Source organism: Typha latifolia, chromosome 4, assembly GCF_019914945.1.
Source record: "Typha latifolia isolate L0001 chromosome 4, TyphaL0001v2, whole genome shotgun sequence".
Taxonomy (NCBI): Eukaryota; Viridiplantae; Streptophyta; class Magnoliopsida; order Poales; family Typhaceae; genus Typha; species Typha latifolia.
This window is the reverse complement of record NC_133089.1, coordinates 10,344,754-10,400,552: the sequence shown is the minus strand read 5'-3', so window position 1 is coordinate 10,400,552 and position 55,799 is coordinate 10,344,754. Positions and strand designations below refer to the sequence as shown.

At 34.5% G+C, this 55,799-nt stretch overlaps 1 protein-coding gene across 3 annotated transcripts; it reads right to left on the bottom strand.

Annotated features, from left to right (window-relative positions):
- Positions 1–11,123: 11,123 nt before the first annotated feature.
- Positions 11,124–45,416, bottom strand: LOC140786410 (uncharacterized). 3 transcript variants are annotated; one of them, XM_073134821.1, is made up of 27 exons: positions 45,194–45,416; positions 44,963–45,078; positions 44,759–44,885; positions 43,990–44,088; positions 43,805–43,873; positions 43,592–43,726; positions 43,441–43,509; positions 39,883–39,938; positions 39,512–39,671; positions 35,837–36,001; positions 26,631–26,715; positions 26,339–26,542; positions 26,110–26,201; positions 25,982–26,024; positions 23,418–23,575; positions 20,359–20,469; positions 17,676–17,744; positions 17,401–17,544; positions 17,163–17,237; positions 16,909–17,085; positions 16,739–16,824; positions 16,070–16,124; positions 13,704–13,829; positions 13,476–13,589; positions 11,891–12,007; positions 11,580–11,727; positions 11,124–11,485 (listed from the first exon to the last, which is right to left on the bottom strand). In XM_073134821.1, exons 1-26 carry the CDS (start codon positions 45,323–45,325, stop codon positions 11,662–11,664), a joined length of 2,850 nt encoding a protein of 949 aa, XP_072990922.1. In that variant the 5' UTR covers positions 45,326–45,416; the 3' UTR covers positions 11,124–11,485; positions 11,580–11,661. The 3 variants fall into 3 exon arrangements, with proteins under 3 accessions (XP_072990922.1, XP_072990920.1, XP_072990921.1); XM_073134819.1 differs by having other exon boundaries at positions 11,891–12,016; positions 45,194–45,414; XM_073134820.1 differs by having other exon boundaries at positions 11,891–12,016; positions 43,990–44,037; positions 45,194–45,414.
- Between the last annotated feature and the right edge of the window lie 10,383 nt (positions 45,417–55,799).

The following is a 55,799-nucleotide window of genomic DNA, read 5'->3' as shown; positions in this document are numbered from 1 at the left end:
GAGAGTAAAAGTTTCAGAACAAAAAAAAAAAAAAAGGTTTGTGAAACTGGCAACAGTTCAAGAGGTGTGATTATAGCAATTTGTGATCATATAATTAAATACAAATATATGATGCAGGTAACAACTAAAGATGGTTATATTTTAAGCATACAAAGAATTCCCACAGGTCGTCAACCAGATGGGTCCTCGGGAGGAAATAAGATACCAGTACTACTGCAACATGGGCTTATGATGGTAAGTTTGGTTGTAATCAGAAAATTAAAATTAAAATTAAAATTAAAAGATGGATAAATTATTATATTTTACCAATTATGGTTTGGCCTATTTTAATTTACAACTCCTTTATTTTGAACTTAGATTTAACCCTTTTGTTATCCACATCAAATCAAATTGCTACTCGTAGATTTTTCATGAGTTAAATATATTTTGCTCCTCTGTATTTTGTATAAAAATTATTTTATTCTCTAAACTTTGTTTTTGTATCATTATACTTTCTTTCCGGCACATTTATTAAGCTATAATCATTAGGTTTTTCACTAATGAGTTTTTCACTAAAGTGTTCCTATAGTAAAATTTATTTTTCAAAATATAATACTATTCAAACTATTTTTGAAACTAGTACAACAGTGAAAGCGCTCTCTTATATAACAATTCTTAGTAAATTAATCAGTTCTTCAATAGACTAAAATATAAAGAAAAATTTTAGATTATCGTAACCTTATGTTGAGTTATCCATTTTGGTCATAAAATATGTAACTGTGAAGATATGGAAAATATCTATAAGATAGAATGACATAATTTATTCACCTCAACCAACTATGCTTAGAATCCAAAATAAAGATCATAACTTCTCCAAATTTTAATTTTAAATTTGTTATATAATAGTTTATAAATCACTTTCCTTGAAAGTGATTTATATGTAAATTGCTTTCTCTGAAAGAGTTTATATAGAAATAATGGTGAAAAAAGTTCATTATCTAAGACAATAATTTTCCTAACAAATTAATTAATCCAATAAAAATCACTGTGTGAGATAGTGATTTCACTATTGTACTAGTTTAAAAAATAATTTAAATAATGATATAGTTTGGAAAATAATTTATGTTGTAGTAGCAATTTAATCAAAAACTCTACAATTGCCTGACATATACTAATTAATTTTAATATAAAATAATTTACAATGCCTACTTAGAAAATTATTTTCTTTTTGTAAAAATTGTTATTTTATGCTCTCTTTTTTCATTTCAATCTTTCTCACTTTTACACTTTCAACACTATTAAATTTTCAAATAAAAAGAGCAACTTGGTCAAATATTAACGGTTTTAATAAAACAATTACCATCATTGCTAGTTTAGGTGGAAAAACTTAGTCATCGATTAGAAATATCAAGCAATCAATTGACACAAATAAAAGTTACTTTAAAGTTTTGCATAACTACAAGAGCCTAATTTTTTCCCTTTACATTAATATATACTTCAAGATGTACCAAGGTTACATACCACACATATACTTGGCTAATTAAAATTAGAGACAATTCCACTTGGATCACTAACTATCATTATTTTTTTATATACTCTCTGAATTGTCTCATTACTCATATATACCTCTTAAACTGTGAAAAATATCTATATATATTCTTTTAAATATATATATATATATATATCTTATCATGATATTATAATATCATATCTCAATCTTCACATACTATTATTATTTAAAATTGTCCCCAACACATTAATATTAATAAATATATACAACTATATATTGGATAGCAGTACTATAACATACAATATAGTGTTCGAACAGTATGAGCCATCCTTATACGTACAATAATATTTTATTCAATGAGCAGTGATCAAAAGAGGCACCACAATACGGGCAAAAGACTCCACCAGCTTACAACATTTCTGCCATCCCTAACGACTTCCCCTTGTTTCTAAGCTATGGAGGTCGAGATTATCTTTCAGATGTCAAGGATGTTGAACATCTTCTTGATACCCTCAAGTTCCATGATGCTGACAAGCTTACGACTCAGTACGTGGATTACTATGCCCATGCAGACTTCGTCATGGCCGTCAATGCTATGTGAATAGTCTATGACCCTCTCATATCATTCTTCAAGATCGAAGGAGATCACTAGCTAGAGAGTAATAGAATGTATGTGCCTTAGCCCCTTCTCTCTTCTGAGCTCAAAATATTTTGATGGGCTCAAAAGCTAGACTTGACTTTAAAAGGTGGAAATATTATATTTTAAATAACATATTAGTCTAGTAGGATTTAAACTCAAGATTTTTGTTTAAATGCTATGCCAACTCATAAACTACTTTAAAGGCTTAAAGTTGTTAGAAAACGGTGTTTCTTATATTAGATTCTAATGGTATGTGTATATGACTGGAGTTTTTGCAATTTAATTATGTTACGTTTTTCAATTTAGCATATAAAATTAAGTGCATATATTTTTTATAATCAATATACATTTTATCATAATAGAGTACGCATAATTTATATATACGATACACACTAAAATTCATACCACTTAAAACAATCATTTACAGATCGACTAAAAGAAATTTTAGCCATTTACAAACTAAAAGGAAAAGGCATGGCTTTCTTTTTTTTCTCATACATACCACTTATATAATATATATTTTTTTAACAATTAAAAAGTCATTTGGTTTTATATTTTTAAGAAAACTACATCGATATATATATATATATATATATATAGTATGTGTGTGTGTGTGCAATATCAAATTCAGCTTTTAGTTTACTGAATGTCCCCGGACAAATCCTTTCCAAGTGTTAAGTTAGGGTTATGGATCATCCAAGCTAAGTGGAGCTATGCATTATTAGGGGGTCACAGGCCCACCTTTAGATATATAAATTTTGTATTTCTTAAAATTTTGGAGGAGATAAGATTTTTAGCTTAACTAGATTTAGAGATATGGAAAGTAAAAAAAAAAAAACCATATTGGTTTAGAAAGATTGAATCCTACTATGTCTAACTAGCCCGATTAAGAATCAAATTTTGTAAACTAAGTATGAGTAAAAATAATAAATCTAAATACTACTCAAACTATGAAAACCGAACTTAAGTCAATTAGCAACAAATCAAGTAAGAGTAGGAGCCGAAAAGTCAAGAACAAATAAAAAAAAATAAAAGCACGACAAATATCATAACACATTTTTTTAACATAAGAAACATCTCTCGTGTTGAGCAAAAATTATAGATATACTTAAAGTCAATTGATCTATTTTACTAAGCAATAGAAACAAAATTTATTTATACTTCCCACACTTCAATACCTGAATGTTTATGAAACCTCTTGAACATGAACCGCATAGTTAACTATTCTTGAGAAGTAGAATGTCTCTGTTTGATAAGCACCCAAAAGTTGGAACAACTTTGATCACAAGTATCATTGATGATGGTAGTAGACAAACGGTTTAGCCTCTCATGCTTTTGTATCATCCTCAATTTGAAAGTCAAGCACTCGGATGTATAAAAAAGCTATCCTCACACTTTAATAGAAAGTATGCTCGTGAGGGAACTAAAGTTGCTAAGTTGATAATAAAGTTCCTTTAGTTCCCGGTTAACTTCATTGAAGCCTTTGATCACTTAAATAGAAGTGAAGAACATATGTATTCATATTAGGATAAACCACTAAAGGAATCTCTAAGTTTAAATTAAATTTAGAATTTTCCATTGTTGTCTTAAGCATGTCATACAAGCCTCTTTAAGTATTTTCTAAACACTACTTAAGTTACCTTTAAAGATTGTTTAGTTTCTTGTATTTAAACATATATATGTATTAAAAGATACGTGTTTCTTTAGACATTGTATCTAGATAAACAAATGACTTATTTGATTAATTATATTTCATAACACTGCATTTGTTAAACACATATTTTGTTAGTTATATTTCATAATGATATATTTAGTAAACTAAGTGTTTAATTAGAGGAGAATAAAAGAGATGAGAGGAAAGATGAGTTAAGGTTGATGATGGAAATAAGAGGAGAGGAGATATGGGTTGGGGTTGGGTTGGGGTCAAAATGAGAGGAGATGAGAGAGATGGGTTAGGGTTGGGTTGGGATCGAATAGAGATGAGAAAGATGAGTCGGATTGTAATGTCTAGATGCAGTCTTTTGACATCAATTTGATCGAGTGTATCAAAAGATTTCATTTAAGTCTAACTAATTTTTTAAACTATTATTTCTAAATTTGGCACACCAAACTAAACAATAATTTTTATATTAAATACTGCATCTAGAAAAGCTCCCAATCAAACAACCCTTAAGTGTTCCCATTCTAGCATCCAGACACCCTCAATCTCATCCAAATAGGGTTCTAAAACTGACTTACTGGAATTGAATGCTACATGCTTTGATTTGATTTCTTTACCCAATCTTACAATCCATAGGTTGAGTGACCATATATAAATTATACAACTCTAGTACATGTGATTTTGTCCACAAATTTATCATTATAAAATAATTGCATTTATAATCTTTCCCTTAATAATTTGCGGCAAAACAGAAATTCTAAATAATTCCCTAGAGTTTATAAGACTTCCTAAGGTTAAAACACATAATATCATTTTAGAATTTGAAACGATTAATCTTGCAAATATTAAACCACTAGAATCCCCTTTGGAAAGCACATGCACTATGAAATCAATTTGATTCATAATTTTTAAATCAAATCCAAATCAATTTCCATATTTAGAATTTTAGCAAATTATTAAATCTTGCGCATGAAAATAATTATGCTAAGTGAATATTTACAATATGTTCTTAACAAAAGCTTAGAATTAGGGTTTTCAAAGATTATGCAAGTAATTACCAAACTTGACCAAGCAGAAGTCAAAATAAATAAATAAATAAATAAACAAAGCATATCATTACAATGCCATGTAACATAAGCAAGAGTAACCAAATATATCAAGTCGTGACAATATGCAAAGTACTCTTCCTAAGTGCTAGCTAGAGATACTAAATCCTGCTTTTCCTTTGTGTCATAGATTGATAAGAGAGACTAAACATCCAAAACACACTATCGGAGGTGGAAAATGACGATGGAAAGTAGAGAAAAATTACTCAAATCTACTTATTGAACTATCCATCCAGCTGTCTAAATTATCAATATGGTTGTCATCTATATCTTGTTGGCAGTTGTTCATCCGTTCTTCAAGTCGAACAAATCTAGTTGTGTAATTACTCTATAATGGAAACCAAAATGCAGGTTCATGAACTTTTATAGATGATTTCTCGTGCTCTTCCCCCTTTGCTCGACCTCCTTAATACTGGCCCTCACACATCTTGAAACACTCCTAACCTACCATATGCCCCTCACGTGAGATTGCCTCATTTAAGACCACATGTAAGTTGGAAAAGTTAGCAATATATATATCGTCATCGAAAAAGATCAAAATAGTAGTTAAAGCCTGCAAGTCACAATAAGTTCATCAATAGTATAATAACGAGCAACCTGAATGTAGTACATGCCAAAATTAGCTAAAACAAGGGGAAAACATGTCCCAAAATAAAACTACAACAGAAAAGAAATAAGAGAGGCCTATTGCGCTACTAAGTAATAGCTATAGAAGCTTTCGCCACGACCTTAATAAAATGATAATATATAAAGAATTGCATGGCATGACAAAACTTGTGTATTTACACTCAATATAATAAATACATGAATAGCCAAAAAAAAATGTTGTCAAACAATCTCAAAATCATCACGACGTTATATATATACTCATACTAAAAATCAACCCAACAAATAACATATGAATGATATATTCACCTTAAAAATATATATATATTTCCTATATAAAGGCTCTTGCTTCTCAACTCCTCAAGTCTAGAGTTCTTCAAGGATGATGACTCACCCCTTCTCCAGTAGGGATGATGACTCACCTGTGCCAAAATCTCCAACATTTTTGGATGAATAGGCTTGAAACAAGAGGGAGACTGGCAAAATAGCTTCTTGCATCTTTTGGGTAGAAAGGATCTCATATTGTAAACATGGCGGGGCTTAGCATGAGTTTATTTCTCAATGAAAAAGGCCTAGTCCAAAAGGATTTGAGGAAAATAGGCATGCAACCATAGTTCCAAGAAAGATGATAGTAGGGTTGTTAATGTAGCTCGTTGTTCATGAAAACCCCTTATTCAGATCGTAATTTTGTTTGAGATTAATTCGCTCATTTAATAATTGAGACAGACACAAGACAAAGTTTGAGCTTAAAATATAGATGAGTTGAGAATTAGGAAAGATAACTCAAATAATATACATGGGATACTAACACTTAACCGTGTGATATGGACCAAAATGCAGCTATTGCTTTTTCCATCATATTTGATGGTACCAACTCTAGACCAACTTCTTTTGTCATAAGACCTTATGACGGCAGCACCCCTCCTGCAAAAAGGAAAACACTATTCACCTTGACTTATTGCACAAAATCCTCTTATACTCTAGACTTTAATACATAATGTAATAACCAAAATAATAATAATAATAATAATAATAAATAATAATAATAATATTAATTAATATAATAAATAATAATAATGTATAAATTAAAAAAAAAGAGATAAAAAGAAAGAAATAAAAAAATAAATAAAAGAATATATTGGTGTTGCATGGCACGAGCTCGTGCCATGCAACGTGGGCACGTGTTGGGCCGCCACGTGCGCCCACAACCGCCGGCCCGGCCAACCGGGCCGGACCAGCTAGCTGCGGCGGAACTCGCCGCCGCCGCAGCCGCCGCCCTTCCACCTCCTCTACCGTCCTCTCTCTCTCTCTCTTTATATATCTCCCTCTCTTTCTCTCACATATTCTCTCTCTCTCCCTCTCTCTCTCTCTTTTCTCATATATTTTCTTGCCGACGCCGGTCTACCGCTGCCGTCGCCGCCGCAGCACCACCCTCACCGCCCCTCTCTTTCTCCCTCTAAATCTCTCTCTCTCGATCTCTCTCTCTCTCTCGATCTTTCTCTCCTTCCCTTGCCGACGTCGGCCTACCGCCGCCATCGCCGTCGTCGCCGCTCCACCACCGTCTCTTTCTCTAACTCCCTCATTCTCTCTCTTACCCTCCTCTCTTTCTCTCTCCCTAGCACCGCTATCTTTCTCTCCTCGCCGACGGCTTCTCATTGTCGCCGTCGTCGCCGCCGCACCACCTTCTCTCTCTCTCTTACCCTCCTCTCTCTCTCTCTATCACCTCTCTCTCTCTTGAGCTCTCTCCCTTCTCTTATCAACGCCAGCCGCCGCTGTCGCCGTCGCCACCGCCGCAGCCTAGGTGAGCCTCCCTTCCTTCTCCTTCTCTTCTTCTTCTTCTTCTTTCTTCTTTCCTTCCTTCTCTTCTTCTTCCTCTCTTCTTCTTTTCCATTCTTGGCCCTCTTCCTCCTCTTGTTGTGTAGCAGACAGTGTTGGAAGAGGACTATTATTTTTTTTTTTATATAATTACTTCCTAATGATAAGTAACATAGTCTATTTAGGTAATTAATTATTTTGATAATTTATAACTAATATAATTTTACTAAGCATTTTAGTATAATAATTTATTAATTACAATTATAAATATTGCCTATAAATTTATTTAGAGTTTTAGTTATTATTTATTAGTGAATATATATAGTATTATATTTATATTTAACTTATATTATATATGTCTATTTTTAGTATATTAGTATTGTCTAATAGTTTGTATAAAATGGAATACTAGAATTGCAGATTATTTTTGTATAATAGGATAATGATTATTTTATGTATAATCTAGGATTAGTTAAATAAGAGTAAGTATTACAAAATAAGTAGTAATAATATTATTCTATAATTATATTTTTATTAAATCATATATATAGTCGTCTTGGTTATTTATAAAAAGGAGATAAATTACTATATACTTATTTTCTATAATTATCAAATTAGGATTTTATTAAATAAATATAAATAACATATTAATATTGCCACAATTAAATTTATCCTATAAATCTAATCAATATTAAACCTAATAAAATATTATATTTTACTTGAACGAATTATAATCAGATAAACAACTAACTTTATGTTACTTAAATATTTTCAGACTCTGAACCCCCTTATTTGAGACCCCGAGGATCTCACCAGCGTCGAGTGGCGGTTGATTGATGGACCTGAGGGATACGTGTGTTGAGTCTTCTGATAAGATGTGAGTAGTCTTATCCCCTAGACGCCTTTCTTAAATTAGGATATATTATATCTTATGTACACGCATGTTTTGGCCTTCAGCATGATTATATGATTTTATCTAGAGATGATTACAGTCAAGCATATTTTATCATGCATTCGATTATGCTGATTTGGGATATAAGTACATTGGTAATATATATAGAGATGATTAGAGATGATTCTACTGTTATGATTGTTTACCGAGTTGATATGTAGTATGAGTATGCATGTAATAAATTAGCATGAGTATGCATGTGTTGACGATACAGTTGGAGACTACATTGCATCATTTTCTCTTGATTTTTATTCCACCTAAATTCTTGTTATGCATTGACTTGTTATCGTACTGGATATATGCATTTGATTTGTCATTTAGAAGGAAAGCATGAAATGTGATTGATAAGATAGTTGATAAAAAGCGTGAGGATACCCGAGAGGCGCGAGGGTTAGGACGCGCTTGGTGGATGATTGATCGCTCGACATAGTCGCGATCCTGTTGGCCTTACGTCCGAGGTCGTTAGTCTGTGTGCGCAGCAGACATTCGGACACATGCCGTTCGCTAGGGCATATGTGGCGAGTTATCCTCACAAGGTTTCTATCAACTATGAGGGTGCCCGGTCTGGATGGATGTTGATACCTTAGCGGATGGCAGGGTATGATTATATTTGAGATACTCCTTACAGATGACAGAGTATGCTCTGAGCCTTTTGGCATAATGTTGAGACCGGATACCGAGTGTTGACTGTGCACAGTGGTCTAGTATGATGATATTATACCGAGATGTCGGTGATGATTGATGATTATGATGTTGAGAAATGCATATGATTTTATTATCATTTGGTTACTTGATTATTGAGTTATCAATATGCATTATATATGGTTGCATTTGATATCATAGCATGGTCATGGTCGGCATGCATCATATGTTATATTTGAGAGAGAGAGTTATGATTATGGTATGACATGGAGATTTATTTATACATTGTCGAGGAGTATATATTCTATTAGTTATGACATGACATGTTATCTATTTTTCATTTATGTATTATTGAGGAACATTCACATACTCATTTATGACATGATGCTCTTTCTGATTCATATTATCCAGTACATGATTTACTCTCTGTTTGATATCACTGATTTGGGGTAAGGTCTATTCACCGAGCATTTTGCTCATGACTCTCTTTATTTCTTTTCTAACCTCTTTAGATACGTGGTATGTGATAGCGACTTGAGATATCTTGAGAAGATATTTTAGAGCGATGATGAGGTGAGTTATAGATGCGAGACGGTATATATGATAATTTATATAGGAATTGAGTTGTACCAGTATTTGATATTTGTACTCTATTGTATTAGATGATGAATTGTATAATACAGGTTGAATTATAGTGTACTCTTATATTAGTCGTTTTAGTTGTATCTTGATAGTTTGTTGTGGCCTGTGTGGGTCCTGTTAGATTATGTAGTGGTTTAATGTATATTATTGTGGACTGGAATATTCATATGTTAACAAGTTTATTTGATTAATAATATGATTTAATTTGTGATAGGTTATGTGATTATGGATATGTTAGCAGGTAGTATTTGATGATATCATGATTTAATGTGTACAAGAGAGTATCTGTGCGTGACGGATCCCGCCCGTCCTATCGCATGCGCCGCGCGTGCTGTTTGGGCGTGCACGTGACCGTGCTGGGCGGGCGTTACACATAACCCCATAATATGGACCAAAATGCAGTTATTACCTTTTCCATCATATTTGATGGTACCAACTATAGACCAATTTTTTCCATCATAGAACTATATTTATATGACAAACCCCTTCAGCAAAAAGAAAAATACTACTCACCGTGACTTAATATGTCGGTGTAAAAATAATTTACCTTTCCATTAGACGTGTTGACTTTAGTCTGGATCATAGGGATTAATGGTTTAAGTTGAAAGTACTGGAGATTCCGTGCAATTAGGCCAAATAACACAAGATAAAGTATAATTTTCATACATATATATGTATACAGCGCATTGCCACTACATAGCCAAGCACTGCCATTGCATAGCCATCCATTGCCACTGCATAGCTATGATTGCCATTGCATTGCTACTATATTGCCATGCATTGACGACTATATAGCCTGTACTATATTGCCTTGCATTATCACGACTTCGTAGCCACTATACTATCATTGTATAACCACATATTACTATACATTATCACGCACTACATAACCACTATATTGCCACTGCATTGTCACACACTGTATAGGTACATATTATTATGCACCATAATTTTATTGCATTGTCACACATTGCCACGCATTATATAGCCACGCATTATCATGCACTGCAGTGCCACTATAATCACTGCATAAAAAATGCATTGTCACAAACTATCATGCACTACTATGCACTGTCATATACTGTATGCATTATCATTATCATACTCTGTTATGCATTTGTAAGTCTACATTTGTTCTTATTGCGAATATACAAAGCATTTTAAGCCGGTATTTATAATAAATAATAATATCATTTTGGAAAAATATTTTTTATAATTACTACATTAACATATAATCAAGAGCATTTCTATCATTTTGTTCAAATTCCCAATACAATATCATTATTTTTTAATATTTAAATATCGACTTTATATCACATCAAATATAATTATTACTCCTAATATTGAACTAAACATTAAAATAGCTTAAAAAAATTAGAATAGTTATATCTATTCCACTCTTATTCCACAAATGTTCACAGCCTAAGATAATCAACTTGGTTTATGTGCTTATAACAAGAGTGAATCAGCAATATGAATGTGAAAACTGTATTAAGATCATTTCAACCCCTCAAATTTCCAAAAGATCACCAATGCAACAAACCAGTAATTTTGATTCAAAATGAACTTGATTTTGCTATAAACTTCTTTTTTATTTAATTAACGTAATCTCATTGATCTTACAGTTTGCTCTGGCAATCAATAGCCATAAATTCAGTGAGTGCACCTCTTAAATAAGGTTATATGCACTGATTGCATTTTGTAGAAATCATCACTATCATACAAATTTTGCCTATATAAATAAATTTTAAAAAAAAGAAAGAAAGCACTGACTACCAATTTTCTGGCTTGTGGCGTATTGGGCAGTACAGCATGAATCTGTTATGATTGCGACCATGCTGCTATAAATTATTTGGGATTAATTACTTGCCAAAAAGGGGTCAGCTGTTTCTGTGACGTCGCATCCTTTATGATACAGCAAAGTACGGAAACCCTGTATGAAAAGGAGAGAATGCTTACATGAAAAATGTAAGATAAAACTAATTAGAATAAGCTAGCAATCTAATGCTAGAGTATTTCTTTAGCACCTCGTAGATTTCGAGTCCGTCTAATGAGTGAGTTGGAGGACAATGTAACGTTATGCACTGTTAGCTTAGGCAAAAGAACTGGTCAGTGGCGCTTCCTTTGGTATAATGAATAACCAACAAGAGCAGACATCAAGATAGTCCAGAGAACCTGCAAAAACAAAGCAACGCTAAACAATCTAAAAAGAGAAAGGTACAATAAGGAACGATGGTATTGCATGGCATACACTTCTTCCTTTTAGAAAATGCAAGGCTTATACATACTGAATAAATAATGAAGTTCTGTAAGTAAATAATCAAAGAGAAATAGTTACCATATTTACAGTATTCCATCTTTCAAGCTTCCTAATCCTACATTGCAAATCTTCAAGTACACCATCCGTTGGTGAAATTTCTCTACCTAGTGAAGATTCTGGACTCAAACTTCCTCCCTGCGTGTTCTTTAATGGATTATGCAAAACAGAGAGAAAATATTAATGAAGGAAAACAACCAGCAGACAATGAATTTTCAAACAAGGTAAACCACTATTCAAAGGGATTACAGTAACCACTTTCTTTAACCACATATAAAAAGTATCTGTCCCCGTTTGTATCAAAATTCTTGTCATATATGATCATTTTCTCCCTTATGAAGAAATGACTCTCCATGTCCTAATAAGCTCAATAATTTATTCAACTGGTGGATGAACAATCCACCTGTATTTCATCCTTCAGGAATATCAAATGGAGAGAGAAGAAACAAAAAGCAATCTCACGAAAAACTTTCCACTTGTTACCACTTACCAGAATCCCGATTATATTAGCCTCCGTTCACTTTATAAATAACTTTTCCTTTGTTCTGGAATACAACCCTTATTCTAAAATAAGGGCTAAACATGATAATAGTTATATTCTAGAATACAAACATTATTTATTAAAATTATATTTTACATCACAAATTAATTCAATTATTAACTTATCTTTGATATCTAACTTATCAATTTACTTCATATTAAACCATAAATTATTTCTTGTAATTTCATTAAAAAAATTTAATTATTTTTTCATATTTTTCTTCACTTTATGTCACATCAAAGGTAATTATTAGATTTTTGTTCCAGAATACAGGTGAATATAGAAATAATTACTCCTAGAATAAATCCCTCAATTTGGTTATATTAAATAGGAATTGTTATTTCTTTTGGCACTATTCCACGTGTGAAATAATCTCGAGTATAACCAGTTTCAAATCCCAAAAGTAAACCATAGATAAACTTCTCTGAAATGGGAATCCAAATGATTACAGGATTCTCATGACAAGTTCTTTTTTTTTCAGTATTCCCCTCTAATGAAATGATAACTTACAACAAACAGCATGATATTAGTGGATGCACCATAATTGTAGTCAATAATGCTAGTGGGAATGACTGAGCAGGAGATAATTATATCATAATAAATAGTGACACTGATGTGAAACAAATGGATCGTTAGGATTCTAGAAACGATGATGATGAAAGAAAGAGAAAAAAAATGGGATTTCACACTTCCATTCTCAACTAGGGTTTCACACCCAAAACTCACATTGGAGATCTCAAAAAATTTTAATTTTTTTATTAACCCTGATTAAGTAAAAGTTGGCCTATATATAGACCTTACAAATGACAATAAGCAAATAGCACCCTAAACAATTGTGAAAAAGCAAATATAACCCTAAACACCATAAAAAAGCAAACGTATAATAAAAATAATTAACTTAAGACTAATTTCTTGAAGGAGGAACTGCACTGATACATGCGCCTGTGTAATATGTCACTAATGTCCACATCAGACAAATGATACGTTACTATATGACATCTCAAAAGAACTAATTGGCAATTGCCATCATATTATGATGCAGAAATAACTTGTAAGATAACATACTTGAGATTGAATAAAATCTACTAGTTCCTGTAGCCTTGCAGCTTGTTGATTATGAATACCATTTGATCCTTTTTCAACTGCCGACAAGCTCTCAAGAATAATTTGAAGATAACTCTGAAATATAAAGAAAATATATATGTTATCAAAACGTCTTTAAAAGATTGCACAAAGGAAAGAGAAGCAAATATATGATTGATATAGACTGACAATTTTTCCTGAAAAACAAACCTTTGTGGTGTATGAACCATCCAAACAGAGAATTGATGCAGCACTGGAAACTATTTCTTTGTTTGTTCCTTTGATTTGAAGGTAAGGACTGGGAACAGCTTGTAGATGATCAACTTCAATAAGAATCTACAACGGAGTAGAAAGGAATAAGCACAAAAAAAAAATGACCCTTTTACAACCATGGAATGTCTTAAAGAAGAAGCAGGGAAACCTTCCCTTCCCGTATCCTCAAAATCCTTATCATGAGGCCATTTTTTGGAGCTTTATCCTCATTTTTAAAAAAAAAACTCTCCCATTTGTTTTTACCCAGTATGGAGCAAAGACTCTTATAAGAAGCAATAACAATTAAGATGCTCACAACCATTATATTAAGAATGTGCTGTTTAGCAAAGGGCTTCTTAAATAGGTATCTTATTTTTATAGTTTTGGATGCAACATACAGGGAAAAGAAAAAAAATTAGTGTAGAACTGAATATGTGGCTTCAAACAGCCTCTTCATAATGAAGGTAACGGTGTAAGTCTGTCTATGCCTTCCTTCTTAAGATCCCTCATAGGTAGGGCATCATGCACTAGGATGCTCTTTATCATTTTGCTTTGAAAAACTCTTCTTTTAGAATTAGTCAATGTTGTTCCCTCACAACAGTTTAACTCTAAAGCAATTTAAAATTTAATGTTTCCTTAATATTTACAATTCTTAATTTTAAGAAGATATTTGAGGTCACAAGTGGGGTAGGTATATGTAGAAGACTGAGTTACAAAAGTCAACTACTCGCATTCTTTAACAAGACAGTTTTAGACAGTAGCATTGGCCCTGTACATATTGGAGACATTACTAAAGATCTTAAGAAGGCAAACCTCTAAGGAAATAACAGCTAAAGCATATTAAATCATTCTTCAGGAAAAACATTAGATGGAGATAAAATCCAATTAATTATCATAGAAAGTACAACTCACAACTGCTGATCTGCTTAAGCTTTTGGAGAACATGGTGTCAAAGCAAAAGGAACAGATAGGGCTACAGCAATCAAATTTTATTAGACCTACCAATCCTATTATTTAATCCATTACTGTTCTAACTTCTAACTCTAAAAGTCATTTCTGTCTAACAAAATACGAGAGAGAGAGAGTCTTAAAACACAAAACTCATGACTTATAAGATTTTCGAGAGTATGATTGTTGAAACTATAACCATAACTACTAAGAGTATTTTTCTTCCAAACAGTAAATGTGTGAAACTTCTAGGAAAGACAACTAGTTTTCCTAAAATGACACTTCCTGATGGTAATCTCGCATTTTCTCTAACTTAATTTCACAAACCCAACTAGTTTTCTTTCTCTTAATTCGAATCAAATGCAACTAAATCTAGTATAGCATAAATTGGCAGCCAGAACGTAAACAGATAAAGTAATAAAACATATGACACAAAATACATGTAAGTTTGCTGGGCAATATTTTCTCATTTTCTGTACTAAAGTCAATCTATCTTATTAGACTGCAAATGTGCTAGAAACAACACAAATCGTGGAAAGATCAGAGTACTTCACAATATGATTCAGTAGTTTGTGGGTCTCTACCTCTATCTCCCACTCCGTCTTCATGCCCTTTCTTCCAACCTCCGGGCCCCCAAACCGTTCCCTCTAAGGTCTAAACCTCTCGAACTCTAAATTTCTCCCTCTCTCTCTCTCTCTCTCTCTCTCTCTCTCTCTCTCTCTCTCTCTCTCTCTCTCTACATATCTATACAAATATAATATATATATATATGTGTGTGTGTGTGTGTGTTTTACAACCTTATCAATCTTGATGATTCACTTCAGCCTAAACCAATCTAATCAAGGTGAGAAGCTGTCAGAGAAACGACACTTGTAGTATAAGCATAGCAGATTGGGATCATAATCTAATAAATCAAGAAACAATATAGCATGTCTAATTTATTAGGAAGGGAAGTGTTCTATGAATATAATAAATCAGGAAATCTATAAATAATACCCTGTATTTTGTGTGTATTATATTTAGACACCTCTTCATGGTCCAACCACTGCCATTTCTTTTATTGCCTAAAAGCACCCTCTCGCTAGTCTTCCTAATTTATAGTTACTGCAGGAATAGGTTAAAGTAATTGCAATTGAAAAATAAAAGAAACACAACCATCTTTTTCTTTTGTACCATTAAGTTAGCCAATGCTAGCTTAAATTTTACTTAGGATATTTTTCAAGTAATAGAAACAAAAGATAGGGTAATATCATGAAAGTCCAAAAGATAGGATGTAAGTGATACTAAATGAAACATGAAAGGTGTTTATTTATAAATTTCCATAAGAATTAAAAGAAAATGATGATCATTCAAGATAATTACGAATAACCACAAACCTTTCCATCTTGGTAAATCAATGCAGAAGCTTCAATATATGCCACAGCTTGGTAACTTGCAAGACAAAATGTAAATGCAAAGTCAGGAACCTATGATACAATCTTTGATCCTAAGAGTGCATAATTTAAGTACAATCCATGCGACATATTCATTGCAAAGGTGAGACCCAAGTGATGAACAATGGGGCAGTCCCTCAGGTGCTAGATTTGAATCCCCTGTGGTATAAGAAAGGCCTTTGCCCTCAGCATTACAATTATATAGATATATGGTTACTCATATTTAAATACATCTATGTATATCTTTGTGATAATTTTGAAGATACATATCAAAATGAAATATATATACCAACTTTCAGTGGGGTATTGGAGGATCCCTTCCTCATTATAGTAAATCGCCAGAGTAGAACAAAGATAAGCCCCACCACATGGATCGGAAATTCCATTAACAAATTATTTATGTTTCACATCAGCCAGCAATTTCACATCAACAAGAAATCAACCATAGATAAAGAAGAATGTAAGGTTGAGAATTTCTATGATTCATCTACTTGACTGAAAGTTTTCAAAATAGGTGAAGAATGGAGTTTCCAGGCAGGTGAAAAGTATTAAACTGATTTTCATGTAAAGAATAAAAACAAGGAAAATTTCAGAAAATTCTGTACCACCTACCCAAGCTTGAGAAGCCCAGCAACAGTGCTAACACTGATATCAAAATCAACTTTAGGTTGTATAATAAAGTTTCCCTCCCGTATCGGCTAAAATAAAGAATTAAGAGAACAAAAGGTCAGATCCTGCAACCAAAAAGAAAGAACAAAGAATGACTCAATTAATTCACTGACCTCCCGTATCAACAATGCAAATCTTCCTTCACATATTCTCACACGTATGCATTCAATTTCTGCTAGTTTCCCATTTGTAGGTGTTCCAGGAAGTCTTAAATAGATGTCAGTAAAATTCTGGACAGAGCTGCAAACTTTCCCAGGATCTAGCACTTTCAATATGTCTTGATAGGTCACCTAAGAATCAAACAAAAGATAATATTCCATAATAATACAACAATATTTGGCTCAGTAGAAAGGCTGTTATAGGACACCTTCTTGTTGCTTTTCAGTATGAAAAGTGAACTTTCGGGAGATAACACTGGATCAAAATCATTCCTAATCTTGAGCTGCAAGAATAAAAAAAAGAAAATGGCAAAACTCAATTTCTTTTCATGAAGATAAGGTTAGAAGAAAAGACATTGAGAATTTGAACAGCAGTGGTGAAAGGAAATATGGTGATGAGTTATGACAGAAGATAAACAAAAATAGAGTTGTTATGGTTGTACCAACATGTGCATGCACAAGATGTGGTTCAATGTTCTGCTGAAACATGGGAAACACAGTAGTCATTATTTCATTCTGAGATATGGAGCAACCAACACGATTCTTGTCTCTTTGAACTCTTGCAATAAGATGAGAATGGACACCACCAACCTAATGTAAATTAAAAAGAGCAATTAGTATAGGAAAACATTCTCACCTATATACTCACCTATATAATAAGTAAACAATATAGTAGCGAAGAAAGGTCAGGAAGTTATAAAGAAACAGAAATTGAATCTTACAACTGCAATCCATAAGTCGAGTGATTTTCGTATAACAGGATGTAATGCATATACCCCTTCAAAAATTACCTGGTAGATATGATAATGAAAAGTCAGAAAAAAAAATTTTGAATTTAATGCATAGTGTACAACTACTTAACAGAAAATTATCTAGCATCTAGCATAACACTACTATCTGTCATGGTACATTTTCGCAGAGGGAATATTAATCACATCTAGATAAACTCGCAATCAAGGGCAGAGCCAGACTTCCATCAAAGAGGGGGTGCAGCAACTCATTTGTATGACCCAGTTTTGGCTTCCCCCTTGGATGTATGTAGCTACATCACTACTTCATGCAACACACATACTGCCACCTCTATACATTATTTTTCAAGCCAAAACTGTTTTATCTCTAGATTACTATGTCCTGCAGCAATTCATTTGTACGACCAAGATTTGGCTTTTTCATATGTAATGATCCATAGCATAAGAATCCTAATTATGTCCCATAAAATGGCATGATTAGGCCCTAGAAGAAATTCAGTTTTCACAAGTCATTTAGCTCCAAGATCAAAACAGCAAAAACCGACAAAAACCTCATATTAAAAAGTCACAAGTTGGTCTTTGGTGTCAATTAAATCAAGCCTAGCTAGGACTGAGTTTATTTGGGTTATTTTTCCATTGCAGTCACTTATTTGACAATTTTTTTGTATATTTTCGTAACTTCAGTATTTAGGTCAGTTTTAGGCTCGATAAAGGTCTTATGAGTCAATAACTTCATACCTTAAGGTCTCTTTGACCTAATCAAATTAGGAATTTGATGCAGTCCAACTAGCTCCGATATCAAATTGTTGCAATCCAATCAGCTCTGATACCACTAATGATGCAACCCGGTGAAAAGTTGCAACTGAATTGGTCTTAGACAGCAAGAGAGCTTCCTTTGGCTGCTATCAAGGTTTGGAGAACACCGAGCCGGGTGGGTGCACATCAGCTCGGGCTGTCAGTCTCAATCTCCGAAGACAGTACACACTGATGCAGGGCTAAGAGGCTGGATCAGCTGATCTGCCTTACATGTGCATATAGAGCTTTAGGTGGTGCTTCTAGGGATTGGAGGAGACCAATTGGTGGTGATTGGACCCAAAGTAGAGCTGCAGAAGGCTTAGCTATTGTGAAGATCTACGGTTGGATAAGGTAGATGGATGGCTAGGGCTAATGCGAATGATGGTGGTAGATAAACCAGTGGCGCTATTAAAGTTGTGCATAGCTAGAAAGAAGGCAGCACAGTGAAGAGGAAAACCGCAAAGAGGAGAGGAAAAAAAAGCACTCAATTTTCAAAAGCTCAATCGTACCAATTAGAAAAACAACAGCAATTAAATTGCAAAAGCCCCCTTGCAGCAACGGCTATAATTTTGCTTTCAAGAAATTACAAAAAAAAAAAAAAAAAAAAAGACTTTGTTCTTCTTCTTCCTTCAAGTGAAGCCTTCAAGCATTGATTAGTGTTGAGGCGATCCTCCAATGTGTTCGATAGTGATCTCTTTCATCTATACTTTTCTTGACTCTTTTCTCCTCTGTTTTTATTGAATTTCTGCTGCAGCCTCAGTTTTCTGAAATACAGCCCTATAACCTTTCAAACCCTAATTCCAGATAGCCTTCCTTATTCATGCTACCATCATCTCTTAAACCCTAAACATAACTCCAGCCTATCCCCAAAGCTTCCTAAAATCCTACTGGATCAGATCTGGATCCCACAAAGTTTCTGTGAGCCCACTTCTACTGATCTCCAGTCCTGTACTTTTCTCTACTGCAGGAAGTCTGCAATAACTGCAGAAATTGTCAGACTGGCCCCTCTTAATCTCTTCTAAGCAAACTTTACCCACAATACCCTCCTAATCCCTCTTGTGGAGGGTACACAAAAACATAAATTAAATTTAAAATAATCCTTATTTGAATCATATTTTGATCTAGTACTATTTATTGTCCTAACTCTTTCGCTGATCCAATCCGATCCTTACACCTATCCTACATCAGCTTGGTATTATAGCCATATTATCCTGTATCACCTTCACTTGATCTTACTCTGACCCCCTTCCTATATTGTCCTAGTCCTAGTTATCCTGGTACCAGAATCCAAAATGATCCTTCACCATCCTTCCTATATCACCTTTATCATGATAAACTAACAATCTATTTTCTTTTATTTGTTCCAATACAGGTAGTATAGTAAGTCCTCTAAATTTGTTCCCTTTCTTTCTTCTCTTCAAAAGCTATGGCCTACAAACTGGTCCGGCCTAGCAAGTAAAAGCCATGAAACAGACCTCTCTTGAAGCTAGTAATGGCAGAAATAGTAGGTAACCATATCCGAGGTCTTCTTGCTTTTAGCCAAATCAAATAGAAAATGTCATCAAAATTTCATGCAAGGATTTTTAGCAAACTAAATACTTTTTAGCCATGTTGAGTTTGCATTTCACTTGAATAGTCATTTTTTTAATTGATAAGTAAAAATAGTCAAGTGCAAGTGTACAAAATCTGCAGGGCCAGCTCAAGATTCTAAATATGTAAGCTAAAATATCAAAGATAGATGATTATCCAACAGATATATTATTGCAGAGAGGAGATCATGTTACCAAAAATGAAGATCAAGAGGAGAATATCTCCCACTAAATGAATAAATACACATTATCAAGCACAGTTGGAGCTTTACCACGCCACAGTCCTCAGAAACTTGAATCTCCTTGAATTCATTTCGACTAAAATTCTCAAAATCAAAGCAAGGAACTTTTGCTTTATGATTATTCCTTATCTCCTCAATATTCTGCAAAATATTTTAACATTAAAATATTAACATAATCAAACTGTAATATTCTTTAATAATGACCAGGTATGAGATACTTAAACAAATAATAGAATTTACAAAAAAATGTTAAGTACACAATGATCAATTTTTCAATAAGGTCATTAATATGCCTCAAGTTTCATGAACAAAAAAGTATAATATGTTTCTGATTGAGATGAGATTTAAGACTTCAATCTATGAAAAGACAGCATGTAAGTTTTTTCTTTCATATAAAAAAGCAGCTAAAACTTCAGACACACAATAACATGACGTCGTAAGTCGTGAAAGACCAATCGTCTGTAAGAACAAACCAATGAAGAAACTTTTATAACTATCAGGGAGATCTATAATAGTGGAAAGAAGCTGAAGGAAAGAAAAGATCTTGTTCCTCTTAAGTATTGCCCAAGAAGAGTGAAGATGCCAGAGGATGGAGAATGGAATATTGGCAATTATTAGAGACATTTAAATACTACAATAGAGTAGCGGTGATCTGATTTCAAGAGCATATTAAAGTGATATCGTGACAGCTATAAACCTATTCATGACTTTCCCTGATATTGGATTATGTTCTTCAATGAGCTTTGGTTTTTCAATCCACATTCAAATCATTCAAATTGGAACGTGATTGCCTATCTGTGCTAAAAACCCTAGTATGCAGAACACTAAATTTTAAGGTTTCCAGAAGGAAAGGTAGCATCATATCTAAGTTTGAATTAATTCAGGACTGATGCTACTGTTTCATCTATCCTTTCTGGTATGTATATCTCAAATAATAGCTTTCTTCTATTATGAATATAATGTACTTCTATGATATGACAAATAATTTTCTCCATACATAGCTTAGAAATTATACTAAGGCCTTATTTTCTTTGAGATTAAGGGAAAATCTCGAATAGCTATTTTAGATTTTTATTCCTAAAATTGTATCTCTAATCAAGAGTAGGGTATTTTAGGTGGCATTTGGTTTGAGTTCTGGCTAGTCCCTGAACTTACGGACCCCTAGTTATGTTTAGTAACTAAACATGAATTTTTTCTTAGCCAAGTTTAAGGGTGAAAAAGGAGAGAGAAAACATAATAAGTGTGGTAAAAAAAGAGGAGAGAGAATTTAATACATGTATGGTAAATTGAGCAAAAAAATTAAGCAAGAACTTTTGGTTTGTAGAGTTAGATACATGTATGGTAAAAGAGAGGAGAGAGAATTTTTTTAAGTAAACTATAGTCAAATTAAGGATAAATTTGTAATTGGGCTTATGTGTGAAATAACATGGATAATGTTTATAATCTATAGTAAGGATAATTTGATGTTTACTTTCTAATCTATAGTAGTGTTTCCTAATCAAGAATAAGGAAAAAGATAATCCTGAAGCAAATCAAGGCTAAAGTTTTAGCGCACATGATAGGGCTTGAACAACGCAGCATGACTACCTCACGTTAGTGTTTAGTCTTTACCAACTACCAACATGCTACACAAAAGGTACGGAAGAGATTTAAAGCCTTTAAACTACATGAAGGCCATTTACTTAAATATTATTCTTCGTAAGTCATTCCATACAAATAATATTGAAAGCAAAATAGTTTCTTATGTCTACAGTTTATTGCATCGTCATTAAGCTTTTCCCCAAGCAATTTAGCCAGAGCAAATCTAACATGCCCAAGCTAGTGGTCAACACCAATTTATGAACAGGTAAGGACTTTTGCCTCATGCCATCATCTTACTGGCAACATAACAAATTAGCTCCTAGTCAACTATCTTAATGTCAACTTTCTAAGTGGAAATGTGAAGGTTGTCATATTAGAGCAAGCACCCTACACACTTGTGGCTTATGGCATCAGCAAAGAAATGCAAGAGTAGAGCAAGAAACAGGAGAAATAAACGGCAAACTGCCATCTGATTGCGTCAGCTAGGGAAAAGAAACAAGTGCATACAAAAATATATGGTGGAAAGATGTACCAAGGTTTGTCGTGCTGGTGGCTTACCAGCACCTAGCACAGAATAAGAACAGGTGAAACCTGTACAAAAACAGCATCCTATCGTAAACTCTAAAATGTTTGTTGGATGTTCCACTTGCAGCAACTTCATACATGTGGTGCCCCGTGCCAATACAAGTCGTGCATGACCTATAATAGACTGATGCAATAGATGAACTTGAGTATATGAAGTCCCACTAAAGTGGAATTACCAATGTATGAGCTTCTAGGTAATTTGTGGGTTCAATCGCCTTGAGACAGAATAAGTTCTGTCAGATCATCAACTTAGCCATAATCAAGGAAGTAGTAGCCTATAAATAGTACCTACTTAATTGGTTTTCTAACCTAGAAGACCTTTTAGTTTGTATGTAATAAAATATCTTTAACTGAACCAGACATTGAACAATTCAAAGTAATCCATGATAATTTTAGGCAAGTTATTTTAATGTGCACAAGATTCCCAATGTGTACAGGTGCAAATTGGGCGTAACACTAGATTATACTGCATGTTGGTAGCAAATGCAAAGAGATAAGTACCACGACTACTGACATATCTATAGATGACGCATCCAATCCTCGACTTCAGCATAGACATGCATCATGTCCTCCATGTTATTAGACTATGATCTCCTATATTGTGAAAGTAAGATCAAGACCATGAGAATTTTAAGACTTAATTTTAAAAAGATGCAAAAATTTCGGCTTTAGAATCTCGTAAGTGAAGTGGACATATACGCTATTAGTAAATTGCTTGATCAAACATCTTTAATCATGAAATAGGAAAAGAATATAACGTTGGAAGCAAGAGTTTCCCTGACTAGGAAATCTATATCCCCAACTAAGCTACCTCTTGACAATCCAATGTCATTTCAAAGACAACAGGAAGTCTCAACTAATTTAGTCTGTCGTATTTCAAAATTACAAGAAAGAATAGACTCCAATGCCAAATAAAACAGTACCTTAGTCAGCAAAGATATATCCAAGGAGCTATACTCATCATACTTGAAGTCCTTCAATTGTTCAGGCTTGTAGTAACTTTCTAAGGAAATTACTTCACAACCAACTATATTTGCCATCTTCTGAGCCAGGCTTGTTTTGCCAGATCCACTCGGACCTCCTAAAAATTACACCCTTCAAAAGTATATAAATATAGAAAGTATACGTATACATGTCCTTTAAATACGATTAGTCATAGAAAGATGACCAAATTTGCCTATAGGTGTGTTTGCAATATTATAAAAGAACAAAGCAGAGATGTACAAATAACACTCAGATTAGCATTAACTAGAAAGGTTCTCATGCCAATAACTTGAGAAGAGATCTTCTGAAAAAGGAACGGAACAAGATGAACAAATTTTGTCATATGTATCATAGATACATATGTATTCCAGCCCTCTACACAAAATACAGATTTTCTACACAAATTTGATCCCATCATCTACCTATTAAGATGGTATTTAAACTGTCAAGGTAGACTGGTACTTCAGAATCTCCCTTTATATATGTTTACACCATGCACAAATGTGGTCTCTTTGATGTGACATCACCATAGGAAGGAAAGCATAGATTTGCAGTTTCCAGAAGTCCTTTTCTAAACCAACGGAGGAAGCTAGTGACTGAAGAAAATCTGTCATGGAAGACTTATATCTTCTAAAATATCTGGTATATCCTGTAAAAGTGTATCTGTCCCTTAAATTTATCTGATGTTGAGCAATTCAATAAATATATTTTCCCTTTACGGGCCAATTTGCATGAAAAAACTTTTTGGTATTGGCAATTTTGGGTATAGGCAATAGTTAATAAGGGATTTCTGTGCAACAGAATGAATCAACGAACTGAGGAAATTTCAATACCAATAGCAGATTCAGCAGCTAGCTCTTTCTTGAAGAATGGATTAAGGATGCTTACTTGGTTAAGTGTCATAAGTCGCAAGTTAAAGAAAAAAGGACAATCTTAATACGTATATCATCAAACCCTGTAACATCCCCATCTTATATCCATGTTTCACCGACCACTAGAACACAATACCAACCATATTACTATGTAACTATGTACCAACAATTAAAAACTTTAGCTCTTCCAATGCTGATGAATAAGCATATCCTCATCATATTTCCTTGATATGAGGTACCATCCTCGACTTTCGGCTAATATCACTTGTAAGATTGAAAACTGGTTTGTCTGTTTGTGACTTCACAACCAAGGAGAATGATGGTTCTACTATTATCTATAAAAAATTACAAAAGAATGTTGTATATGAAGACTAAAACTAGATTTGGAATGTAAACATGTCAATTCGTTTGATATTTCCACGGTTTGAGGTCGAAAACAACGTAATTGACTGAAACAAATTTCTTTCAGTATCATATCAGCTGTATCAACCAAAAAGATGGCAGTTTTGGCTGATAACAAACGAAACTAGTTTCTTTATAAAACAGCTTGATTGTGGGTTAGATTTTAAGTTGTATCCATACCAAACCCAAACTGAGATATCAAGTAATTGATGTCCAATTTCCAGGTGGACCAGGAAATCAAATAATTGGCATCAAATTTATCAAAAACGTGGTTGTTATGATAGTGGTGCTCCAGCCTCCAAGCGATTCATCTAGTTTTATTCACTCCCAGGGATCATAACTGATTTTGCCAGTTATTGTGGGTGGCAGGTTCAAAAAGAACTTCAAAGTTTATCTCCCATGGAATACGTTTTTGATAAACTTCAAAGTTTATCTCTCCACCTCCACTTAAAATTTATCTCTTTTTACTTTTAAGTTTTTTGGTCTTTATGTTTTAAACTTTCTTTTAATTCAATTTTAATTAGAGGCAAAATAGTAATGACATTGATCATTTTCATTATTATTGAATTGGGTTTATCAAAGTCAAATTTTTACATTAATTTTTATTATTGTGAACTATGAAAATATTAGTTAAGGCTTCATGTACCTCAAGCGTATGGATATACATGGCCGATTATGATTTCGATTTCAGGTTGTGACATACCTCATCGATCCTATATCTACACTTACCTTCTCAAATATTCCATTTCAAACATGTATGAAATAATGGAATTCCCTTCTAAGTCAAAGTCATCTGATCTACAAACAATTTTAAAGCACCATTTCCTCAAGCTTCAATATATCTGAGCAAGGACAAACAACCTTCGCACCAGTGAAACATTCAAAAGCAATACATTGCAGTGGTTCAAAAGCAATACATTGCAGTGGCATCCGCAAGAGAAAACAAGTTGCTCAATCAGTCAAGAACTTCAGGTTCCAAACATTCCCATAACTTAAACAAAAATAACCAACAAAAGGTATTTCTAAATTATATCCCCTAAACACCAAATAATAGAAACAGATTTTACTTAGGTCATCCTAACTCCTAAGCATACTTATCAAGCAAAATACAGCAACAATATCTCTGAACTAATGCAATAATTGAGGATAAGAACTATATAATTAGGTATCTTTCTGTTCTAACTTCTAAATAATTAAGTTATTTTAGAAGTTGAAGTATCACACATTACCAATTCCAACAATAACAGGAAAATCCTTGTTCTCTAACAATGCCTGCAAGATAGTAAAGCAAGAAATATCACAGTAAATATGTTGATAATTTTTCAATGGAAGATGTGTTTCTTAGAGTGTTGCTCACCTGTATTGCTTGAACTGAAAGGAGAAGACCTCTATCCAAGTCATATGAATCAGGCATTGGAGCAAGCAGGATGTTACCCCTGGAAGAAGAATCTGCAGATGTTCATAAACTTCATCACTATTAAATGTTCTCTTACTAGACATTGCACTTTATCTGACTCAAGATTTGACTGATACACGAGAATTGCAATTTAGAGGAAAGAAATCCAAAAAGAAGAGTTGAAAAGAACCCGAGATAAAATGCCATTTTCCCAGAACAGGCTCAAAATCAGATCTTTTTGTGGGAGATCGAGTCCATGGTTGTGTGAGATCCTCGAGATTCGCCACAATATGGGTAGATAGGCGAATTGGTTTAGGTGCAGCAATTTTCTTTTCTTGACTTTCAGTTAAATGTGTATTAGACAGTGGTGGTGGTGTGTTAAGACGGGGAACACCTGATACCAATTAGCAAATGTCAGAGTAGACATTCAAACGAAATTGTAATACCAAGTTACTAACATTAATAATTTGTGTAAGATCTACCTTTCCCCTCTAGTATCATTTCCAAATATGACTTTGTGATCCATGGTCCCCTGATACCTAGCCTAGAAGCTTCTGCTCCAACAACCTGAATAAGTAATATAAGTAGCTCAGAAATTCCATCTTTAGTTGCTTTCTCATTTTAAAAATGAAAAGAAAAGGCAATCATAAATCTCAATATTGCAAGTTCATAAATACTAATGGATATGACAGAGACCAGATAAAATGGTGAAAGATGTTCAGAAACACTAGAAAGCATGTTAAATACAAAAAATGGTGACTTTCAGTCGTACGTATAAAAGATGACCTAATTCAACTTACCATTTGAATAAATAGACAACAAAGTTATCAACATTTTGTAAGAACTCGAAAAAAATATAAAAAACGAGAGAGAGAAGAGGGTGCACGTGACCTCTCCCCTCTCCCTCTCCGGCACGCGACGAGGCGGCCGCAGAGATCTCACCAAATCCAAATCTAAATTAGATTTGGATTTTGACCCTATAAATTAAACCCTCTCTCTCTCTCTCTCTCTCTCTCTCTCATCCTCCTTTTCCTCTTCCTTTTCTTCTTCTCCTTCATTTTCTTCTTCTCTTTCATTTTCTTCTTCCTTACCGTCGGAATCACAACATGGGTTCGGCCCGTCGGAGCATCGTCGGAGTAAATAGGGACCATCACGCTCCTCCTCGGTAAGCCATCTCTCATCCCTCAAGTTTAATTTTAATTTAATGGAGTAAACTAGAAATACCTAATTTCAATGTTGCGGCCTCATCGGTGAATCTCCTCAGCCAGCAGCTTCGAGTCGCTGCCGCTCCACCACTGGAAGTCTTTTGTTATTGGCCTCGTGCCGTAGATGTTCACCTTTGGAGCCCTCGTGGCTCCGGTCGCTATCGGCCATTGAGTCGATTGTCTTCTATGGTTTCTCCTCCACTCGTGAGGACGGCGGCATCACAAGGATGTTGGAGAGCTCAGGGCGCAACCGACAGACAGTCGCCAACAGTGACCGCCAACGTCTCTCTCTCCCTCCTCTTTTTCTCTCTTGCCCTTGTTGATCCCCCTCAGGTTGAAAAAGGCAAACTCAGGCAACCCGAGTTTGGCCTTCTTCCCTTAAGTGTGGATTCGGGTTAGGTTGGATCCGAATCTAAGAGACCCGACCCAGTTCCATTAACTTAATTAGGTAGGCTGTGAGCCAACAGTAGCCCAGCCCAACTGATTGGGCTTGTTTTGGCCCAAATTGACTTTTTGAGTTAAATTGTAGAAAATTTTAATATTATTTAATTTAAAAATTTTATTGTTATTTATTATTAAAGGTGGTGATTTTTAGCATGTGAGCTAAAGATTTGAGATTTTGATTGTCTTGCCTAGAATTAGGTTAGTAGATTCACTCACATATTTATTTTTATTATATTTCGTACCTTTGTCAGACCATGTAATTTATTATGTGCAAATTTATTTATTTTATTCTTACTTGTAAATTTAATTGTTACATTTTCTATGTGCATTTAATCATTACACTCAGTGCATCGCCATTCTTTGTGCAAATTATAAATTTTAGTAAAAAGAAAAATAAAACTAGTATTGGTATGACTTAGAGAATAGTCTCGGTATAGATCGCTTACGATTTTTCGTGGTGACTCAAGTCTATCTAAAAATTTAGGGGAAAGTGTTATATCAAATCACTGCGGTAACTTTTTTAGGTGATTCTAACGGGGTTAGAAAACAATCCCAGAATGAATGAGAAATTACCTAGGTGACTCTAACCTCCCTCAACGATTAGTGAAAAAGACAGGATGTGTTGATCACATAGTGATACCATCTGATGATCCTAACCGGATCAGCTATAAGGAAAAGTCTTGAGCGTCATCTCAAGGTGACTTCTAGTTGATGTGAATCCACATGGTATAGACTCATTGAGACAAATGACATTATAATTATTGGAAAGGTGTTAATATGTTGAAAATGTGCAAGGCTACAAGTTATGACTCTATTGTTATCATTGTCATTATTTAAGAGCATGCCTGTTGAAAATTGTTATGTATATTGTTGAACTTGGGTTTTATTTAACACTATAAAATTTTAGAATTTATTTGGTTTTCTAATGGATTCCACTCACTAAGCTATAGTTGTTAGCTCAGAATTTATTTCTCTATTTAATTATTTCAGGTAATGGTCAGCGTGACAACTGAGCGAGATGCACTGGGACCCTCCCTCTACTTAGGACCTACCAATTTATATTTTTGCTCTTTTGGTCTTATGTTTTAGTCTAATTGTTAATGTAATTTCGTTTAGAGACACAGTAATAATGACATTGTTTATTTTAATTACAATTAGTAAAATTTAATAAAGCAGATCCTCTTTGTTTATTTATTCTTATCATTATACACTTAGGAAGTATTAGTAACGCTTCGTGTATCTCAAGCATATTGAGATGCATAGCCGATCATAATTCTGATTTTGGGTCGTGACACATTTCTTATATAAAATCAGTTGTCAATTCTTGGACCAAAGAGCTCCTAGATTCAAAAACAAGAATTCACAGTCGATAGTAGATACATCTAATAACTTCCTCAAGCTACTATCCATTTTGATAAGCAGACACTTAATTTGTTGCTAAAATATACCGAGAAAAAAGTAAATTGACTAGAAGTAAGAGGAACTACTTAGATTTTAGTCATTCTTATTGTGAGAAAAAGTAAAATCAATGCTATATAAGGCAAACTTTTTAACACCAATATCAAAGCAACAAGTCAAGAGAGCACACCCTGTGTAGCAATTCAACGCATAGGATAATCTCACCAGAAATGGAGCTAAGACTACATATAACTCCCCATACTACTTTGGTAGGAGCCCCATGCCCTAACAAACTTTTTAAATAAATCACCTACTCAAATTACTACTAGGAAAAGAACCTTTTCGCATTCCGATTGAATGACCATGTCAACCCCCAAATGCATGATATGGTGGCAAAAAAAAAACTGCCATCTAAGTTAAAGATCATAATAGATAGGTGAGCAAGAAATATTGTTGGTATTCCATGAGACAAGAAATCTCTAATCTAATTCATAGTTGCTATTACAGCCTATCCTACATTGCACACACATAAAACCATCCATAAATGCATATATATTCAAATAGAAAAACATACAACAAATGATCCATTGAGTGCTTGAGCAAACTTTGAAAGCCTTAGTTATTCAAGAAAATTTAGAAAGGTTAAGTACAGTACTTCTGATGTAGCAAAGCATATAAATATTGATGTTGTTGTCCTCAAACATAAAGGCCCCTAATCAAGGATTCTGCATCAAGGGGCACAAGGTATGCTGCCTGAAATGTAACGTGTCGATAGGAAATTAGCACCACTACATGGAAATTAAGCATGTGCCTATAAGTGTTGACCTATGGTACCCTGTATCGACTCAATCCAACCTCGTGTCGCTCTATGTTGAACTGGCCCAAGTTGTTTGTCATGATTGTCGAACCGTGGTGACCATGCTAATCAGCACGTACGGAGCAAATGGCTTAGCAGCATGCCCCGTTGATGAAGGATGAAGTCTACATTAAAGTATAAATAGGTGTAAGGCGTCGAGTTTCTAATTACTCTTTTTCTTTCAAGTATTTAAGTATTATTTTACTGATTAATGTAGTAGTACTGTAGTGTTACTGGAGCAACCATGGTACAATAGTACTTAAAGCCTCAAGGTATCCAACAATTATTTAAAACTTATTTTCTTAAAGAGTCCTAAGTCCTAACTAGCCCAAATTAGGGTTTGTAGGTAATCTAAAGAGTCCTATTGCGAGTCAAAAAGGTTTTCTTAGGGATTAGTTAGGGTGTTCTTATATAAGGCTACTATAATAGATTTATGAAAAGAAGCTTTCTTTTAGCCATGTGTGTCATGTTATCTCTTCTCTCTTTAGAATAATACTCTCTTGTTCACTTCATCTTCTACCTCTTTTTTTGTTTATTCTTTCATCTCTAATAAAAGGTCCATATCTATTCATTCATCTCTATCAAAAAGTTTGTCACATAGTATGACCTCCTATTTTGTCAGACTTCAATTTGGCATCAGTGCAAACCTTTTATCCTACGACACTTCAAGCATGTTTTAATCTTTTTAATCATGGATAGTTGTGCCGGTCTGCACGGCCCGTGCTGACTAGCGCATGCCGTGCCAGTAATGGCATGGCATTTCGCACGAGGTGTGCTAGTAGCACACCCTTGTGCTGACCAGCATGAGTGCGTGTTGTGCCAAGCCATGCTAATTCGGCACGACCGTATGTCAGTCATTGTACCATGTGGAGCCTTTTCTTTAAAAAAAATTTCTATTTTTATTATCATTATCAAATCAACTGATCAATATTAGAGGGATAAGAAAGAAGAAAGGGAGGAAGAGAGATTTTTACTTTTTAGGTGTTATATGTGAATAATTATTATTTCTTATTTTCTTATAATTTTTTCTAAATTTTTAGAAATTTCTCAATATTTTTAAATAATATTTAGAATTTTATTTAATTAAAATAGTTTAATCCAATACAAGTAGCCGATATGTATCGTTTTTTTAGATAGCCGATCCCGATCCAGATACCGATTTTCAAAACCTTAGTTTTAAGAATTTCAACAAATAATAATGCAACATTCTTGTGTTATTCCTATGCCAGCAAATGAAGTCTTGATTTCTCCTTATCATTCTATATTCAACTAGATATTAATTTAAATTATTAAATTATTATCAATTATTATTATGTGCTTAATTTTATTATGGAGTATTCAAGTACATTCTGGAGTGCTCAATCATTAATATTTATTTTAATAAATGTATTCAATTATATTATGTGTTGAATAATATTTATCTTTAATGAAAAAGGTCATTTATAAAAATAATTTAAAAATAAATCATTATAATGTAGGTTTTAATCATGGTTCGCCGGATCGGTCTATCCCGATTCGAATTGACTAAACCCGATCTTGATCTAGGCCCGATTTGAACTCTCTCTCTCTCTCTTTCTTTTCACTCTCTCTCTCTCTTTCACTCTTTCTTTCTCTTTTTCTCTCCTTACCATAAAACCATTCTTTCTCTTATGAAGAAATCTAGCTCCGATAAACTCCGACAAACTCCAATATATATATTTTTAATTTATTTCTTTATTTCTCACTTTTTTCATTTCTTCCACTCTCTCACTTTTTTTTCTTCTCTTCTTCTTAACTGCACCATGGTTTTTCTTTTTTTTGTTTAGTTTTCTTCCACTCACTCTCTTTCTAATCTCTTTTTCTTTTTTATTTTTATTGCACCATAGTTTTTCTTTCTTTATTTTCTTATTTTTTATAATTTTTTTCTAAATTTTTAGAAGCTTTCCTATATTTTTAAATAATATTTAAAATTTTACATAATTAAAAAGTTTGATCCGATCCTACCGATAGGGGCATGACAGTTGTGCTAGTGGCAAAGCCTCATGCTAAGTTGTGGTGAAGCATGCCGACTAACATGGCCCCATGCTGAATCATACCGACTAACATCAAGGACAAGGATTGTCATGCCGACGACACGACCCCCCCCAACCTACCCAAAGGGCTAAAAATCTATTTTACAAGTAAAATACTTTGTAGAAGCTTCTTCGCGGTCTTATAGAGGAGCCGGAGGAATTCGTCACTGTGTGAAGAAGAAATAAAGCTCTCAGCCATGGCAACTAGGACTTTTTTTTTCCTCAACGTCATGTGGAAAAGAAGATAGGGGAGTTTAAAGGACGGTGGAGAGTGGATGCAATCCATTATTATAAGTTACTATCTATTATCGTTTTTGGATCACTGAGAGGGTAGAACAACACATGAAAGTTACAAATTCAGTTCCATCAAGAGGACCCATTGCTTGATGATAAAGGAGATCCTCCTCGACCTTATAAATTTATTGTTGAAGAGGCTAGAGTGATAAATGTAGAAGGATGGGCTGCAAAGTATGTAGGAATGACTCAACTGCTGGGGAAGTACAGCATGGACATAGGGACATTCGGATGGAATACCAAGAGAACTCAAATCAAAAATTTGACTATAACATGTTAGTTCAAGCTTGTCAAAGCCAGACATGGATTCAAATCTCTAGAGACCAAGCTAGTGGTGGTCATTTAGATATTAAATGAGGCCGACAAGCTACTATCAAGTCGGATCATCTTCTCGACTGTTTATTACTCGAGCTAGATCATGCCGATTTTTTACTAGTTGATATAGGTCATCTTCATGACCGGTTACTAGCCTAGCTAGATCATCTTCACGACCAATTGATCCCTTAAAAAGGTTAAATATAATTGATGATGATGATACTCAGTCTGGAACCAGTGGCGGTGATGATAGGGATAATAGGGATGAGACATGCGTCTTGTTACACAGTTTTATTAGAGAGATTGTTTTTACAGAGGAAAAAAACTTTATACATGCCACCCAAAATCAAGACCATGGGATGAGACCTAGAAGTCCTAGATAAACATGAAGCAAAATTTATCAAAGATAGAGGAAAGGAAATGAATCATTTCAAGCTCTACATGATTATAGTCAAATGAGGGAAGAGCTCAAGTCTATAGTAGCAGGACATCAAGGGATATGCGCTCACAAGATAATATAAATTCATCATCATTGTCATCATATCAATCACACCCACCAAATCCACAACACCCTTATAATGTTATATATCCATAACCTGCATATGCTTATGGTATGCATGTGTCAATAGTTCTCGTGCATGTTCATTGTCCATATCACATCATACCAAAATTACAAAATTAATATTGGTATAAAAATTATGTGGGATATTATAATACTATCAATAAGTGAGATTTTAAAATTATCGATAGCATTTGATGCAACATGCTCTTGTTACTTTTGTGCCGAAAAATAAAGTCTTATATCCTCCCTATCACTCTACGTATAATTAGGTTTAGTTTAATTATGGAATTATTGTCAATAATAAATGTCCTCAATCTTATTATGTGTTGAATAATATTTCTACTTGATTATTGCTATATCTTTAATAACATAGGTCATTTACAATAAGGATAAAAGACTTTAATGTAATTTTAATATATATAATTAAATCCAAAATATTGTTAATTATCCTAAAAAATATATATTATAAGTGTTTTAAAAGCATGCTAATGCGTATTAGTGGCACACAGACCAACAACTAACAGCATCTACAAGTTATAATTACAAACACAAGCATATACACTTGTAATGTAACTATTTATCACTTCCAAAATTTCTAACCACAAAGGAGTTTCTAATGTAACTTAGATGACTACTTTTACTCTCTTGTGCTTGATCATAAATAAGATTAAATTTCTGCATAGTTATACTGTTACTAACTTTCAAAAACAACACTATAGGTATGCAAGGATTGTCATGCAGAAGAAATTCATGGAACGAAAGGATTCATGCAAACATTGAAGGTTTATCAGAATATAGTCAAAACTGTTATCTCTTTGATAGAAGAATCTAAAAAAAGTGTATAGAAATAGTTATTTGTAGTAAGATGTTACATGTTCTAATATTTTTAAGTTATTTACTCAAATTCACCAATAAAATGGTCAAAGATACATGTTTGTATTTAGTGGTCGATGACTGGGCTATTGGGGTTGAGTACCTCTCTATAAGTACCTTTCCTAGGTGCTGTAGTCCAAAAGAGTCGATGCTTAACCTTATGTTAGCATGAGTAAGGGGTGCACATGAGGTACTAGAAAATATATATCAATAAGGTACTCAGTGATAGAGACAAAGCTACAAGCAATTATTTTACCAACTCTAAACGGTAAACACATGTATGAGCAGCGACGTGTTTCAACATTATCTCTTAATAATAAGTTTAAGAGAACAGTAAAGTTCAAAACTTTATTTAAGACAGAAGAAAAATCCATGTAGTAAGATTAAGTTCTCCCTCATTGTTTATTTGTGGTTATCCTTAAGGAACTGTTAGTGTAATATATTAAGCTTATATACATTCCTTAGGCATTTAACAAAGAGTTTATTTTACTATGATAATGTCTTACATACTAATATGAAATGTGTCCCAATAGAAGATGTTGCTTAGTTAAAAGTCTATACTAACCAATGTAAGTGCTCATTGCACTTATGAAAATGTAATTTGCATGAAATTTTCCCTATGGAAGATGTCACTTAGTTAAAGTTATATGCTAACCGATGCAAGTTGTCATGCACTTAACACTTTACTACAAATGTAATTTTCCTATTGAGTTGTCCACTCATTCAACACTTTTGTGTCAACATTTTCAAATATCAAAAGATTTGCACATGCGTGGAGTAATATCAAAAAGACAATCATATCAGAGTTTCTTCTTGGATTTTCCCATTGCAGAGTTAAGTGTTGGTGACTTTATTTTTAAGCAAAAAGTATTATTCATTGAAAATTTTTATTTATTTGTGGAGCTATGGTGGAGAAATAATTGATCTATGATGCTATATACAATATATTTAGAAAGAGGTTATCTCATGTCTTGGATCACGAGTAGAAGATATGGATTCCCTCTCCAACTCCAGGTTGTGACAATGATATTTTCAATTTCATAAATCAAAGGGAAATTGGTTTTCCCCAAATTATTTGCCTCAATTTAAAAAAAAAATTCAAAAAGACAATTGCGGAAGTAATCAAATTAAAATATAATTAGTGTATGTTTTCAATAGAGCTACTAATTTCTTTTAGAACTTGCATGTGTTACACAGATATCTAAAGCTAAAATACATGAATTTAGCCATTAAAACATATTTTCAGGCCCTCAAGGTATCTTCATGCCCAAAGACAGTTCTCCCTTTTTCTACTGGCAGTGGTTTACAACTTCAATGCACATACATATATTAACTGCAATGCTTCCTCAACAAGTATTTAGAAAAAATTATGTCTCTAGTAACCTAGTCATTTTAGAAAGGCTGACAACAAATGATAATGGTTTTGTATGTCATAATTGGACATTGTTTAGTCTATAAATGCTTAAAAAGTTCTAATAGATGCTGAGTGAGAAAATTAATTTTGATGAAAGCAGAATATAAATAGAGTCATCAATATTGCAAAAGATCTCTAGGATTTAAAATATAAGTATATATCTAGTGAAGGAAGCTATGAATCAACAATTATAACAACAACTTGAAGCAAAATGGAAAATTCATAAAATGACAAATATAGGAAATACAAAACAGCAAGCCAAATACAATTCCATACTTTCCTGCTTGTACCCTTCAACACGAGAAATGTCTCGTTAAGAGTCTCAATGCTCTCTAGTGCTATCAATAGTTGATTTTTATTGACTGCTGTACATGCGCGCTTGTAGCTAACAACAACGTTGTAGCCTAAAGCAAGCAATCCACCTAGAGTTGTTCGACCAACCTGAAGAAGGAACTATATGTGAGCACTGAACTGTGTATGTTTCAATTGAAAGATAAGCATTAAAATAGCACTGCTAAAAGTAAGCATTGGGGTCGATTAATCCCACCATGTTACTATGAGCTGTTGTCTCTTCCCTGTTGATCGTGAGAAAATCAGTCACAAGCCAATTATTATGCAGATCAAAAAATAAAGTTTTCACTAGGACGTTGATTTACCTTATATATTTTCATTAATTGACTTGTTTTGGTGGATTGTCAATAAGCCTGCATGTATCCATTGCTTTTGGTTTCTTGGTAATTTTGTAACTCTACACAGTCAAGTCTCCTAGTAATTGAGATCATCTCAAGATCCTTAGCAGTAATATCTGTGTCTGTGATGACTGATGTAATTTTTCTCTCTCCTAAGTCAAGAAGATTTTTTTCTTGTTTTCTCTTCTTCCAATTAGCCTCCCAAAAGCTTGGTGGGCTTTCTTTTTCTCCTTTCTTATCAAAGCCTAGTAGAATTCTCCAATCTTTTCTATCCAATAAGATCATCCATATCCATCTTCTCAATTGTGCTATAACGTGCTTGTTTGCTTTTTTGCCAACAAGACTTGCCAACCAAATAATAATATAATATATGTTCATAAAACCAAGGATTACTGCACTGGCCGGATAGGGGAGAGTTCACCAGCACATACTGTGTCAGGTTAGTGCCTCGACATGGCATAAGGGTATGATGAGAACCTATCCTACCTCCTCCATTGCCACTGGATTGTCTTGTTGATGCAATCTGCCAAGCAGATCCTATATAAAACAAATAATTGATCATTAAACTATTTGAATGATCCGCTTCAAAACAGATTGACAGTCATCTTCACTAACAAGAGACCAGCAGCTACAGAATAGGCTAATCAAGTGGATGTTGGCACCACCACCTTGGAAGGGAGGGAAAATTATGTGGAAAGTGTCAAAATAAGAAAATACATGATAGCTCTTGGCTTGACGAATACTGTTGGACTAATAGAGATTAGTAGAGAAAAAACTGTGCATGTAGCCAACTCCAAATAATTTTATCCAAAGGCTCGGTTATTGTTGCTGTACGAAATTACTAAAACAAATTATCATTAATATAATTATAACACCTTAATTAACAAAATTATGTGGTTATATATGGAAGAAAATGAAAGGAGGAGGCATAATATGAACTAGAGTCAAGGATTACATGAACGTGGCATGGGGCATGCCAAAGATACTTCCTTAGTTCCTTGTGCCACTATGCATCAAGCATAATTAAGAAAAGTTAAAAAAAATTAAGAAAAAACAAATTATTGGAGCTTTATTGCCGTGATATTAAATAGATTTGATTAATCATAACTCAATTGCATTAATAGATTCAAATTTCACTGATAAACATATTTTGCCCAATTTTTCTACCCTACTATCAGAAGTGTGGAAAGTAAGAAAATCATCAAATTGGAATCTCATTGCCATTGGGGTAAAGCACATGTATCTATTCTATATGGATCATTTCCAACATAAATTGTAATTTATTAGTTAAAAATGAAATCATAAATAGAAAATTATGGTTTTCCCAAACTTTTGATTCTGGTTAAAATATATGTTGAAAAGAAATTAGGGAAAACATCAAATTGTATTTTAATGGTTATATGGTTTAAGTTAAGGCTATCAAAATAAACGAGCGGCTCGGGCTCGGCTCGACTGAAGCTCAAGTTTAGCTCAGCTCGGTTTGAGCTGAGCCGAACCCGCGCCGTCGAATCTGGCTCGAAAATAATATCGAGTCGAGCCTTGAACTAGAGCCGACTCGCTCAAGCTCGGCTCGAAAAGCTCGAAATTATATATATATATATATATATATATATAACCATTTGACACATGGCTAAAAGAAAAACCTTCATACATCCTACCTACTTGCCTAGCCTCATAATTACAATTCATTACTCCATTACTCCTCTTTCCTATCAATCACCAATCCCATTTCCCAAACACCACTTAACTCCTCAAATAACCAACTGTTCAAAAATAAATAAAAAATGCTTCTTCTTCTTCCTCTTAGACTCTTAGTGAGTATTATTAGTTTTTCTCTACCTCCTCCTCATCAAGCCGTCGGTCTACCACCTCCTCCTCCTTCGGGGTGCTGTCTCGTCCTCCTCCTCCAGTCCTCCACCGTCGGCAAGCATCCTTCTCCTCCGAGGCTCCGAGTCCTCCTCCAGCCCTCCCTCGCGCATAACCCTCTCTCTCCCGGCCACAAATCTATGGCCGCTCGCCGGCCGAAACCCTACTCATCCGGCAATGGCGACTTTTCCCTTACTCGATCTCTTCTCTGGCTACGCCACCTCCGCCTGGTCCACCGCCATCCCTTCGAAGCCGTCCTCAACCTCCTCCTTCTCGTTCCGATCTCTCCTGATGCTCATCCATGTCTTCCTCTTCTTCATCCTCCTTTGCTTCCTCTCCATATTCCTCCTCCACGATCTCCTCCATTTTGTCTATCTCTGGCTCCACCGCCGCCGCCTCTACTCCAACACCATTTTGTCCTTCTTCACCGTCGAGAAATCTAGCCTAGATCCGACAATCTTAGCCTCATTCCCAATGTTGCCCTTCGGCGCACCGCCTCGGCTCGATAGGCTTGGCTTGGCTCGGCTTGATAATAGGCTCAATTCAAGCTCAAGCTCAGTTTGAATTGAGCTGAGCTGAGCCTAAGGCTACAATTGAGGCTCGAAATTAATTTCGAGCCGAGCCTGAGCTGGAGCCGGCTCGCTTAGGCTCGACTTGTTTACACCCCTAGTTTAAGTATATCTATCTTCTTTTTTTCTTTTATAATGAAGTAAATCCACCTTTTAAAAAATGTAACATTTTGCTTCATGACACTTTTACGCCTTAATGATTACTCGTGTTCCTATTTCTACACAAAATTAAATGAATTACACCAAAATCTAAAGCTAAAAGACTTTCATTTATCCACTAAAAGTTACTTTTAGCTATATAAAACCATAAACATCTAATTAAGAGCATCTTGAGACCATGGCCCGAACTGGCACATTAGGTCGTGCCTACAGTTAACCCAGCATGTGTTGAGGCACATGCCATGCTGAGGCAGTATTGGCATACCCGGTGCAACTAGAATGGGAATCCTTGACTAAAATTACTCTGTTAATTTTATATAGATGAAAATACAAAGAAAAGAACAAGAGTTATTCTTTTACATCTGTATTCAAGCAGTAGTAAAGAGATCTTTCTAGCACTAGAGCACTACTTTCTGGGGATTTAAACATAGCTGTCATATGAGGATGAATTTGAATATCAAAAGTATGATAGGTAGATAGAAAGTAGTATCTATTTTACCATAGAAGTGTAGAACCTTTCACATCGAGTTGTTACATATTGCAATTTCAAACTTCTCAATAAAATGTAAATAAACAAAACAATTAAATTAGCTTTAAAGCAAAAGTCTAGAAGACAAAGCAACAAGACTATACAAGAAGAAACACTCACTAAAAGTGATGTGATCTACCTCAAACTCAGCTTTCGGTCGTATTATAAAGTTCTTGTCAACAATCCTCTGATCTCCAAGTGATAAATAGTATCTTATTCCACTTTGTCGAACTTTAATCCAGTCATTTATTTGTGCTTCTTCAGAAGCAAATGGTGACCTAAGGTACATCTCAATAAATCTGAAAAGTTTGCAAAGGAAATGATAAGTTTATAATACATCACCAGATATGGTAGCTCAAAGGTTCACAAAGCTAGCAAACATGTCAATAATGCAAAACCACCCAAGGTACTGCCAGAAATTGGCAGAGAACTCGAAAGTACTGCTAATCATTTATAGTAACATGTAGTGTTCAAAAGAAATAAAGTATAGCATTCTAATGGCGCACTTACTTCTCAGTTTCTGCTTCACTCCCATCAAAAGCGTATAGTTTCTGTCCGTCTGGTGACTGTACAGATATAAAACTGTAGTTAAAGAATGAGAAGATAGTAAAATAAAAATCCACATATGTAACTGAGAGTATGCATAGATATAAGCATAAGATGCTCCAATAAAATAACGGAAGCAAATCAGCAAAACTTGCTGAGACATGCATCACTGTTTGACAAATGGATGGCAATATGAAACAGAAGTCAGTAATAGATCACTTCTTAGAAAAGGCGCAAAGCCCTCAAAATTAGAAGGCTGTACAGCATAAGAATTCAGCAAAGTCTAAAAAGAACACACACAAAATAATCTAGCTGGAGCAAAGATACTATACATTAATTTTGATTTGACTATGACAACTCATTTTAGATGAACTTTATGAAGTTAACTCAACAAACTGATATTGCTAAATATATAGAGCCTGTAAAACAAGAATCAAATAATGTATGTTGTTACTACAAAATGTGTGACTAAACCTGAATTAAGTGCATGAGCAAAATCAAAGATCAAAATGTAATCCTGATATCCTTTAGGAAAATGAAGGAGTCTATTATTTCATTTATATCGAAGTTAATTTGAACTAACCAATCACTATGTGATAGAAGCTTCTTGATGCATGCCAATGACCTATTATGTAACAACCCAGAATTTCGAAATTAAATAAATAAATAAATAAGAAATTAGAGATAATCATTTAGATAATGACAGATTTAGTTTTATCCTTTATATTTTAGGATTCAGATTAAACAAATTAATATTTTTTTATTAGGTATATCTTTAAGTAAGAATAGATTGAAATAATTATCCTAGGAGGCCTCTTATATCTTTGATCTATAAAAAGGGAGAAAGAAAAAGAAAAAGAAAAAAAAAACTAAAAGAAAGTTTTTGGGCAATGCTACAATACCGACAAAAAAAGAATAGGTTTTATGAGCGGCACTGTAGAGATGAGAACGTTGTCATCTCCTACTTCCTCATCTAAATTATTTTTGTTATATCCTTACCTCGTCGGATCTACATTATCGAAGTCGGTCATTAGAGAGTCATTGGAGTAACTGAATAACATCAAACAAATTGTATGTGAAGAATTTTTACTTGGTTGTTAAGTCAAGCTATTCCACTTACTCACATAATTATCATCTAGTATGTCATACTATGATTCTTTTGTATTATTATTCATGTAGTAATATACTTCGTGAATTATCATTTTTTTGTGCTATCTTGTATTTCCTGTCATACTCTATTTCGTGCAATACTTTAGTACATCAAATGTTAATCTTCATAGATGACATATTCTTCGTGCAAATAGTAAAATATTGGCTACGAGTTGGTAAGATTTTAAGAACAGACAAAAGCTAGATATTCTTCGTTTATCTTTCTGTGGTAACTCAAATCTATTTTGAAGTCTAAGGGACAGACCTATTCCTCATCGGTATATGATCTATTTATGGTGACTCTGGTACGATTAGAAAACAATCTAGGGGAAAGACCTATTTCTACTTAATACAAGATCCGTTTAGGTGACTCTAATGTAATTAGAAAACAGTCCAGGGGACAGACCTATATTTGATCAGTATATAATCTACTTAACTGACTCTAGCGTTGTTAGAGAACAATCCAAGGGATATACCTATTCCTGATCAATATATGATCTATTTAGGTGACTCTATCGTAGTTTAAAAACCGTCTCAAGCTAGAACAAAAATCTCCCTGAGGTGACTCTAATCTCTCTCTAAGGTTAGTAGAAAAGATAGGTTGCATTTATTGCATAGTGACACCTAATGACTCTAACCTGATCAGTTATGAAGAAAGACTTGAGAGCCATCTCAAAATGAATTCTAGTTGGTGTGAATCTACAGGCACAGTCCTAGACTGAGTTGGCAATAATGATATTAAGAAAACTTGTAGAATAAAATTGAGCATATTATTAGCTTATTAATCATACTATCATCACTTATGCTTATTATTTGATACGATCACGCCTCTGGCTATGGAGCTCTGATACCAGCTTGATACGATCTCGCCTTTTTGGTGAAGGGTCGATCTCTTCCAATTCTTGATCTGGACTAGATCTGGCACGGAACTTTGAAATAAGATCCCGAAATATGCCACCGTCGGATCAACGTGAAACTCCGATATGTTGTAGCCCCAGAAAAGAGCTTTCCAACAAATCTAGTTGCAGGCGAATCGGTTGTGGGGATCTCGAGATATCGTCCAATTTGTGGACAAAGGTCAGATGGTCTGTTTTGGATCCGTGGATGGAGGCACGTGATCCTAGGTAATGGTAGTTGAAGGTGGACCGGCGTTAATGTGGTGGCACCAGTGAAAAGTGATGGTGGAAGGATTGTGGTTGATGGAAGGATTAGGGCAAGTGTTGGATAGATTGGACGAAGGGGGAGAAGAGAGCCACCCCTAAGGGACTAGGGTGATTAGCCGGAAGAGGGAGGTTAGAAGCGGCGTCGCCGGGGATTGAGAGAACGGGAGCGAAGAAGACGAAAGAGGCAAGGCAAAACTCAATCTCAATAATCAATAATAATTTTGGTTGCCATACACACCCTTTTATAGGCTAACCAACAACTCAAATTAACCCTAAAACATAATTTTCGTCGACCACGTTCGAACTCGCCCGACCGCGTTCGAACGCACCGAATTAGCTCTTCTGGATTTGCGAATACGATGCAGGCGTTCGAACGCGGGAGCGAACGCGCTTGTCGGTATTTGCGAACGCGATACAGGCGTTCGAACACTATCTTCACCCACGTTCACAACCCTGTTCACAAACCACGTTCGAACTCACTCCACCCGCGTTCGAACGCGACTTACAGAAAACTTATTTTAATGGAAATTAAATACTAAAACATGAAACAAAAACACTCCTAAAGTGAATCCATGCTCGAGACGACGTCGATGAAGTCCGAATCGTATCATTATTCATATTATGAGCATGCTGGCTATTGTTATTAATTATTGAGCTTTAGTTAAAATTTCATATTGGATAAAGTATAATTTCTCTATCTTTTGAGTGCCTTCACTCGCTGAGCTAAAATTCTTAGCTAATTAAACTCTTTTAATATTTTAGATGCTAGTCAGCATGACGTGGGCACCAGAACTTTACATCCACTTAGGATTTTGAGCCTTTACATCTTCACTTATTGTAGTGGTTTTTAGTTTCGAATTAAAGAGCTAAATAGATTTAGTGATATTTGGAAAACATGATTGTGTAATTTGGATATTTTATGTCTTTGAAGGTTTTTGAGCTGGAGTTACTAAATAAATTTTGAGTTTCATTATATTATAGATAATTAATTAAAACTTTGTGTATCTCAAGCCTATTAGGATACATGGCCGATCATGATTCTTATTTTGGGTCGTGACATGTTATCCTTAAAAGTCCTCAAAAACTTTTCTAGACACCAAATATCAAGCTTTTTATATACATGTAGGGAAACTAATGGCTGATCATTCAGAATAGATACTAAAACATATAAATAAGATTGAACAAAGTGAGAACAAGAAGAAATACGAACCTCACTTTTGCATTTCAATTTGTAGTAAGGCTCTCTAAATGATGAAACAAAGCTGTTGTTGATTCGAATCTATGAGACATTCACGGAAGAAAAGTTAAAGAAAAAAATCACAAAAATATCATTCAACTCTCAAGTTAAATGAAGTGTTTACTTGGGCATGATGGAGATCTGGCTCAATGTGCTTCCTGAATAAAGGAAATATGCTATCAATGAGGAAATCCAATGAACAAGAATCTCCAATGTCGTGTCGAACTTTAGAGAGCAAGCTAAAATGAACGCCACCAACCTGAGGTTAATATTAAAAGTTTACTCAAAAAGATTATCTTTTGCTTTAGCAAAGTGAATTGCAAATCTAACAAAGTACCACAGCGACTCTGATATCAAGAAGAGATCGTAAGGTTGAATGCAGAGCATAAGCGCCATCAACAATCACCTGCAAAAGAAAAATTTTAGAACAAACATGTAACAAGTAACAACAGAGCCACCAGAAATGAACTTATTGCTTATTCAAAGTAAGTTCAAAACAGAAGTTGATAGGGAGATTCTCACTACTCCAGATGACGAGATTTTTAATTGCTTCCAGCCCGTCCGTTTCTTCTGTTGAAAATCAAGCAATGGCATCATAGTATCCTTGCCCTTTAACAGATCCTGCTTTGCAGGCACTAATAATTAGCTATATCTTGAAAATAAAAATTTGTGAATTAGTGAACTCAAGTAGAGATTATACTACTGGGGAGTAGGACAGCCATAAAGTCTATTAGAGCAAGCCACAACTTCTAGGGACGAAAACAGATGAAAAAATGAGTTCTTTTGTCTTCTTTAGGTCTACGATTGGTCATATAATATATGACTCAAATGGAGACCTCTTTGGACATATTCCAACAAAATAACTATTAAGTTGGAATACAACAATCCAGATGTCTATGAAATTATGACTGTACAATCAATGGATCTATCATCTAAATTCCAATCATGTTAAGTTTATTAGCTTGAGACCGTTGATTCTAACTTCAAAAAGCTTTAAGTAGACTAGACTATCGTTTTAATCATCATGATATTTAGTTTATGAATGCAGATGTCCACAACCAAACTAAACATTAGTTACCCCATACTATTCATGAAATAAAAGAAAATGCAAACATATGATTGAGAAACAAAAAGAAACCACTAGGGAATAACTCATACAAAATATAATCATTTTAATTCATTACCTGTGTTTGTGTGTGTGTTGTGTGAGATTGCCTACACTCAACTAATCTTATGCAAAAAGTGGAGATGGAATGGATATCAAGGAAGCTAGTCAAATCTTAACAAGCACCTGGAGGTTCCGAACAAGGGCATCAAAGTCTATCGAGTCTACATCATTGGCGTCATCAGCTCCAAGGCGGTAGTCCTCCATGGAGATAACCACACATCCGAGGACGGAAGCCACCTTCTCGGCCAAGCTGCGCATGAATACATGTCTCTCATATACTATTTCTACTTTAGAATCAAGAAATGATTACAATTAGCCACTCACTACCTGGATTTACCGGAGCCACTGGGACCGCCGATCCCGACGGTGACGATTTGCCCATCCTTCTTCTCGCGCAACTCCTGAATTGCCTTCACTAGCAGGTAGTAACCGTGATCGAACGGCTACCGATTGATGTTCAATTCAAGATGAAAGTAGAAGAAGAGGTCAGTGATCGCCCACGATACGTCACGCGAGTAAAATTCCGGCGAATTCGTCAAACTTTGATCTTTGACTTACCACATGGAGAGGAAGGGATTGGAGGATGGAGGAAGAGGAGGTGGATGGGGTCGAGGGAGGGGGTGAGTTAGAAGGAGCGTAGTAATCTCTGCCTCCCTCTTCCAGAACCCTCTGCAGGACCTCGTCTTCCATGGATTCGACTATGCGGGTAGAGCGAGATCAAGTGGAAAGGAAAGAAAGAGGGGAGGGAACCGAAGGAGAGAAAGGTGGTGGTTCGGTTTTTTTTCTCTTTTTTTCTTTTTTTTTTTTCCTCAAGACCGGGCGGCCCACGAAAAGAGAGTAAAGAATACAATATTTTACGTTTTCTTTCTTTTTTTTTTTTTTTTTTTTTTTTTTTTTTTTTTTTGGAGTTTATTGCGATACCTGTAGTTGAGTTTTTGACCAAACTATTGTGTGTTTAGTTAGTATGAAAAAGAGTGAATGCTTTAGAAGTAGAAATTTATAGAAACTTACTTTGTAATTAAAATTCTAGCACTTAATATTTGATGAGACAAAGCGTGAGAACCGAACTATGAATCTTTTACTTTATATTGTTTAGTTAAAAGCAATGAAAAATAAAAGTTAGAACTTTAAAATAAAAATGAAAAATATCTGTACCCCTCTTAAGTATTTGTCTTGGTATGCATACCCTTTTAAATTTTATTATAAGTTTTGCATAATATATATACATATTTCATGTGAAGTTTTAGGTAAACTATTCTAAGCATTGGTATTCTATGTTGCATTTCTTGAATGTCGTATTAAAATATGACATAAAAAGACTAAAAATATTAGATTAAATATTAAAGTCTTCAGTATCTTTACTTGTAATTTCTTCTTTCTATTGTTGATATTAATTTCGGATGCAGGATTACTTGAACTCCTATAAGTTATTACATTATGACCATATTTATAATTTTCAGGAGAGATAAAAAAAGTCTACTACAACTAGGAGAAAGACATATGGAAAGCTAAAACCAAGTCAACCTTGAAAAGTCAAACAAACTAAATCTTGCTAGGTTTAGAGAAATGATTGAGAATCAAATTTTAAACATTGAAACCAAGTAGGATATGGAAATCCATATACTGCTCTAATTACAAAAATCAAACTCAAGTTGGTGAGAGAAAAGCAAGAGTAGGAAATAAAAAGCCACGGCAAACATACAACCATATTTTTTTAACGTGGAAAAACCTCTTTCAACAAAGAGAGAAAACTTACTAATCCGATCAACTTTTAGATCAATCTGCTTCACAATCAAAATGTGAAAAATAAGATTTATTTGTAACTATACTCAGATTGAAGCCCTTCTCTTACTTGAACTTCATGCGTTAATGAAATGACTTGGTAAAAATCGCTCCTCGTTGATTGTACTAAACACAATGTGGATCACACTCAGAAAGATGATAGACATCTTAGCTGTTCTTTAAGCTCCTTCGTTGCTTCAAAATAAGGTAAATAATGTCCAATAATGGACATATAAAATATCTCCTCAAATTATGTAAAAAAAGTAAGCTCATTGAGGAAAGTAGAACCCTTAGTTATCAATTAACTTTTGATCTCTCGGGAGTTCTTTAACTTTATCTAACATCTATCATCCTTTCATAAATGTATTAGAATATTCTTAATTTGTTATAGGAGAATCTTGACAATACAAGTGTATTTTCTATAAGGGTGCACACCACACTTATTAAGTGCGCACCTAACTCCAAAGTATAGAGGGGCTCCAAATTCTTCTTGGGGTCTATATCACACTACTCTAGGTGCACACATCACCTCCAAAAACTAAACTTGTTAATTTTTACTTGATTACACTTTTGATATTTTTCATACAAGCATAAGCAAATAACATGACTTGACCTAATATTAAGATTAGATTGCACATCATATTTTAAAGTATTTTGTGTCCACATACTTGCCATTATAAAATTTTGCACTTATAATATTATTTATAAATTTTATGTTGTCTTTTTACTTGATATGGATTTTTAGGCTCATTTTCCCTTTCCTCCTAATCTTCATAGGTCTTCCAAGTTGCCTCTATGAAGGAGGAGGCATTATAAGATCATAATTTTTGTGTACTCATAAAACTTGATTTAGTATAGAATAAATTATTTAGTTGTAAACCTTTAATTATGAAAAAGTATGGTAGAATAAGTTGACAAATTCTACAAGCTATCTTTTACTAGCAAATATAGCTACACTTGCATGCTCATATGGTATTCCTATCAAGTTTTATATCTTACAAGAGCATGTTCCCTGTCCTAAGTCAGCAATGAAAGTCTTATATATTAATTTTATCTCAAAAATTCCTATATCAGCATATAATGGTTCAAATGATTTTGTCTCACATTTCTTTTTCTCTAATTTCTATTAAATATTATCACAAAGATTGCTTTTAGAAGTACTTCCAAATTTTAGCCTCTCTTGATACCTTATCATAAGCTGCCTTCTAATCATTTTTATCATTGTGATTATATATTTATCTCTTGCATTGTTCACAATACATTTAGCCCAACTATTCGGTGGTTACTTAAATAACCAATCACGAGCTTCTTTGTTAAACTTTTTTAATCCCTTCATTGCAGTCTCAAAATATTGCAATGTGTAAGCTAAGGTTGGCACATGTATATTTAATACAAAATATATTCCCCACATTTAACATTAGCAACTTATAATTTTGGCCCTAACATATACATTACAAAAGTTAGTCAAGCTAAAAACATGTATTTCTGAAATAAACACGTAAACCAATATATAATATATAAGGAAATTTACTAACAATGTGAGAATATTTTATTAATTAGAGATATTTTATTTTTAAATAACTAAAATGCCCTTTGTAACATCCCTTTTAATAATAAAATAAGGCCTAAGTGAGGATGTGCTCACCAACATCACCCCTTTTCTTCCTGCATATCTTCTTTTTGGTTTCACCCCTCAGCCGCTATCTTGTAACAACCCAATCTTAAAAAAAAAATGTTATGGGCACGACGTGACTAGCCACAGTGTGGCCGGCCTCGTGCCCATGCAAAGGGGTGCCACGCACCCTCTAGCATCACGGCAGCCAACCGGCTGCGGCCAGCTGGCCGTGATAAGCCCTAGCGCCACCGTAGTAGCCGTTAACCCCCAATGCCTCTCTCTCTATCTTTTTCTTCTCCCCACTCTCTCTTTTGGTCTTCCTCTCTCTATTCCTTCCCTCAAACTCTCTCTCTCTCTCCCCCTCATTGCCGACCCGTCGCCGCTGTCACCATGCTACCGCAGGTGAGCCTCCTCCTTCTTCATTTTCCTTCTTCTCTCTCTGTCTCTTTGTTTCTTCCCTTGAGCTTGGGCTCATTGGAGCCAAGCCGCCGACATATATTTTAATTATATTATTGTATATCTGATTCTTGTATGCTTAAAGAGATTAATTATTATATGCCTAATATATAATTAGAATAAGGTTATCATAATTAGATATATATAATGTATATCAAGTTATTTAATAAAATCAAATAATTTATTATATTTTACACCAATGAATTCTAAATGGGCTAAACGGCTAACATCATATTACTTAAATATTTTTAGACCCCGAACCCCCTTATGTGAGACCCCGTAGACCTTGACGATAAGTTGATGTTTGACTGACGAATGTGAGAGATGCATGGTTCGTGTCTTCTGATCAGATTATGAGTAGTCTTATCCCCTAGACACCTTTCTCAAATTATGATATATTATATATTATGTACATGCATGTTTTGGCCTCCATCATGATTATATGACTTTATCTAGAGATGATTTTCGTTAAGCATATTTTATCATGTATTTGATTAGGCTGATCTGGGATATGAATACATTGGTGATATATAGAGATGATTGGAGATGATTATACTATAATAATTTTATACCGAGATGATCTCTAGCATGAGTGTGCATGTGATAGACTAGCAGGAGTATTCATGTGTTAGATATATGGTTGGAGTCTGCATTACATCATTTTTCTCTTGGCTTCTTTACCACCTAAATTCTTGAGTTGCATGATCTGTTGTAGCACTGAATATATGCATGTGATCTATCATGTATAGGAGATCATAAAAACACTTGTGTATGTGATGTGATGGCTGAAATGGTATCTGGTCCGAACTGGTACTAGATATACTCTTGCGTATGACAGAGTATGGTGATGGCTAATGGTTGTACTCTTAGCGTATGACAGGGTACAACTATCATTGATATACCATTAGCATATGGCAGGGTAAGATTACTTTATTCTGAGATACCCTTAGCATATGGCAGGGTATGATTTATCTCTAGAGATACTCTTAGCGTATGATAGGGTATGCTCTGAGCTTGTGACATGATATGCATCGAGTTTGGGACCGGGTACCGTAGTCCAGCATGATGGATGATATTCAGGGTTGAGACAGATGATTATTATACTGAGATATATGTGGATTATATCTGGCTCGGACATATACAATTCTCTAGTGGTTGGCATACATCATGCATCATTATTGATGTGACTAGTACTATTGGATCATGATTGTTATACATGATATGTTGTTATATTCGGTGATGTTATATTATAATTTCATCCTAAGATATATTTTGGTTGAGAATATAATATGCTCATTCATGAGAATTGATTTTATTTATATATATGTCATTGAGGATACATATATACATGCTCATACATGGCATCATACCATTTTCTGATTCATATTATCCAGTATATGATTTACTCTTTGTTTGGTATCACTAATTCGGGATAAGGTTTATTCACTGAGCTTTTTGCTCATGACTCTCTTTATTTTTTTTCTAACCCTCTCAGATATATGGTACGAGATAACGACTTGAGAGATCCCGAGAAGATATTTTAGATTGATGAAGTGAGCTATAAGTGCGAGACGGTATAGATGATAGTTTATATAGAAATTGAGTTGTACTAGTATTTGATATTTGTACTCTTTTATATTAGACGATGATTTGTATAATACAGGTCGAATTATAGTGCACTCGTGTATCAGTTGTTTGGTTGTATCTTGATGGTTTATTGTGGTCTGTGTGAGTCATGCCAAATTTGGTAGTGGTCTAGTGTATATCATTGTGGACTTGGATATTCATATATTAACAGATTTGTTTAGTTGATAATATAATTTATTTGGTGTTGGATTTATGTGAGTATGAATATGTTAGCAGGTATTATTTGATAACGTCATGATTATATGTGCACAGGAGTGTATTTGTGCATGACGGCCCCGCCCGTCCTATCGCGTGCGCCACGTGTGCCGTATGGGTGTGTGGGCGTGCACGTGCCTATGCCGGGTAGGGGTGTTTCATATCTCCTCTCTCTCTTTTTCTCTCTCTCAATGTAGATGATGGGTTCCGCTCGGCAATCGATCAATCGCTTGCTTGAGATCTTCTCCTCTATTGCATCCACCACTTCTGTCGTAGTCCAAGATCGAGGACTTTGGTGATTGGAGGAGGCGGGATGGTGTTTGGGGCAGGAGGGGAGTGAATGGCAGCGAGGGAGGAGGAGGTACAGAGTAGCGCAAGCTACGGGCCAGTTGTGCTTTTTGGATCATATCACCCGAGCTGGGTGTGGAGACCGGGTGTTACCATGGTTGAGGGGGATCCTTGTGCTTGCTTTAGCTACCTCAATGCGGCGATTTGGGGCAAGGTTGCCTTCTAGAAGTTCTAGCTCAATATTATGCTATTCCCATTTTAAAGTTGTTATTTCCTTTTAGCGATGGCTTTCCAAAGTTATTTTATTAATGTAGTGCAACAACTTTTAAATGTGCTTAGTAAACTTAAATTTGTCCAAATCTCTTGAGAATGTTAAATATCTATAATATCTTAATCCTTCTCTCATAGTATATTTAGAATGAAACTTTCTAGTACCCTATTCCCTGTATTTTTGTCATGTCTTAGCTTTTGAATTTTAAGGTTGATTAAGATGCAATAAGTTTGTGCCTGCCAAACTATAGATGGGGTATCTTCAATTTCTTTTACTTTGGTAGTGAAGAAGTGTTCTTACATTACTGCATGTAAATATTTATATCCATGACTTTCAAATTCTACACACTATTTCCGTTAACAGCGTATACTCTAATATGTTGTACTATGGTACACAATTTCATAAGTTATTATAACAACCCAATCCCAAAAACAAAAAAAAATAGTTACTTGGCACGACGTGGCCGGCCACAGTGTATTATTGTAACAACCCAATCCTAAAAAAAAAAAAACTAGTTACTTGGCACGATGCTTATTTGCAAACCAATGGTATTATTGATGTCTATAGATATGGTATAATTACCTGAATCACTTAGATCTAGAAATTTTAGTTTTGTACGAGAGTTACTTGGGGTTGTGTAATGTTAAGAGTTAGTTAGTAAGTTAATAAATGAAGTATGAGTTATTGATCTGAAAAAGTGAGATTAGACAGTTGTCGATTTGATTAGAAAGTAGTGGAACTAGATATGTGGATTTTCTTACAATACCTGTGTGATTTAAATTTCGGGGTCAAAATTTTTTTTAAGGGGGGAAGGAAAATGTAACAAACCAGTCCCAAAAAAAAAAAAAAAAAAAAAAACTAGTTACATGGCACGACGTGGTCGGCCACAATGTAGCCGGCCTCATGCCATGCAGTGGCAGGAGGGGAGCGTGCCATGCCCCCCTCGCGTCGCCGCAGCCAACCGGCTGCGGCGGGCCCAGCGTCGCCGCAGCCACCGCCGGCCCCCCCCCACCGCCTCTCTTTCTCCCTATACATCTCTCTTTCTCTCGCTCTCTCTCTCTCTCTCTCTCTCTCTCTCATCGAGGCCGGCCTATCACCGCCGCCACGTCCGCGAGCTTCGATGAGCTCCTATCTCTCCCTTTCTCTCTCTCTCTTTCTCTCTCTCAGTCTCTCTCTCTCTCTCTCTTCCTCTCTCTCTCTCTCTCTCTCTCTCTCTCTCTCTCTCTCTCTCGCTCACATCCGAGCTCAGGCCCGTCGGAATCGAGCCGCCGGCGAGAGGCCGGCCGCTGGCTGGCCAGCAGCGGTCGGTGCCCTCCCCGCCCACTGGTTTCGCAGTTCCCTCCCCTCCTCTCTCTCTTTTCTTCTTCTCTTCTCTTCTTCTTCTTCCTTCTTTCTTCTTCCTTTCTTCTTCTTCTTCCTCAGCTGCTTCTTCTCTTCTTGTCTTTCAGCAACAGTGCTAGGCTCAGCCTAGCACTGTAGCAGGCTAGTGCTGGACCAAGCCCAACACTAGTACTAGTAATCTTTATTTTGGTATTTTTTTTATTTGTTTAGGTATTTATGTTTTAATTAATACAAAGAAATTTAGACATTATTTATTTTAATAATAATATATATTCATCAATATGATTTATTGTTAATTATAATTAATTAATGATTAATTAGGTTATAAACTATTACACATAAATATAGGTAATACTTATATTTATTTATTTATTTATTTACTTATTTGTAAATTATAATTATTAGATTTATATTCTAATATTCTTATGATATACATTTTAAGTAATTCTATTAATGTCTTATACATTATTATTTTTGTAACAAATAAAATACATAGCTTATGTATTTATTTATTATTTTATAAAGTAATCTCTAATTAATCAAGATATAATTATAGTTAGGTTTTCATCTATATTTTTATTTTTATTTTTATTAGTAATTAAAAATCTAACTAGTTATAAAGATAAGTAAAAATTCTAAAACCTTCTAAATCATCATATATTATATGAACGGATTTTAATCAGATAAACGGCTAACATCATACTACTTAAATAATTTCAGTGGTAGTGAGTAGTCTTATCCCTTAGATCCCTTTCTCAAATTAGGTTATATTATATATTATGTACACGCATGTTTTGGCCTCCAGCATGATTATATGACTTTATCTAGAGATGATTACAGTCAAGCATATTTTTATCATGCATATAATTAGGCTGATCTTCGATATGAGTATGATGATGATAAATAGAGATGATGAGATATGATTATACTGTGGTGAGGTTATGTCCAGTTGATCTGTAGTATGGGTATGTATATAATAGATTAGTATGAGTATGCATATGTTGACTATATAGTTGGAGACTACATTGCATCATTTTTCTCTTGATTCCTATTTCACCTAAATTTCTATTATGCATTGACTTGTTATCATACTTGATATATGCATATGATTTGTCATTTAGAAGGAAAGCATGAAATGTGATTGATAGGATAGTTGATAGAAAGCGTGAGGATACCCGAGTGGGCGCGAGGGTTAGGGCGTGCCTGGAGATGATTGATCGCTCAACAAAGTCGCGATCCTGTTGGCCATACGTCTAAGGTCGTTAGTCTGTGTGCGCAGTAGAACATTCGAACACATGCCGTTCGCTAGGGCATATATGGCGAGTTATCCTCACGAGATTTTCTATCAACTATGTGGGCGCCCGATCTGGATGGATGTTGATACCCTAACGGGTGGCGAGGTATGGCTATATTAGAGATACTCTTGCGGGTGGCGGAGTATGCTCTGTGCACAGTGGTCTAGTATGATGATATTATACCGAGATGTCGGTGACAATTGATGATTGTGATGTTGAGAAATGCATATGATTTCATAATTATTCGGTTACCTAATTATCGAGTGATCAATATGCATTATATATGGTTGCATTTGATATCATAGTATGGTCATCGTCGGCATGCATCATGTGTCATATTTGAGAGAGGGTTTTGATGATAGTATGACATTGAGATTTATTTATACATTGTCGATGTTTATATATTTTATCAGTTATGGCATGACATGTTATCTATTTTTCATTTATGTATTATTGAGAAACATTCATATACTCATTCATGACATAATGTTTTTTTATTCATATTATCCAGTACATGATTTACTCTCTGTTTGACATCACTAATTCGGGATAAGGCCTATTCACTGAACCTTTTGCTCATGACTCTCTTTATTTCTTTTCTAACCCCTTCAGATACGTGGTATGTGATAGCGAAGCTATAGATGTGAGACGGTATAGATGATAATTTATATAGGAATTGAGTTGTATCAGTATTTGATATTTGTACACTGTTATATTAGACGATGAATTGTATAATACAGGTCGAATCATAGTGTACTCTTATATTAGTCGTTTTAGTTGTATCTTGATGGTTTGTTGTGGCGTATGTGGGTCCTGCCAGATTATGTAGTGGTTTAATGTATATTATTGTGGACTAGAATATTCATATGTTAACATGTTTATTTGGTTAATAATATGATTTAATTGGTGATGGGTTATTTGATTATGGATATGTTAGTAGGTAGTATTTGATGATGTCATGATTGTATGTGTACAGGAGAGTATCTGTGCGTGACGGGTCCCGTCCGTCCGTCCTGTCGCGTGCGCCGCGCGTGCCGTGTGGGCGCGTGGGCGTGCACGTGGGCGGGGGCATTACAGTTACTTTTTTGTTTCCACTAAGTAAATAAGACCTCTTATACTACCATTCTCTTCCATTGTTATGTGAAACTAGATTCTCTTTTCTTTAATTAACTTACTACAAATATCTATTAGTATACAAGTGAGTGTTATGATTGCTAAGACATCTTATTCACTATTTAAACTTTCAAAATAAATTCATCTTATCACAATGGCTTCATACTAGAACATATGGAGTTATTCTATCTAAAATAAATTGTGGCACCTATATCCATTTACATATGCATCTGAACTCGTTAGTGCATCTAATGTGATTATTTACTATTTAATATCTTAAATTCTAATTTGTCCTTCTAGGATCTTTTAGTTATCACCATTTTCTTTTATTTTAAATCGATAATAATTATAGATCGATAAACTTAAGGATAATGTTTGTACTTTTAATGACGTTTTAGGCCTTAGTGGACCTACCCAAACCTACAACGGATGTCAATAGGATTATTTAATTAATTAGTGTCAGAAATATAGTACTTATATTTTATTATTTTTATTATCGAGGTGGACTCCATACTATATGAATCGGCCTGATTCAATCCGTAACGGTCCTAGACTCGATGAAGTACGTAACTTCGAAGGAATCTTGCTAACAATCTAACCAACGGATCCTCGTGAGTTTTGGATATGGGGATGCTCTCGGAGAGCACTTTCCAACGAATCCAAGATCATAAGATTTGGACAGTTAGATATCAAGCTTGATAGCCCTCCAATGGCTAGATAGATGCTAAGTTTAGTTCTTGGCGTGAAGGGGAAGAAGTTGTTGTATAAAATAGGGGTCAGAAACTGGAGGAGGCCGACCAAAGACGGGTGGTGGAAAAAGAGAGATAGGGAAAAAGGTGTCAATGGCAAGAGACAAGTTGAGAGAGAGATAAAGGCCAAAGCCAATTCAATTATCCAAGATTTTTTTTCCAATCAGGGTTTTCTCAGCATATTTATAGAGGTACATCATAGGGACCCAAATGACTAAGTTAAAATCCTAACAAACCAACTAAATCAGTCTTCCTTATCTTCTCGGATTAACCCTTTGTTTTATTGCTTATCTTCTTGAATTAACCCTTCATTTCGTCATAGATAGATTTTAAATCCAGAGAAGTTGTGAATATCAAAGTTGTAGATTTGGAGATTGGCAATCTTATCTAACTAGTTGATATTATTCGAATA

Excerpts from the sequence above, each read along its gene's own strand:
- LOC140786410 (XM_073134819.1), bottom strand. The coding sequence starts at position 45,325 with ATGGAAGACGAGGTCCTGCAGAGGGTTCTGGAAGAGGGAGGCAGAGAT. Across the intron at positions 44,886-44,962 it reads AGTGGCTCCGGTAAATCCAG|CTTGGCCGAGAAGGTGGCTT; the intron begins GTAGTGAGTGGC and ends ATTCATGCGCAG. Across the intron at positions 44,089-44,758 it reads CCCTTGTTCGGAACCTCCAG|GATCTGTTAAAGGGCAAGGA; the intron begins GTGCTTGTTAAG and ends CCTGCAAAGCAG.